Raw genomic sequence first — 60,621 nt, 5'->3', positions numbered from 1 at the left:
TTTTTTTGCACCATAAAAACACCTACTACATTATCAGACTTTCTCCATGCATTTTTTTGTGTGTGTGTCAGCAAAAAACTTTTTTTTTCTTCAGTTTTGCAAATTTTTGCTGAAGTGAACTAAGGAACTTTCATTTATCATTACTAGCAGAACAGTTTGTAGGTCTTTGAAGTGCCTTAAACTGAACCCTGGTCTTTCCTTAAGAAATTAGATATGTCGGCAGGGCTGCATTCATATATAGGCACCTAGAGCCTGTGCCCTGGGTGGCAGCTTTTGGGGTGCCTATATAATAGATTTTATTAAAAAAAAAGAAAAAAGAAATAATCCCTGTGGAAATGTGCAGCGACTGAGCTGGGGGGGTGAGGGTGTACGCAGCACATGACGTCACTAATGCCAACTGTGGGGCATATTCAGGTCTGCCGCCTAGAGTGGTACTGGACCTAAAACAGGCTCATTTGTGGGGTCAGACACAAAAGGACTAAGGTGGTTGCTTAAGGGAGAATGATGCAAGATTATTTTAAAGCTGGCCTGTCACTTCTTACAACTTTCACTTTATTATTAATGCCTTCAGGTTTACATACCAGAATAGCACCAAGTTGAATCAAAACAAGAAATTAATTCCTCCTGAATATAAATAGCTGGTGAAGGTCCATCCATGTATTAACTTCACCTGGTGCAGCACAACAGTTTGTCCACCAGGTGGCATTTGTGGTGTGTGTAGTTGGTAGTCATCACTGAGCAAAACATAGAAACATAGAATGCATAGAAACCCAGCAAAAGATTACCTTAGGTGAGAACAAACAGAAGTATAATAAATCTAGTGTTATGTTGGGCTTGTTGGTCTCAATGTCAATTACATTTTTTAAACCAATCACCTTCATGCTGATGGCTGATGGCTGAACTACCGGATGTACTGGGATCAACACGTTGAATTCTACAAGTTGAGATTTTGTAACACGGATAAATATATCCAACTGAAGTCTGCTGTGTAGACTTAAAACAAATATCTAATTTACCGTTCCAGACCCGTTAAGCCATAAAGACAAGTAACCTTTGGGTACTGGAGACCTATGTTTGGTTGCAGCCAGACACGGAGTTTGTAAGGTCCAAGGTGCAAGGAGTTTGTATGGTCCCCCCATAAGTAGGGTTCCTCCTGTTCCCTTCCACACTCCAAATACATACAGGCAGGTTGGTTGGTTTCTGATAAAATTGACCACAGTGAATGTGATAGGGACCTTAGCCTGTAAGCTCCATTGGTGCAGGGAAAGATGGTAATGATGTCTAAAGCACTGTAAAGCACTGCAGAATATGCCAGCACTATATAAATAAAGAACAATAATATATTTTATTAACTCACTTCATTTTGTGTTCTAATTACAAGCTGTCCTATTCCTTCTTTATCCCAAAATGCCACTAGAACTAGTCAGAAATTAACCACAAACCAAGGATGATTTTGAGATAAGAAACAAGAAACTCGCCAAGACAAAAAAGTCACCAAGAAAAATGTAGCGGAGACGAAATAGTCACCAAAAAAAGCTCCCAATGGCTTTAATGCATTTTGAGTAAGAAAAGTTGTGCATAAAAATGTCGAGTGCATAAAAATTTGTCTTGCATAACAATGCATGTAATGCATTTCACACTTTTTTCACAGTTTCGCCAATTTTTTTAGCAGTTTCACAAATTTTGGGGCAAAATGGAACAGATTGGCAACTCAGTAGTCGGATCAATAGCTGATAAGCAGTCCAGCTATGTTAAGCAGTAGCAAGGCAGAGGTTAAAGCATGCAGAGTGCTGGGCCATATGCAGGCCAAATCAGCAGCTTAAATCTGCTTGTGTATGGCCAGCTTTAGTTCAAGATCCTTTGGATGTGATGCAAACATTTCTGAGATTTATTATACACAATAGACAGTGGGTTGCAGATTTGGTTCCTTTGACTTTGAATCTGTGAACTTTATTCACTTGGGGGGTTTGGCTGAGGTGTAAAACTATGAATGAAAATGACCTGTGACAAATAAAACCACTGATCATTAAACGGCCAGCTGTGATCTGTCAATAATGGCCAATGATACTTATCACCACAATAATTGCTCCATAACAAGTCAGATTGGACCAATCAAATTTTAATGATTACAAACTGGTCTTCTTTTTGTGCGACAACTCAAAAAAGTATAGGTTTATTCGCAACAATTCAAAAAAGGTGCAGTTTTGCAACTAATCTGCCACTTTTTCCCACACTTAATTTTTGGGGCTTATTTATCAGTTTTCGAGTTTGTGAATTCGAGTTTGTTTTCTAAATCAAATAAACTTGCAAATTGAATGCTCGCTTATTTATTAATAATGAAAACTTGTTCAAATAATAAACTCCAATACCTCGTCGAATTTTTTGAGTTTACAAAAAATATAGTTTGAAAATATGGCTTGACTTTGCCTAGGAAAACTCCCATTGACTTCGACAGAAACTCACAAGTTTTTAGATGGTGAATTTTTACAGTCAAGTTTTCGAGTTTTTTGCACTTAATAAATATCAGACATTAGAGTTTTTGAAACATAATTCAAATTCACATTTTTTTTAGCACAAATTGTGAATCGTGAAAAATCTAATTTGAACGTTGATAAATCTCCCCCTACATATCTTGCATTTTGAATGGCTCTTTGGCTCCTTTTAGCCGTATTCTTTTTGTTTAAATCCAGCTATTCTCCAACCTGCCTTAGGTAGGTTGGAAAAATGACCAAACTATACATAAAATGTGGCACTTGTTCCTGTCTTGAGAGACTGTTCAGACTATATCTGGATTTCTTATCCCAGGGGCATCACTCTGGTCAGTAATGGAATTATCGTGGTGACTGTCAGACACTTGGAAAATAAATGATTCTGATGCAGCATTCTTATTGTCCCTTATGGGCATATTATCTGATATTATCTAATAAAAAGGAAGGGTATATTGAGAGCTGGCCATCCACTGAGAGCAGATAATTTGCCTGTATATCATCCATATTGTGTTCTACAGCACTGCTGTCCAAATTTGTACATATACGTGTGTCAGTAATCCAACATACAACATGTTCATGAACAGTGCCATATTGAAATGGTAATGTCATACAAATAACTATGTCAAGACCCAATGGTTTAGGCGCAGGGGCCATATAAATCTCTTGAAGGATCACATAAAAAATGTGGGTCTAAAGCTGGACATCAATGTTGTATAGGGATGCCCAAGGTTAATGATAACCATAGCATTCATGGAAAAAAAATTCTGGAAATATTATTGTTAATGCTATATATACAAAAGTCTGATGGTACGATGTATTGGGAAATGAGGCCTGTGAGTAGCCTCCATAAACAAAAGTATCATTCTCCTTTGTCTCCAGGGCTAAATTTACCAGAGTAACTTACCATTGCAGTGCCAGTTCATATCTAAATGTTTGTATTTGATGGGCTACCTGGTCTTCCAACAGCACAAAGGAATGGATCTCCTGTACCAGCAGGTAAACCCCAAGGACGTATGTAGGAAGGGGCTGTAAATGAGTGTGTCTGGAAGGCAATGTGCTTATACTTTCTCTGTTTCAAAGAATAGAATTTAAGAATAAAACATCTATTTTTATGGAAGAGCACTAGAGCCACCAAAAAAAATAAAATAAGGTGAATTATGACTTTGAATCTAATAATTATGGCTTTTTAAAGAGTCAGATTTTTTCTCTGTTTCTACAAAACCTGCTGTTAAAAATTTCAACTTTTTAAAGTCATAATTCACCAGAATTTTTTTTTTTTGGTGGCCCTAGTGCTCTTCCGTAGTTTTTAAATGTATAAATGATTCCTGTGCTCTTCAAGGTCTTAATGAGTTGCAGTGCTGAAAACAAGAATGTTTATTCCAAGGGGCTGTTTCCATAAAGCTACTAGTCCAATGGTAGTCCAATGGGAACATGGGAAGCAAAATGTGGCTATACGGTTTACATCTATTGAAGTTCATAAAGTAAATGTACAGGCTCATCTACAATTAGGGGGGATTCCTTTGAAGGTGGCCATAAAGCTGTGGAGATATAGCCAAGCAGGACAGTCTGACCAATAGGAAACCCAGAATCTTCTGCAAGGGTATGAATATTCACAGGTTCTACACCTTTACCCAGTGTCAGACTGGGCTGCCAGGACACTGGGAAAAAACTCTGTAGGCCCCAGCCCTAGTGGGCCCCGCCAGCCCAGACCTGACCCGTCGGCACTCCCCTGACGTGTTTCACTTACAAGGACATCGGGGCAGTGGCTGGGGCCCCTGTTGGTGGGGGGCTAGGGGGGCACAGGGGGGGACGCGGCCTGCGACTGCACCTTGGGCGGCAGCCCCAGTGGACCCTTCACCCCCCAGTCCGACCCTGCCTTTACCCATAGGGAAACAGCATCAGCTAACAGAGGTTCATGGTTTTATTAGTCATAAGAATTCCCATGGATTCCAGTCGTTGGAACCCAAAGGGAGACTTGAACTTGTCCGGAGCGGGATTCAGAATAGGCCCTGGCATTTCACGTACACAGAGGCCCAAACAGCCCCCCACCAGCTCAATAAATAGTTTCTTACACCACCCCCTCTCATTTGCCAGAATCTACACAGTCCAGGTCTGAACAAAAAAAATCTGAACACCACTGCAAATTTTTTTCTAGAAAACAGATTTTTTTTCATTTCAAAATACCTGTGGGGTTTTGCAGACATTTTTGGGGGCTCTATTAATAAATCGTTGCAACAGAACTGAATTCTGCTTCAGTGTCACTTCTTGTATTTCTATAAATCAACTCAATATACTGGCCAACTCGGAATTGTATAAACTAATAAGGCTGTTCAGGGTTCACCCTTGTGAAAAACTAAACAATATTTAAAAATGTTAGGCATCCCCCTGTGATTGTAATCACTTACCCGATACCCCCGGCCAGTGCCCTGTCAGCAGAAAACTGCACCAGGTCAGGGTACCTGCATGCAAGCAATCCTCGTCTTCTTTCTTTGCGTTCCTGGGGCCAACGCATGCGTACTACAGTGAAAAAGTCAGGTTTTTTGTTGGAGCGCGCAGACAGAAGAAGGAAGAGGATAACTCTCTTTCTGGTACCCCAGGCCGTTGCAGGTTTCTGCTAACAGGAGCTCAACCCAGGGTATCAGGTAAGTGATTACAATCACTGGGGGTGCTTAACATTTTCTGCAACCCTCCCACTGATTATACCTTTCCTTCTCCTTTAAAATACTCACTGTGATTGCTTTTCTATCACCATGGCTTAGTCATGTTCAAGTACAGTTAATTTCTTATTATTACAGAAAGAAAGAAAGAAAATCGGTCAAAAATGAAGAATTGTTTTTCTAAATTAGAATTGCTGAATTTCAGAGCATATTGGATAACTAGTTTCTGTATAGTAGATCCCATACCATAACTTAAAGGATTGGCCTTATTATCAGGCAGAATATGGCTAGAGATAGGTTTGCCACCTGCTGAGTTCTGAGCTGGATATTCCAATTTATCGAAGGGCTACCCAGTTCAAAACCTTCTCTCCACGTTAAAATACTGAGAAAACTGGACATAAAGCCAGCCAATCGTATCGGAGTGACGCAATTACCCCACCTGGCATTATCGTGCCTGCCCCTGATGTCATCATGCCAATCCCCAGTGTCATTAGCCTTATGCCATTAGCCACCCCTACCCTGACAAAAGTGGCAAACCTATAGCAGACCCTGTGATAGCCCCTGTTCATAAAAGAATAAAAAAGGTAATCTTGGATCAATAAAAAAAAAAAACAAGAACACACCCAAACTAATATTAGTTCCATTAAACTTGCTTTTAATTCTGGAAACAGTGGCATTCACTGCCAAACATCACATACTTTGTGTCATGGGAGAGGCAACACACAAAGACACATAAAGTCAACCACACGTGCACACACTCACTCATTCCATCTCACAAGGGAATCACAGGCTGCTCTTCACACCCGGTTGGGGGGGTACATGTGACACGAGGTCCATCAGGATGCATTATGATGTAAAAATAATTGATACATTAAAAAGAAGGGATGGGGTAACTGTCACCCAAGGAAGGGAGGGGCAGGTAGGTTGATTGGTCACCAGTTGTAGGAAGAGTCATCAAACCTAGAGGGCGACAGAGAGCAGATGAGTCAGAGAAAACTTCTATGTACAGATAATTATCCTCAGTGCTGGCTGCTCAGAAATTACTATCGCATAATATGATCGAAGATGGGCAACCCAAAGCAACCAATCAGCAGGTAGCACATACCTGTTTAAAAGTAAATATCTAACAACTATGGGTTATATGAGGAGGTGCAAATTTTAAAGTATTTGTTATCATTATAATTATTTATATATACAGTGGAACATGTTCAACAGTGCTATACAGAGATTATACATTATTCACATTAGTGGCCCAATCAAATTCACACACTGTATGATCAGTTATAACAGCAGCCAAATAATGTGTCTGTATGTTTTTGAAAGGGGTCTCTTTAATTTGCTTTAATGTGGCTGCAAAGGCTGGCACTTACAATCATCACAAAACTTGCATTCAAGATCATATAAATTCCATGGAACATGTATAATAAATGTTGCATAGCTTTTTCAAGGTCCAATAATCAATAGCAACCGATCAGTAAGTAACATGTATTTATCAGCTGCAGGGTTGGACTGGGAGGTGCAGGCCCACTGGCACACCCCCAAGGGACCCCCGCAGTGATGCCCACATATGCCCCTGGCTCCCACCCAACCCCCTCCCTCCTACTTAGGCTCGTCGGGAGAGGGGGACCTGCGGTCCCCAGAGTGCCCAGCAGGAATCGGTTCTTGGTTGGCAGGGCCCAGCGAGATTTTTCCCAGTGCCCCGCCGGCCCAGTCCAACCCTGATCAGATGTTACAAAACAAATGTCTGATCGCTTAGTGTGGAGACCAAGAGAACAATTTGCAGCTGGTACTATGTTGACCATTATATATCTCATACATGTAACTCATATACAGCATGACTGTTCCCATGTGCCCCCATCATGCACAAAGTGTCCATGTGTTAGTGCATGTCTTTCTCTCTCACACGCGTTCTCTCTCTCGCACTCTTTCTCTTGTTGTCAGTGTCGGACTGAGACTGCAGGGGCCCACCAGAAAACCCTGGACATTGGGCCCACTCTCACAGCTCCTCCTCTCCTCAGTCAAACTCTTTATTATCCTAGTCTCTACATACTATATTCCATTCTTCCATCTATCAAGCTTCCTTGTTCCCATAGGGAATGACCATGAAACAGGCTAAATAGATAGAAGCAAAAGGGCCCACTGAAACCTGGGCCCACCGGGAGTTTTCCTGGAATCCTGGTGGGCCAGTCCGACACTGCTTGTTGTATCTAGGCACAGTGTAGATCTTACCTTGATCTGCTGTTGTAGTTTTCAAAGTCCCCAGTAAGAAGGTCAGACAGCAGACTATCAGCTGGGCTGTCCCTTTTCCCATATCTACAGGGAACACACCAAAATAATTATAAAGCTTTGTCTTGCTGACTGAGTGGGGTAAAGAAAAGTCATGATGGAGCAATAGGAGGACTTGCATGAATAGGTTATGTAAAACAACAAGTGTACTTAGAGGGACGGTTATATGGAGCAATAGGAGGAGTTATAGGGAGGGTTATATAGAGCAATAGGAGGAGTTATAGGGAGGTTATATGGAGCAATAGAAGGTATAGGGAGGGTTACATAAAGCAATAGGAGGAGTTATAGGAAGGGTTTTATGAAGCAATAGGAGGAGTTATAGGAAGGGTTATATGGAGTAATAGGAGGAGTTATAGGGACAGTTACATAGAGCAATAGGAGGAGTTATAGGGAGGGGTATATGGAGCAATAGGAGGAGTTATAGTGTGGGTTATATGGAGCAATATGGGGAGTTCCAGGGAAGGTTTTATGGAGCAATTGGAGGAGTTATAGAAAGTCTTACATAAAGAAATAGAAGGCATTATAGGGAAGAGCTCTGTATGGGTTAAATGAAACAAAATAAATATTTTTAAGAGAATCATATGGTACAGTAGGAGAAGTTGTAAGAACTGTAGGAATATTGTATAGCCCTTATAAGGATAAACAGAATGCGTTATAAGGTGGGTGTGTGCAGAGCAGTAGTTAGAACTAAAGAAAGAGATTTTATAATGAAATAGGAAGAGTTCCAAGAAGGGGTTATATGAAACAATGCAAGGATATATCAGTAAGACCTTTATGGAGAAGTTTATTCTATATTATAGATGGATTGTATTGCCACTAAAATAATCTCAGTGTTAAGCCTAGACAGTCTTTGCCTCATAATGCTAATAATCTAGTTTTGAGAACCTACCAGAGACATAGATTAAGTGCCATTAGTTAGTTCAAAGAAACACGATATCATAGAGAACATATATATTGGGGCAAACGTGAATATTGCATATGACATGTAATAGAGGATGTTATGTGGGATCATTATTAGTTCTTAGCGGGTAATAGTAATCTCTTTAACATACCTTTGTCTTGTTACCAGGTTAATATAATGCCTCAGCGCAGTCAGATATTTTGCCATCTCTTCAGGTGATGCATCATTTCCAGGATTCTCTGGTTTTGTGGGATACCCTTGTACTACCATTCCCAAACATATCAATGCACACAGTGCCACAGCCGCCAGCATCGGGCAGAGCTTCACAGAGTTCACCATCTGGAGACAAGCAAGAAAGGAGACTGAGTACATGATCAAGAACTGGACAAACCAGCCATTTCCCATGTACTGCACAGAATAAGAGCTTACATGTCCTCCTTGTGACATCCCTTACTGCAAATTATTATACAATGTTTAGCTTTATTTTATAAGCAAGGAAACCACAAGTACTACCTTTGCCTAAGCACAAACCTCCCTTGTCCCATGGGGCTCCAAATTCCCTTAATCATTTCTGCTTTCTGTATTTACTCTCCTTCAATTTGCAGGCCATTAGTAATATCATTTAAGGTTGCCCTCCCAGCTTTCTATTTTGTTTTTATTTTAACATCCATTAGATCATTATGAAATTCAGTTGTAAAGAAACATGGTACAATAGATTTGTTTCATTTAATTCTTTGGATTTGTTGTTCTAACCTCTTTCCCTAGACCAGTGATCTCCAACTAGTGGCTCAAGAGCAAGATGTTGCTCCCTTACCCCTTGGACGTTGTTCCCAGTGGTCCCAAAGCAGATGCTTATTTTTGAATTCTTGGCTTGGAAGCAAGTTTTGGTTGCATAAAAAACAGGCATACTGCCAAATAGAGCCTTCTGTAGGCTGCCAGTCCACACAGAGGCTACCAAATAGCCAATCACAGTCCTTATTTTGCATCCCCAGGAACCTTTTCATGCATTGGTTGGGATCCCTGCTCTAGAACCTTTCTAAGCAATTAACAAATTGCTCTTGAAAACCCATGCCAGTACAGAGGCTGCTACTATGTATCATTTCTGCTCTATTGACTACATATTGTGATGCACTTCCAAAATGATGAAAGTGCTAAACTTCAGGTTAATTTTAGTACTACCATATAATACCTCCTCTTATTGTTCCATATAACCAGTCCCTGTCAATTCCATATTGCTCCAGATACCCCTCCTATAACACCTCATATTGCTCCATATAACACTCCCTATAACCCTCCCTATAAGTCCTCCTATTGCTCCATATAACCCTCCCTATAAATCCTCCTATTGCTCCATATAACCCCCCATAACTTTTCCCATTGCTACATATACCCCTCCCTATAACTCCTCCTATTGGTCTATATAACCCTTCCTATGACTGCTCCGGTTGCTCCATATACCTGTCCCTATAACTCCTCGCATTGCTCCATATACCCCTCCCTATAACTCCTCCGGTTGCTCCATATACCCGTCTCTATAACTCCTCCCATTGCTCCATATACCCCTCCCTATAACTCCTCCTATTGCTCCATATAACCTTCCCTATAACTCCTCCTATTGCTCCATATAACTCTGCCTATGACTTCTCCTATTGTTCCATATAACCCTCCCTATAACTCCTCCTATTGTTCCATATAAAGCTATCGATGATTCCTCCTATTGCTCCATATAAGCCTCCCTATAACTCCTCCTATTGCTCCATATAAACCTCCCTATAACGCATCCTATTGCTCCTTATAAGCCTCCCTTTAACTCCTCCTATTGCTCCATATAAGCCTTCCTATAACTCCTATTGTTCCATATACCCCTCCCTATAACTCCTTCTACTGCTCCTATAACTACTAAATCTCCCCTTGTTGCTCCTTATAACCCTTGCTTTTACCCATTTCTCCTATAACAGCTGTCTCTAATCCTACTATTTACTCTTTATAGCATATCACTATAACAACTATTTTCCATTTAATTGTCCCTACTTCTTTTGTTACTCCAAAAACCTTCTCTACTCTTTCTATACCTAATGTTTTTATAATCCCCCTATACAACTATGCCTAGTGCCCATATAATCCATATATTACTCTTACTGTTAACCCACCCACCAAAATGTTATATTAACCCTTTATACTGCCATGCAATGCAAACACCTTATCAGCACTGTCCTGTGAAGACATTAGTCCTCAGTGGTTAGGAATAATTAGAGAAACCCATTAAGAGAAATGTTATTATTGATGAAGCTCTGAAGAACAAAAGAAGGATTAACAGAAGGAGATTCTATTGACTAGAAAGTGTTGAAACCATATATGGATTTACATAAATATGTGGGGAGTTAACCCCCCCCCCAAACAAATGCCTATGAATTTTCTACAGCACCCAGATCAGATGGCACTTTTATATTATCCTTTTATATTATCATACATCAAATTGGAACTATATTTATCCCACCATGTCTTAATATACAAGAAATTGAGACCGCATTATTATACAGGTATAGGATCTGATATCCAGAATGCCTAGGACCTGGGGTTTTCCAGATAAGGGATCTTTCCATAATATGGATCTCCATAACTTATATCTGCTAAAAATCATTTAAACATTATATAAACCCAGAAGGATTGTTTTGCCATCAAGTGCAAGCTACCGTTTTATTTTTACAGAGAAAAAGGAAATCACTTTTCAAAATTAGAATTGTCAGCTTAAAATAGGCTCTGTGGGAGATGGCCTTCCTGTAATATAGAGCTTTCTGGATAATAGGTATCCGGACTAACTTTGCATCTGTAGAAGCAGTAGAAGTCTGTAATATTTGGTTGTGAACTCACCCCGGTTTATAAAGGAGCCTACAACCACTTAGAGTAAATACTAAGAGTCATATGAACATTTAAGTGCTTTGGCACCTTTACAAATTGGGTTGATAGTGAATCCAAGTAGCTGTCAAACAGCGGCTTCCATAAGAGAAAAGAAGAATTGCAGGGTCAGAAAAAAATGTATGTGTATGGGACCTGTTATCCAGAATACTCGGGACCTGGTGTTTTCTGGATAAGGGGTCTTTCCATAATTTAGATCTCCATACCTTAAGTCTACTAAAAAATCATTTAAAATTAATTAAATCCAATAAAATTGTTTTGCTTCCAATAAGAATTCATTCAGGAATTGTTTTATTTATGCAGAAAAAAAAGGAAATCATTTCTTGGAATTATTTGCTTATAATGGAGTCTATGGAAGATGGGATTTCTATCATTTGGGACTTTCTGGATAATGGGTTTCCGGATAACAGATCCCATACCTGTACCACATTAGGTACCAAATGTAGAGACACAGGGCAGTGCTGATAAAAAAAATTGGGGGGCAAAAAAGTCCCTAAGATTATGACGTTGCTTACTCCACCTCAATTAAACCTACCCAGTGTCTTAAGGAATATATATATATTGAGGGCACCAGGAGAGCTACGATGGGCACATCAAAGGAAATATATTTCTTGTAATAGGAAAATGAGAAATGTGCTTTATTTGTTTTTATATAATGCCACATACCAACACAGCTTGCAATCTAATAAGAACTCACCCATGTTCTATTCATTCCTATGGGGTTTTTAGAAGTGTATATAACAAACTGTCAGCTCTAACCTTCACCCATTGACAAATACGTATCTAAAAATTCCCATAGGCATTAATAGAATATGGGGGAGTTTTTATTTAATAATTTTTTTTTAATTTTATTCAATAAAGCTCTACATTTTGTAGTTTAGAGCTCACATTTTGATAAATCTGCCCCATACAGGGACTGATCTTAGCTTTACACCCAGGATTCCCTCTGCTACAGCCCTGCAGTCTCACCTTAGATATAAGTATATAATTTGGGCAAATATACAATAAACTAACAGATAAAGTTCAAACAAGTTATAGCATTCAAAAGTTTGTATTATTATGCCCTGACCCAAACCAAACCAATTCATCTATCCAATCCCTGTCCCATTGTTTAGGTTGTACACCATTACAACCATGATGTGATGGAATGCTGAGCCCGGGAAGGGGTTTAGTTCTTTCAAGTTACACCTGTAGCACTGGACTTTTGTGGAAAAGGGAAATCACATTTTAGAATGAATTAATGGCAATGTATGTCATTTATTTTGTAATGCCCTAGTGCTAATTCTAGAGCCGTGTTAAATAAACGCATTCTTTTAGGAAAGTCCTGACCTAAAGATGCATATCACTTGAGAGCAATTGAAAAGAATGAAGATGAAGAGGATGAGATTGGTTATAGCTAGAAATCATCCAGATACTCACTGTGTGATGGAAGGGAAGAGAGGTTGCAGTCAGGTAGGGCTGTGCAATTAGTCCCCAGTCCCTCTCTCTGTAGGCTGCTCAGGAGAATCTGTTGTGTGTTCCTCATCAATGGCTTTATATCTCTGGTGGATACTGGAGAAGTACGACAGCCCCTCCTACTCCCCAAACGTGCCTGTTCTGTCCCTTAATACCAGATACTCACTCATCCCTAAACTGATCAATGTTTTGCTTATTGTGAGGTTCCAATGGGGAAAGGTGTGCGTGGGAGTGGAGAAGATTGTCTATTAACCTTTAGGGACATGATATAATCATCTGCCTTTACAACACAATTGTTTTCATTTATTTTTGTAATATACACACTGACTAAGTGAATGTTGGTGATTTGTCATTTTTTAGGGAGGGGGGTGCACAAGAGAAATAATATTTGTATGGACAGTATCATTTTGGTAGGATGTACAACTGACAGGTGTTTATATTTTATAGGTGTGCATATTTGCTTCTTCTTCCACAAGATACGTAATCTTGAGGTTTTATGGCTAGACCCATTTTAGACATTATCTATATTGCCCTGTTCCAAGCGATAAAAGCACTCAGCGTTATATGTACTCCTCTCTTCAACTCATTGTGCTTTTTATAGTCAGTTTAATTATATATACTGGTCGCTTACGTTTACCAGTCATGCACTGACCTATTCCCACCAATATCCACATACTTCAACAGTACCACCTTCATTTATCCAGACTGTGGCCTAGTCATTATACACTGGGCAAAAAATATTTATGCAACCTCAGTGACCCTCACATTTCTAGACAGTGGGTCTCACGCATATACTGACCCCACCATGAACATCACAATCTAACTTATCCATGTACAGCAACTGTAGCACCATTAATTCTGTTCTGGCTGTCTGTTCCATACACTGAACCCCCCCCCATCCTTTACAGCTACTGAAACTCACAGCATGTACTTGTCAGGAACCTCCTGGTTTAGAACCAAGGACCAGGTGTATACTGGCCTTTGCTTCTCCAGGTTGAACAAGTGTGATTGGGCCCTGGCACATTATGTTGTTGTTTCTATAAAAATAAATTGCATTAACAAGCTCATATGTAAAACCCTGCTTCATCTAAATAAACAATTTTCATAAAAATATCCTTTTTTAGTAGTATGTGCTATTGGGTACTCCTAAATAAAAAACTGACATTTTAAGAATTAAGGGCCGTCTCCTGGGGTCATAGGATTCACAGTGCACACAAACAAGCCAAGACACACACACACATGCTAGCACATATCAGCCAATTAATGGACAGAATTCTGCCTTTTGCTTCCACACTTCTTCCTGTTACAGTTAGATCTGCATTATTTCTGGTCATGTGATCTCTGAGGGAGCACCCAGCCCATCACTAAATGATGGATCAGGGGAAAGGATGTAAACAGTTTGATTCTTAAATAGGTCACTTAATATAATATAAATCTGTATTCATTCTGTGGGTATAGTTTTCCTTTAATCCAGCTGCAGGCAACAGTCTAATTAAATATAGTTTATGTATGTGAGTGTATAGATTGGTAAGTATAGGTTGTGTGCTGGGTTTACTTGGAAGGGTTGAACTTGATGGACAATGATCTTTTTTCAACCCTATGTAACTATGTAACTATGTAAAGGGCTATTTAAGCCTGCCACCATTAACCTATGCTGGAAGTCATATTGCTCCAGCAGTAAAGGAACCAAACCACAATCTACTTACCTGTATTCTAATGGGATCATCCAAAAGTTAATCGAAAAATGCATCCAGATTGTGGGTAGGGATAAGCGAAATTATTCAGCAGGCATGAGTTTTCGGCGAATTTCCATGTTTTACCATTGGCAAATTTATTCACAAAATGGGACAGATTCGCTCATCACTAATTGGGGGTTTAGGTCTCACACACATACAGAATTAATAAATAACTTTTTGGCCATATTTCTGAGAAAATACCAAGACAAGACTTGATAATGCCCCTTAGAAGTGGCTGCTGTATAGGGGCTGAGAGTTCCCCGTGGTCAGTACAAGTTATATTGCAATGTGTGTTCAGCTTTATTCCTATAGCACGTAGCCCATTCACACATCTCTCCTTAGGGATCAATCTGTGATCTTGGCTTCAATGTTTCCCCATCAGGAAATATTTTATTATGGATAGTAGCGGAAGGATGGCGAGCGTGATTAAATAATGCTTGACTTGGAATATACACAAGCCATTCATCTGTCCGCTCAGCAGTTCATGCAATCCACCATTCCCGGGACATTCATCCGACTTAAGCAGCCATTGCGCGACATAAAGCCGTGTGCTAACCTTTCTAACTGTTTGTGATCTTATTACCAAACTTCTATTCTTTGTAATGTCTTTACAGAAAAAGTGTGCAATGGCAAGCTAAGTCTTCATCTGTAAGGCATAGCTGGAGACATCTCATTCATGTCCATAGATCATGGGTCTCCGGCTATGACATTTCCCACCGTGCTGCATGTCCACTTCCAAAACAGCATTGGATAATGCTTTCAGAAAGGACGTTGAAGTTCTGTGAAATACAAGTAGCTGAAAGCAAACGGCCTTCTTCCATAGATAAACCAAATCTAAAGTTTTGGAGGCATTTCTTATAGAGTTAAAGAGGCCATCAAGGTTTTATAAATTATATTTTTACTGTATTTTTTATTAGCTTTCAATATTTAATATTTCTTCACAAGCCACCAACAAATCAGCAGTTTTACAATGATATTTTCTCCCTATAATAATTGTAAATTTCAATACCACAATAGCCTTGGATATTATGCTTGTTCAAGATATCATCCAAGCGACTCTTAAAGGCATTAATAGAATCTGCCATCACAACATCACCTGGTAAAAGGGTTGTGAACTTTTTAGAAGAAAGTCACCAACCAGAAGTGGGGGCAGTGACAAAGGGGGTGGCTTTTGACATCAAAGAGGGTGGGTTGATGACAAAAGAGGCTAGAGCTATGATGTCTCAGGCGACTCCAGGAGGATTGGGGGAGAGAAAAGGGGTAGGTATCTGCTAGATTCTGGGCAGATCAGGGGCTGAACTTAAAGGAGAAGAAAGGTAAAAACTAAGTAAACTTTATCAGAAAGGCCTATGTAAATACAACCATACAACACTTACAGAACTGCTGCTCTATTGTGAAAGAAACACCTCATTTCTTTCCATCTATTCTGTACACATGCTCTTCTGTGTCAGACTTCCTACTCTAAGCAAAATCCTTTGGGGCATGAGCAGTTACCCATAGCAACCAAACTGATTTTTTTTCCCAGCTGCGGGTAGAACAATGAATGCAACAATTTGATTGGCTGCCATGGGGTTCTGCCAATGAGCAAACTTGCCCAGTGTTGATAAATGACCCCCAACTCTACCATCTTATGATGTGGGTCACTGTGCCAGTTTATACTAAACTCACTATGTCATTTAAGGCTTTGATTCACTAAACCATATAGTTCTGTGGGTCATTATACTGTTGGATGCTGGTGGCTACTATGCCCCTGAATGCTGGGAGTCACTGTGTCATTTAATGTTGCGGGTCACTGTGTTATTTTATGCTGGAAGTCACTGAAGATATTCACTTTGTCATTCTGAACTGCAAACCCCTGTTTTGGCAATCACTATGCCATTTAAGTTGGCAATCATAATACCATGTAATGCTGTGGGTCACTGTTGGATTTAATACTGGGGCTCAATACCATTTATTGCTGAGGTCTCTGTCCCATGTGGACCATTTTCTTTATTCTCTTTTCTTTTGTGTCTTCCACCCTAGGTTTGTGCTGGTTACCTTCTATATTGTAAAAATGTTCCCCCCTGTAATTGTTTGTAATGCACAAATGCAGATATATTACATTGCTTATACAATGAGGCCACTGATATACAGGGAATGAAAATGGCACCAATAGTTGGAAAACAACTTTATGACACTTAATCATTCTAAAGAAGGTCATAGTATTAAGGGCAGAGCAGGGACAAGGGATACCGGTGCCCAAGGCCAACTCAACCTCCCCATCTACCTGTCTGAAGCCAACCACTGCCAGACCAGACACTCCTTTCCCCAACAACCAGCCGCCAGACCTTATCCCCCTTTCCCCTCCTACCACCAGCTGCTAGACCTATCCCCGTTTCCCCCAACAACCAGCCACTAGAACTGATCCTACTTTTCCACTTGCAGGGGCACCACTCCCACCAGTCGCCCCCATCCCAAGGCCTCCACACAGAGAGGGCACAATCAGAGTTGGAAGAACTTTCCCATTTCACCACCCAAATTGTTCCCCCTTTAACTTGTACCCTAAGCACCTGCCTATCTTGCCTACTCCTAGTTCCAGTCCTCCATTTAGTGTCAAACAAAACCATCACGAGTTTAAAACAAATAATAATTTTGTTAATGTAAGCTTTAGTCAGAGACTGAGCAATATAAATAAAAACAGAACAAAAAAAGGTTAGAAAACTGTTTTGGATCAAACCTTTGCTTTTTATTTAAAAATAAAACATTACCCCCCCCCCCCCCTTTTTTTTGGCCTGGGCTCATTTAGTTGGGTTTATGTGAAAAGGTGCATAATATTACTTGGGTAATGAGAGGACAATAATGCCCATCAAACATTAAATACATGTGTCTAGAGACTGACTAGAACATCTCAGGGGCATCCAGGGAAATATGGCATTGTTCTTAGATTTCTTTTTTTCTTGTTAGGCAGATCAGTTTAATCCAGGGGTTTCCGAGTGTTAATAAAACCTGAAGATGATGGGAGTTGCAGTTTCAACAATCTGAAGGCTGTAATTTGAACACATTTGAGTTTAACCCAACTAACATTGGGTCATTAACCACTTGCAGGGGCTGTCTCTTTAAAAGCTGGCTGGGTTTCACCTAGCCTTTGTTTCCATTAGAGATAATAGGAAAACCAGGATATCTGGGCAAGAGATATGTCTTTATTTATTTGGTTTTAATGATGTATCGGCTCATGAACAGGCAGAGTAATTGACTTATTTGATGAGATTTGTCACTAACCCTGAGGGCTAAGAGGTTCCATGTCAAAAATGTTATTTATAAATGAGTCTTGGATACTTAACGTCTCCACTGCCAGCCATGAGATTTATACAGATGGCTGAAGAAATAAAATCACTGCCTTCTCCCAGCAAGGGGACAGTTTGTCAGGCAAAATAAATAAATATTCCTTCATCCTGCCCTCACACCTTTGGAACAAAAAAAGGTGTCTTTTCCCTTAGACAGTAAATTGTAAATACCTTATTTTAAAGCTGTGGATAAAAAACACATTTTCAGATTTAGGAAGAATTGGACTATCAATATTATTATTATTATTATTATATATGGATAAAACAAAGGATGGGTTTCTTTCTATGCACTGCCTTTTATGAAGAGGTAGAGGTAGAGCAAGAACCTGCACTCTGTGATGGCAGTGGATGAGATCTACTTCACGTTGACTTGTCTCAGTAGCACACAAAAGGTTACTGATTCAAGGAATATTTTTAATTGAATAGAGAATTGGCTGAATGATAGATTACACAGTATGGTGGTAAATGGAACATTTTTCATTTGCTCATAGGCGATTCCAGTCTAAAGGTGCACCAAGAGAAAGTAACAAATAACAGTAGTTGACTAGATTAGGCTGGGCAATGTAATGGTAGTGGGACTTCAATGAAAGGATGGTTTTCAAACATCATTTCAGTGCTAGAAAGCCAGGCAATTAGGATATATAGGTGGTTGTGCACTGCTAGACCTGCCAGGTGTACAACAAACATGATGTAGTAAATATAGACCAAAGATCCTCAACCTTTCTTGCTCAAGAACCACACTCAGGTGTAAAAGTGTTGGGGAGCAGCATAAGCATGAAAAAAGTTCTTTGGGGATGCCAAATAAGGACTGTGATTGGATATTTAGTAGCCCCGTGTGGGCTGCTGGCCTGCAGGAGGCTCTGTTTAGAGTTTAACTGTGTCTCTATGCTTCCAAAAGTTAATTTAAAAATAGTAACCTACTTTGAGGCAATATCAAAGGGAAGGTGAGCAACATGTTGCTCGCGAGCTACTGGTTGGGGATCACAGCCATAGACAGATTGGCATAGCTTCATTCCTTTAAGGATGGCCCGATAGAGCCACACAAGCATTGGATGGGTGAAGTTTGAACTTCCCCTCCAGCCCATCCAGTCCCTGTGAGGCTCTACCCCCCCCCCCCAACATCTAAAAAGAAACCAGGCCCTCCCCACAGTGGCCCTGGAAGCTGGACTGGGTCGGCAGGGGCACCACCAGGTTTTTTTCCAGTTGTCCTGCCAGCCCAGTCCAACACTGAATTGGGGTATGGTCATCCTATGGTATATACGTCTACAGCAATAAGAGGAACTATAGGAAGAAATGAACTGTGGAAATAAGAATAAGAGGCATATATACCTTCTTGGCCAGCATGTTCTGGTGCCCGTCTTCACAGTGCATGGACCTATGGTAACAAACCCTGCTTTACATATATACAAGCAAGAAACACACATTATTTATTAGCAGACTTCTCAGGCTCTAATGATAAGAGTTACATTTTTAAAGCAAAAGTTACAACTTATTAAATAGTATTATTTCAAGAGTTTGCCTAGGGCCAAGCACGTATGGCCTTTCCATAAATCCAATCCTGTATGTCCAGATAAGACACTTTTGCAAAGGTTTAATCAGGTATCCACTTACTTTATCTGTTTGTGTAGAGAAGGTGGAAAATCTTTCAGTCAGTTTGGAACCTTGGTTTCTTTCTACAAATAGCAACTGAAAAAGAGTACAAGTTTCATGCTTATGGTCTTTTCCACCTACTAATGACTGGTGCTATTGATTAGCTATGTTAGCATGGTGATATGTGATTAGAGGTTACAAGTAAGACAGGTTTTTAATATAGGATTCCCCTTGCCTTCACGCCACTGTGGTGTGGAACCCAAGAGTCTCTTCTGCCACCTGTCTCCTGACACCTGTTGCGGAGTGAAAACCCCCAAGCAAGCACCAGAATGACAAAGGCTCTTCCTGCCAATTGTTGAATCTGGTGATGACTAAAAAAAACTATCATGGACCAGTCATAAGAAAGAAACAGGAGTTACAGGAAATTATTTTGCGAATTAATATGGGAAGATAAAGGCAGCATAGTCTGCATGTGCACAAGGCAAATAGAAGGAGAATAAACATTCCAGGTCAAGGGCACATCCTCCACCCATTCTTTGTGGGAAGCTTGTGCTTAACTAATAGCCTGAAGTCCCAGACATATCGGAGCTTCCCCAAACACAAACAGCAAGGGACGGGATTCCTTGGTACTTCCTGTGTGATATTTATTCTTAACTGGTCATATGAATATATGGAAAGTACAGCAGATGGGAGGCCAAGCTGTAATTGGATCTTGACATGAATTGGAGCTGTCTCTCTAGGTTACACTCATATTCTGTTTATAGAGTTTCAACAATCAGATTCATGTCCATGACTGGATTGGAGTTGCACTATGGTCTAATAAATTATCTCCAAAGATATTGCGCCTCATTTACTAAAAGCAGGCAGAGTAGAAAAATCAGTGCAATTTGCCATTAATTTTTTCTCACTATGCATTGTGTTCAACCCAATATTCCAAAGTTATTGCACTGGCTGTATAAATTTGCCCCAACTAAATTTTCTGATGCAAAGTATGCTTATTTATGTGGGTAATGCCACTGCAAATAGTACAGCCATAAAGAAAAACTTTGCCCCCAGAATGAATACTTAACCAACAGACAGTCGATATCATTTTCAGTTGCCTATTAAAGAATCTCAGTAAATATTGCCCTTTTACGTCCTTTCCCTTTAGCCAATATTTTGTGATGGGCTGTGTGCTCCCTCAGAGATCACCTGACAGGAAATACCCTACAGCACATACTACTAAAAAGTATATTTTTATGAAAATGGTTCATCTATATGAGCAGTTTTAGGTAATATATTATAATTGCATATTATTGTATAGAGACCTACATTGTTTGAGGGTATAGTTTCCCTTTAATTGGTTATACTTACTAAGCATACCCTATGGTTTGGAATAACCTCAAGCAGCAAAAGAGCACCATAAGGTGCACATGGAGCAAAAGGAGGAGTTTTAGGGCTCTGGCACATGGGGAGATTAGTCGCCCGTGACAAATCTCCCTTGTCACGGGCAACTAATCTCCCCGAACTACCATCCCACCGGCGAACATGTAAGTCGCCGGTGGGATGGTACTCGCTGCGCAGGTGATTTCGGCAAATTGCGAAATCGCGCCGCCGCGTCTGCCATCCCACCGGCAACTTACATGTTCGCCGGTGGGATGGCAACTGATGGCAACTCGGGGAGATTAGTTGCCCGCGAACAGGGAGATTTGTCGTGGGCGACTAATCTCCCCATGTGCCAGAGCCCTTAGGGTGAAAACACATTGAGCTACTTGTAGCAGTTACTTGTCACAGCTACTAAAATAGAGAATGCTGATATTTTGCTGCATAAAACCATGCAGTTCACAATACTATAAGTTTGTGCCAGCATGGTTTTATGCGTAACAGATCTTGCCAGACTAATTTAGTCGCCTTTTATGAGGAGGTGTCATGTACTTAGACTTTACTAAAGCATTTGATACAGTACCTCACAGAAAGTTAAGGATACAATTGAGGAGTATCCGCCTAGAACATAATATTTGTACTTGGAGAACTGGCTGAAGGATAGATTACAAAGAGTGGTGGTAGATGAAACATTGGGCCAGTGTTTCTAATTGGGTCAGTGTGGTTAGAGGAGTACCGCAGGGGTCAGTCCTTGGTCCTTAGCTTTTTAACTTGTTTATTAATGACCTGGAGGTGGGCATAGAGAGTACTGTTTCTATTTATGCCGATAACACAAAATTGTGCAAAACTATAAGTTCCATGAAGGATGCTGCCACTTTGCAGAGCTATTTGACAAAATTGGAAAACTGGGCAGCAAAATGGAAAATGAGGTCCAATGTGGACAAGTGCAAAGAAATAGTATAAACATGAGTTATCTACTAAATAGTAGTGTGTTGGGGGTATCCTTAATAAAGAAGGATCTGGGGATTTTTGTTGATAAAGTTGTCTAATTCCAGGCAATATCATTCTGTGGCTGCTAAAGCATATTAAGTGCTGTCTTGGCATTGACTCAAGTGATGAAAATATAATTTTGCCTCTTTATAGGTCCCTGGTAAGGCCTCACCTTGAGTATGCAGTGCAGTTTTGGGCTCCAGTCCTTAATAAGGATATTAATGAGCTGGAGAGAGTGCAGAGACTGCAACTAAACTGGTAAAAGGGGATGGAAGATTTAAACTATGAGGTTACCAGTGATCCCCAACCAGTAGCTCGTGAGCAACATATTGCTCACCAGTCCCTTGGATGTTGCTCCCAGTGGCCTCAAAGCAGGTGCTTATTTTAGAATTCCTGGCTTTTAGACAAGTTTTGGTTGCATAAAAAACAAGTGTACTGCCAGACATAGCCTCATGTAGGCTGCCAGTTCGCATAGGGGCTGCCAAATCGCCAATCAGAGCCCATATTTGTAAGCCCAGGAACATTTTTCATGCTTGTGTTGCTCTCCAACTCTTTTTACATTTGAATGTGGCTCAAAAGGTTGAGGATCCCTCGTTAGACTGTCACGGTTGAGGTTGTTTTCTCTGGGAAAAAGGTGCTTGCGAGGGGACATGATTACTCTGTACAAGTACATTAGAGGGGATTATAGGCAGATGGGGGATGTTCTTTTTTCCCATAAAAATGATAAGCGTGCCAGAGGCCCCCCCTTTAGATTAGAGGAACGGAGCTTCCAGTTGAAGCAGCGTAGGTGGTTTTTCACAGTGAGGGCAGTGAGGTTGTGGAATGCCCTTCCTAGTGATGGGGTAATGGCAAATTCTGTTAATGCCTATAAGAGGGGCCTGGATGAGTTCTTGAACAAGCATAGTATCCAAGGCTATTGTGATACTAATATCTACAGTTAGTATTGATGTTGGTATATATACTGGTAGTTTATGTATGTGAGTGTATAGATAGGTCAGTATGGGTCTGTATGTGAGTGGATAGATAGGTCAGTATGGGTCTGTATGTGAGTGGATAGATAGGTCAGTGTGGGTCTGTATGTGAGTGGATAGATAGGTCAGTGTGGGTCTGTATGTGAGTGTATAGATAGGACAGTATGGGTCTGTATGTGAGTGGATAGATAGGTCAGTGTGGGTCTGTATGTGAGTGTATAGATAGGACAGTATGGGTCTGTATGTGAGTGGATAGATAGGTCAGTGTGGGTCTGTATGTGAGTGGATAGATAGGTCAGTATGGGTCTGTATGTGAGTGGATAGATAGGTCAGTGTGGGTCTGTATGTGAGTGGATAGATAGGTCAGTGTGGGTCTGTATGTGAGTGGATAGATAGGTCAGTATAGGTTTGTGTGTGCAGGGTTTACTTGGAAGGGTTGAATTTGATGGACCCTGGTCTTTTTTCAAAAGATTATATGTAAGGAGACAGGCTTCCTGCACTAATAGATTCCCTCTGTATACACTGAATTTAAGGCAGTGAGGTGGCCTCCAGAGTGCGATATATAGGAATGAGCTTGAATTCATTTTGCAGAGGAACGTTTTATTGAGCATGGAGGTACTCTCTTTGGGCTACTGATGCAGAATCTTGACTGAAAAAGAACATTTTTCTATTTTAAGCTTAAAAAACATTTTTATCAGCAATGATATCCCCAATAAAACAACATTCATTGTTTCTGGTGGGAGCTCAGCCTCCAGTCTGATCTTTCGGGTGATATGTTTAAAGACAAGATCAACTAAACATTTTGCAGATTCTCCCCCATTGTATCTGTGTAAAAACAGAGGACACTACAAAGCAGGTACCATTTTCATAAAAAGATTCTGTTTCTGAGGCTGGCAATAGGTTCATTCAGTAGGTAGAGTCTGTGTAGGTAGAGTCCTGTGACCCACTTTACGAACCCTCATTATTATAAACACAATTTGTGATAAAATGAGTAGAAAGCTGCTTCTGACTGTTGATCGAGAGGGCCAATCATATGCTCAGCTAAGCAGTCTTTGCTAGATTTTAAGCCCCATAATACTAACCCTTGCTATGGACTAGCTTTCAAGATGGAATGGAATGCTGGGCATTAGACAGACAAAAGAGAGAATGTGTGGGTGGGTGGGTAAGGCCCTGTGTATCTGTTGTTTATAATTCATTTACTGACTAAAAATGTAAGTTTTTCTATGCCCCAACTGCCTTTTATGAAAAGGGAAGCAAAAACCTGGACCTCTGGAATAGCAGTGGATATGATCTACTTAGATAAAGCATTTAATACAGTACCGCAGAAAAGTGTACCGACAGATAAAGTTAACATTTTCTAATTGGACCATTGTTGTGAGATGAGTACCGCAGAGGTCTGTCCTTGGTTCTTTGCTTTTTAATTGGAGGTGGGCATAGAAAGTACTGTTTCTATTTTTGCCGTGCAGGATGCTGCCACTTTTGCAGAGCAGTTTGACCAAATTGGGAAACTGGGCAGCAAACTGGCGAGTGAGGTTCAATTCGAATAAATAAAAGGTTATGCACTTTGGTAGAAATAATATAATAATATAAATATAAATGTGAGTTATACACTAAATGGTAGAAGGATCCAAGGACTTCAAGTTGTCTAATTCCAGGCAGTGTCATTCCATTGCTTCTAAAGCAAATAAAGTGCTGTCTTGTATAAAATATGGGATGGAAATATCATTTTGCCTCTTTATAGGTCCCTGGTAAGGCCTCACCTTGAGTATGTGGTGCAGTTTTGGGCTCCAGTACTTAAAATATTGATGAGCTGTAGGGAGTGCAGAGACGTGCAACTAAACTGCAGATGGAGGAATTAAGTTATCAGGATAGACTGCCAAGGTTGGGGTTGTTTTCTTTGGAGAAGAGGCATGTGCAAGGGAACATGATTACTCTGTACAAGTACACCCCTTTAGATTAGGGGAACAAAACTTTCATTTGAAGCAGCATAGGCGGTATCTATCCATGTAACCACTTACTTTCAGTGTGTAAGAAATAATACTTAGAAGTAGGCCCACCCAGGTCTGCCTGATATATAAGAACACATGACTATTTGTTATAGAGTAAAGGCTGCCCTTTGTCTTGGGACTTTAGATCTATATATCCGGTAACAAAAAGTTGTCATTCAATTATTGCCATGAAGCACAAACCTGTTTAAAGCATTCATTTATGTAGGCTATACTGGATAAAGTGGAAATAATGGGGTCTGGGGCCCCGTAGGGGCCAATTGCAACAGACCAGCTGGGAATGTATACTGACTGCTCCAAAGTATGTAAAATATGAAAAGTACTTAGTGTGAATGTTAAGTGAAATCCTACCCATTGGGTGCACACACTTCTGTTTTGTTTAGAGGAGAAACCACGCTCAATTATTTATCAGTTAATTACCCTTCCTTTGTTCCGCTAATTGTATAATGGTGATATGTGAAGTGTAATGGTTTAAAGATCACATTGCTAAGTAATGTGGCCATTCATCATTTCTTTCTCCAGCTGTCAGCCGTCCCTTCCAGCCAGAGCACCATCATCTGGAGTTTTTATTCTTTGCTAAACAGCAAGCAGGGGCTTCAGTCGACTGTTTGCCCACTAGGGAAATTAAAGGACCGGTATAGCATCACTTTGTTTGTTTCCTTTATCCAAATGAACTATTAGCAGGTGGATATATAAATAGTTTAGCTCTTACTTTATTTGCCTAATGTTCTATTAAGGGGTTTCTTACCAACCTTACAGAGTTTTCATTGTGCAAACCACTATCATTTTCTGCCTGTCCACAACTTTCCTTTCATCTCCCACAACCCTTCTGTATTATCGCAACAATAAAACAGGGGAACCCAGACTTTTTAACCTCATTAAAATGTAAAGAGTGTTGGTAAGCAACACAAGCTTTAAAAAAGTTCTTACGGTGCCAAATAAGGGCCGTGATTGGCTATTTGGTAGCCCCCTATGGACTGGCAGCCTATATGAGGTTCTGTTTGCCAGCACACCTGGTTTATATGCAACCAAAACTTGCCTCCAAGCCAAGAATTCAAAAATAAGCCCCCTGCTTTGTAGCTACTGGGAGCAACAACCAAGGGGTTGGTGAGCAACCTGTTGTTCCTGAGTCACTGGTTGTGGATCACTGGGGTATATGGAACAATACTTGGAGTTATAGGGAGGGTTATATGGAACAATACTTGGAGTTATAGGGAGGGTTATATGGAACAATACTTGGAGTTATAGGGAGGGTTATATGGAACAATACTTGGAGTTATAGGGAGGGTTATATGGAACAATAAGAGGAGTTATAGGGAGGGTTATATGGAACAATACTTGGAGTTATAGGGAGGGTTATATGGAACAATAAGAGGAGTTATAGGGAGGGTTATATGGAACAATAAGAGGAGTTATAGGGAGGGTTATATGGAGCAATAGAAGGAGATATAGGGAGGGTTATATGGAACAATAAGAAGTGTTTAACTTGTTCATAAATGATTTAGGGAAGGGTATTATAAGCCAGTCAATTCTATCCAGGAGGTGACATCCTTGCAGCAGGATCTTGACAAACTGGCAATCTGGGCGGCTAAGTGGCAGATGAGATTTAATGTGGATAAATGTAAGGTCATGCACCTGGGATGTAAAAATTTGCTAGCCACTTTTATACTTAATGGGACTGCACTAGGCAAATCCATAATGGAGAAGGACCTTGGAGTCCTTGTAGATAATAAACTTGGCTGTAGCAAGCAATGCCAGGCAGCAGCTGCAAGGGCAAACAAGGTTTTGAGCTGTATTAAAAGGGGTATAGATTCACGGGAGGAGGGGGTTATTCTTCCCCTTTACTGGGTAAGGCCCCATCTAGAATATGCTGTTCAGTTTTGGTCTCCAGTGCTCAAACGGGACATTATTGAGTTAGAGAGGGTCCAGAGAAGGGCAACTAAGCTGGTAAAGGGTATGGAAAGCCTCAGTTATGAAGAAAGACTGGCCAAGTTGGGTCTGTTTACACTAGAGAAGAGGCACTTAAGAGGTGATATGATAACTATGTATAAATATATAAGGGGATCATATAATAACCTTTCTAATGCTTTATTTACCAGTAGGTCCTTCCAACGGACACGAGGGCACCCACTTCGTTTAGAAGAAGGGAGATTCCGTTTAAATATTCGGAAAGGTTTTTTTTACTGTGAGAGCTGTGAAGTTGGGGAATTCTCTCACCGAATCAGTCGTGCTGGCTGATACATTATATAACTTTAAGAAGGGGCTGGATGGATTCTTAGCAAGTGAGGGAATACAGGGTTATGGGAGATAGCTCATAGTACAAGTGAGGGAATGCAGGGGTAGGGGAGATAGCTCTCAGTCAAAGTGAGGGAATACAGGGGTATGGGAGATAGCTCTTAGTACAAGTGTGGGAATACAGGGGTATGGGAGATAGCTCTTAGTACAAGTGTGGGAATACAGGGTTATGGGAGATAGCTCATAGTACAAGTGAGGGAATACAGGGGTAGGGGAGATAGCTCTCAGTCAAAGTGAGGGAATACAGGGGTATGGGAGATAGCTCTTAGTACAAGTGAGGGAATACAGGGGTAGGGGAGATAGCTCTCAGTACAAGTGAGGGAATACAGGGTTATGGGGGATAGCTCTCAGTACAAGTTAGGGAATACAGGGTTATGGGAGATAGCTCTCAGTACAAGTGAGGGAATACAGGGGTATGGGAGATAGCTCTCAGTACTAGTGAGGGAATACAGGGGTATGGGAGATAGCTCTCAGTACTAGTGAGGGAATACAGGGGTATGGGAGATAGCTCTCAGTACTAGTGAGGGAATACAGGGGTATGGGAGATAGCTCTCAGTACAAGTGAGGGAATACAGGGTTATGGGAGATAGCTCTCAGTACAAGTGAGGGAATACAGGGGTATGGGAGATAGCTCTCAGTACAAGAGAGGGAATACAGGGGTAGGGGAGATAGCTCTCAGTACAAGTGAGGGAATACAGGGGTATGGGAGATAGCTCTCAGTACAAGTGAGGGAATACAGGGGTATGGGAGATAGCTCTCAGTACAAGAGAGGGAATACAGGGGTATGGGAGATAGCTCTCAGCACAAGTGAGGGAATACAGGGGTAGGGGGGATAGCTCTCAGTACAAGAGAGGGAATACAGGGGTATGGGAGATAGCTCTCAGTACAAGTGAGGGAATACAGGGGTAGGGGAGATAGCTCTCAGTACAAGAGAGGGAATACAGGGGTATGGGAGATAGCTCTCAGTACAAGTGAGGGAATACAGGGGTATGGGAGATAGCTCTCAGTACAAGTGAGGGAATACAGGGGTAGGGGAGATAGCTCTCAGTACAAGTGAGGGAATACAGGGGTAGGGGAGATAGCTCTCAGTACAAGAGAGGGAATACAGGGGTATGGGAGATAGCTCTCAGTACAAGTGAGGGAATACAGGGGTAGGGGAGATAGCTCTCAGTACAAGTGAGGGAATACAGGGGTATGGGAGATAGCTCTCAGTACAAGAGAGGGAATACAGGGGTATGGGAGATAGCTCTCAGCACAAGTGAGGGAATACAGGGGTAGGGGGGATAGCTCTCAGTACAAGTGAGGGAATACAGGGGTATGGGAGATAGCTCTCAGTACAAGTGAGGGAATACAGGGGTAGGGGGGATAGCTCTCAGTACAAGTGAGGGAATACAGGGGTATGGGAGATAGCTCTCAGTACAAGTGAGGGAATACAGGGGTATGGGAGATAGCTCTCAGTACAAGTGAGGGAATACAGGGGTATGGGAGATAGCTCTCAGTACAAGTGAGGGAATACAGGGTTATGGGAGATAGCTCTCAGTACAAGTGAGGGAATACAGGGGTAGGGGAGATAGCTCTCAGTACAAGTGAGGGAATACAGGGGTATGGGAGATAGCTCTCAGTACAAGTGAGGGAATACAGGGGTATGGGAGATAGCTCTCAGTACAAGTGAGGGAATACAGGGTTATGGGAGATAGCTCTCAGTACAAGTGAGGGAATACAGGGGTAGGGGAGATAGCTCTCAGTACAAGTGAGGGAATACAGGGGTAGGGGAGATAGCTCTCAGTACAAGGGAGGGAATACAGGGGTAGGGGAGATAGCTCTCAGTACAAGTGAGGGAATACAGGGTTATGGAAGATAGCTCTCAGTACAAGTGAGGGAATACAGGGGTAGGGGGGATAGCTCTCAGTAAAAGTGAGGGAATACAGGGTTATGGGAGATAGCTCTCAGTACAAGTGAGGGAATACAGGGGTAGGGGGGATAGCTCTCAGTATAAGTGAGGGAATACAGGGTTATGGGAGATAGCTCTCAGTACAAGTGAGGGAATACAGGGGTATGGGAGATAGCTCTCAGTACAAGTGAGGGAATACAGGGGTAGGGGAGATAGCTCTCAGTACAAGTGAGGGAATACAGGGGTATGGGAGATAGCTCTCAGTACAAGTGAGGGAATACAGGGTTATGGGAGATAGCTCTCAGTACAAGTGAGGGAATACAGGGGTATGGGAGATAGCTCTCAGTACAAGTGAGGGAATACAGGGTTATGGGAGATAGCTCTCAGTACAAGTGAGAGAATACAGGGGTAGGGGGGATAGCTCTCAGTACAAGTGAGGGAATACAGGGGTAGGGGAGATAGCTCTCAGTACAAGTGAGGGAATACAGGGGTATGGGAGATAGCTCTCAGTACAAGTGAGGGAATACAGGGGTAGGGGAGATAGCTCTCAGTACAAGTGAGGGAATACAGGGGTAGGGGAGATAGCTCTTAGTACAAGTGAGGGAATACAGGGTTATGGGAGATAGCTCTCAGTACAAGTGAGGGAATACAGGGGTAGGGGAGATAGCTCTCAGTACAAGCGAGGGAATACAGGGGTAGGGGAGATAGCTCTCAGTACAAGAGAGGGAATACAGGGGTAGGGGGGATAGCTCTCAGTACAAGTGAGGGAATACAGGGTTATGGGGGATAGCTCTCAGTACAAGTGAGGGAATACAGGGTTATGGGAGATAGCTCTCAGTACAAGTGAGGGAATACAGGGGTATGGGAGATAGCTCTCAGTACAAGTGAGGGAATACAGGGGTAGGGGAGATAGCTCTCAGTACAAGAAAGGGAATACAGGGGTATGGGAGATAGCTCTCAGTACAAGAGAGGGAATACAGGGTTATGGGAGATAGCTCTCAGTACAAGTGAGGGAATACAGGGGTATGGGAGATAGCTCTCAGTACAAGTGAGGGAATACAGGGGTATGGGAGATAGCTCTCAGTACAAGAGAGGGAATACAGGGGTATGGGAGATAGCTCTCAGTACAAGAGAGGGAATACAGGGGTATGGGAGATAGCTCTAAGTACAAGTGAGGGAATACAGGGGTAGGGGGGATAGCTCTCAGTACAAGTGAGGGAATACAGGGGTAGGGGAGATAGCTCTCAGTACAAGTGAGGGAATACAGGGTTATGGGAGATAGCTCTCAGTACAAGTGAGGGAATACAGGGGTATGGGAGATAGCTCTCAGTACAAGTGAGGGAATACAGGGGTATGGGAGATAGCTCTCAGTACAAGTGAGGGAATACAGGGTTATGGGAGATAGCTCTCAGTACAAGTGAGGGAATACAGGGGTAGGGGAGATAGCTCTCAGTACAAGTGAGGGAATAAAGGGGTAGGGGAGATAGCTCTCAGTACAAGGGAGGGAATACAGGGGTAGGGGAGATAGCTCTCAGTACAAGTGAGGGAATACAGGGTTATGGGAGATAGCTCTCAGTACAAGTGAGGGAATACAGGGGTAGGGGGGATAGCTCTCAGTAAAAGTGAGGGAATACAGGGTTATGGGAGATAGCTCTCAGTACAAGTGAGGGAATACAGGGGTAGGGGGGATAGCTCTCAGTATAAGTGAGGGAATACAGGGTTATGGGAGATAGCTCTCAGTACAAGTGAGGGAATACAGGGGTATGGGAGATAGCTCTCAGTACAAGTGAGGGAATACAGGGGTAGGGGAGATAGCTCTCAGTACAAGTGAGGGAATACAGGGGTATGGGAGATAGCTCTCAGTACAAGTGAGGGAATACAGGGTTATGGGAGATAGCTCTCAGTACAAGTGAGGGAATACAGGGGTATGGGAGATAGCTCTCAGTACAAGTGAGGGAATACAGGGTTATGGGAGATAGCTCTCAGTACAAGTGAGGGAATACAGGGGTAGGGGGGATAGCTCTCAGTACAAGTGAGGGAATACAGGGGTATGGGAGATAGCTCTCAGTACAAGTGAGGGAATACAGGGTTATGGGAGATAGCTCTCAGTACAAGTGAGGGAATACAGGGGTAGGGGGGATAGCTCTCAGTACAAGTGAGGGAATACAGGGTTATGGGAGATAGCTCTCAGTACAAGTGAGGGAATACAGGGGTATGGGAGATAGCTCTCAGTACAAGAGAGGGAATACAGGGGTAGGGGGGATAGCTCTCAGTACAAGTGAGGGAATACAGGGGTATGGGAGATAGCTCTCAGTACAAGAGAGGGAATACAGGGGTACGGGGGATAGCTCTCAGTACAAGTGAGGGAATACAGAGGTATGGGAGATAGCTCTCAGTACAAGTGAGGGAATACAGGGGTATGGGAGATAGCTCTCAGTACAAGTGAAGGAATACAGGGGTATGGGAGATAGCTCTTAGTACAAGTGAGGGAATACAGGGGTAGGGGAGATAGCTCTCAGTACAAGTGAGGGAATACAGGGGTAGGGGGGATAGCTCTCAGTACAAGTGAGGGAATACAGGGGTAGGGGAGATAGCTCTCAGTACAAGTGAGGGAATACAGGGTTATGGGAGATAGCTCTCAGTACAAGTGAGGGAATACAGGGGTAGGGGAGATAGCTCTCAGTACAAGTGAGGGAATACAGGGGTAGGGGAGATAGCTCTCAGTACAAGTGAGGGAATACAGGGGTAGGGGGGATAGCTCTCAGTACAAGTGAGGGAATACAGGGGTATGGGAGATAGCTTTCAGTACAAGTGAGGGAATACAGGGGTAGGGGAGATAGCTCTCAGTACAAGTTAGGGAATACAGGGGTATGGGAGATAGCTCTCAGTACAAGTGAGGGAATACAGGGGTAGGGGAGATAGCTCTCAGTACAAGTGAGGGAATACAGGGGTAGGGGAGATAGCTCTCAGTACAAGGGAGGGAATACAGGGGTAGGGGAGATAGCTCTCAGTACAAGTGAGGGAATACAGGGTTATGGGAGATAGCTCTCAGTACAAGTGAGGGAATACAGGGGTAGGGGGGATAGCTCTCAGTAAAAGTGAGGGAATACAGGGTTATGGGAGATAGCTCTCAGTACAAGTGAGGGAATACAGGGGTAGGGGGGATAGCTCTCAGTATAAGTGAGGGAATACAGGGTTATGGGAGATAGCTCTCAGTACAAGTGAGGGAATACAGGGGTATGGGAGATAGCTCTCAGTACAAGTGAGGGAATACAGGGGTAGGGGAGATAGCTCTCAGTACAAGTGAGGGAATACAGGGGTATGGGAGATAGCTCTCAGTACAAGTGAGGGAATACAGGGTTATGGGAGATAGCTCTCAGTACAAGTGAGGGAATACAGGGGTATGGGAGATAGCTCTCAGTACAAGTGAGGGAATACAGGGTTATGGGAGATAGCTCTCAGTACAAGTGAGGGAATACAGGGGTAGGGGGGATAGCTCTCAGTACAAGTGAGGGAATACAGGGGTAGGGGAGATAGCTCTCAGTACAAGTGAGGGAATACAGGGTTATGGGAGATAGCTCTCAGTACAAGTGAGGGAATACAGGGGTAGGGGAGATAGCTCTCAGTACAAGTGAGGGAATACAGGGGTAGGGGAGATAGCTCTTAGTACAAGTGAGGGAATACAGGGTTATGGGAGATAGCTCTCAGTACAAGTGAGGGAATACAGGGGTAGGGGAGATAGCTCTCAGTACAAGTGAGGGAATACAGGGGTAGGGGAGATAGCTCTCAGTACAAGTGAGGGAATACAGGGGTATGGGAGATAGCTCTCAGTACAAGTGAGGGAATACAGGGGTATGGGAGATAGCTCTCAGTACAAGAGAGGGAATACAGGGGTAGGGGGGATAGCTCTCAGTACAAGTGAGGGAATACAGGGGTAGGGGAGATAGCTCTCAGTACAAGTGAGGGAATACAGGGGTATGGGAGATAGCTCTCAGTACAAGTGAGGGAATACAGGGGTAGGGGAGATAGCTCTCAGTACAAGTGAGGGAATACAGGGGTAGGGGAGATAGCTCTCAGTACAAGTGAGGGAATACAGGGGTAGGGGAGATAGCTCTCAGTACAAGGGAGGGAATACAGGGGTAGGGGAGATAGCTCTCAGTACAAGTGAGGGAATACAGGGTTATGGGAGATAGCTCTCAGTACAAGTGAGGGAATACAGGGGTAGGGGGGATAGCTCTCAGTAAAAGTGAGGGAATACAGGGTTATGGGAGATAGCTCTCAGTACAAGTGAGGGAATACAGGGGTAGGGGGGATAGCTCTCAGTATAAGTGAGGGAATACAGGGTTATGGGAGATAGCTCTCAGTACAAGTGAGGGAATACAGGGGTATGGGAGATAGCTCTCAGTACAAGTGAGGGAATACAGGGGTAGGGGAGATAGCTCTCAGTACAAGTGAGGGAATACAGGGGTATGGGAGATAGCTCTCAGTACAAGTGAGGGAATACAGGGTTATGGGAGATAGCTCTCAGTACAAGTGAGGGAATACAGGGGTATGGGAGATAGCTCTCAGTACAAGTGAGGGAATACAGGGTTATGGGAGATAGCTCTCAGTACAAGTGAGGGAATACAGGGGTAGGGGGGATAGCTCTCAGTACAAGTGAGGGAATACAGGGGTAGGGGAGATAGCTCTCAGTACAAGTGAGGGAATACAGGGTTATGGGAGATAGCTCTCAGTACAAGTGAGGGAATACAGGGGTAGGGGAGATAGCTCTCAGTACAAGTGAGGGAATACAGGGGTAGGGGAGATAGCTCTTAGTACAAGTGAGGGAATACAGGGTTATGGGAGATAGCTCTCAGTACAAGTGAGGGAATACAGGGGTAGGGGAGATAGCTCTCAGTACAAGTGAGGGAATACAGGGGTAGGGGAGATAGCTCTCAGTACAAGTGAGGGAATACAGGGGTATGGGAGATAGCTCTCAGTACAAGTGAGGGAATACAGGGGTATGGGAGATAGCTCTCAGTACAAGAGAGGGAATACAGGGGTAGGGGGGATAGCTCTCAGTACAAGTGAGGGAATACAGGGGTAGGGGAGATAGCTCTCAGTACAAGAGAGGGAATACAGGGGTAGGGGGGATAGCTCTCAGTACAAGTGAGGGAATACAGGGGTATGGGAGATAGCTCTCAGTACAAGAGAGGGAATACAGGGGTACGGGGGATAGCTCTCAGTACAAGTGAGGGAATACAGGGGTATGGGAGATAGCTCTCAGTACAAGTGAGGGAATACAGGGGTATGGGAGATAGCTCTCAGTACAAGTGAGGGAATACAGGGGTATGGGAGATAGCTCTCAGTACAAGTGAAGGAATACAGGGTTATGGGAGATAGCTCTCAGTACAAGTGAGGGAATACAGGGGTAGGGGAGATAGCTCTCAGTACAAGTGAGGGAATACAGGGGTAGGGGGGATAGCTCTCAGTACAAGTGAGGGAATACAGGGGTAGGGGAGATAGCTCTCAGTACAAGTGAGGGAATACAGGGTTATGGGAGATAGCTCTCAGTACAAGTGAGGGAATACAGGGGTAGGGGAGATAGCTCTCAGTACAAGTGAGGGAATACAGGGGTAGGGGAGATAGCTCTCAGTACAAGTGAGGGAATACAGGGGTAGGGGGGATAGCTCTCAGTACAAGTGAGGGAATACAGGGGTATGGGAGATAGCTTTCAGTACAAGTGAGGGAATACAGGGGTAGGGGAGATAGCTCTCAGTACAAGTGAGGGAATACAGGGGTAGGGGAGATAGCTCTCAGTACAAGTGAGGGAATACAGGGGTAGGGGAGATAGCTCTCAGTACAAGTGAGGGAATACAGGGGTATGGGAGATAGCTCTCAGTACAAGTGAGGGAATACAGGGGTAGGGGAGATAGCTCTCAGTACAATTGAGGGAATACAGGGGTAGGGGGGATAGCTCTCAGTACAAGTGAGGGAATACAGGGGTATGGGAGATAGCTCTCAGTACAAGAGAGGGAATACAGGGGTACGGGGGATAGCTCTCAGTACAAGTGAGGGAATACAGAGGTATGGGAGATAGCTCTCAGTACAAGTGAGGGAATACAGGGGTATGGGAGATAGCTCTCAGTACAAGTGAAGGAATACAGGGGTATGGGAGATAGCTCTTAGTACAAGTGAGGGAATACAGGGGTAGGGGAGATAGCTCTCAGTACAAGTGAGGGAATACAGGGGTAGGGGGATAGCTCTCAGTACAAGTGAGGGAATACAGGGGTAGGGGAGATAGCTCTCAGTACAAGTGAGGGAATACAGGGTTATGGGAGATAGCTCTCAGTACAAGTGAGGGAATACAGGGGTAGGGGAGATAGCTCTCAGTACAAGTGAGGGAATACAGGGGTAGGGGAGATAGCTCTCAGTACAAGTGAGGGAATACAGGGGTAGGGGGGATAGCTCTCAGTACAAGTGAGGGAATACAGGGGTATGGGAGATAGCTTTCAGTACAAGTGAGGGAATACAGGGGTAGGGGAGATAGCTCTCAGTACAAGTTAGGGAATACAGGGGTATGGGAGATAGCTCTCAGTACAAGTGAGGGAATACAGGGGTAGGGGAGATAGCTCTCAGTACAAGTGAGGGAATACAGGGGTAGGGGAGATAGCTCTCAGTACAAGGGAGGGAATACAGGGGTAGGGGAGATAGCTCTCAGTACAAGTGAGGGAATACAGGGTTATGGGAGATAGCTCTCAGTACAAGTGAGGGAATACAGGGGTAGGGGGGATAGCTCTCAGTAAAAGTGAGGGAATACAGGGTTATGGGAGATAGCTCTCAGTACAAGTGAGGGAATACAGGGGTAGGGGGGATAGCTCTCAGTATAAGTGAGGGAATACAGGGTTATGGGAGATAGCTCTCAGTACAAGTGAGGGAATACAGGGGTATGGGAGATAGCTCTCAGTACAAGTGAGGGAATACAGGGGTAGGGGAGATAGCTCTCAGTACAAGTGAGGGAATACAGGGGTATGGGAGATAGCTCTCAGTACAAGTGAGGGAATACAGGGTTATGGGAGATAGCTCTCAGTACAAGTGAGGGAATACAGGGGTATGGGAGATAGCTCTCAGTACAAGTGAGGGAATACAGGGTTATGGGAGATAGCTCTCAGTACAAGTGAGGGAATACAGGGGTAGGGGGGATAGCTCTCAGTACAAGTGAGGGAATACAGGGGTAGGGGAGATAGCTCTCAGTACAAGTGAGGGAATACAGGGTTATGGGAGATAGCTCTCAGTACAAGTGAGGGAATACAGGGGTAGGGGAGATAGCTCTCAGTACAAGTGAGGGAATACAGGGGTAGGGGAGATAGCTCTTAGTACAAGTGAGGGAATACAGGGTTATGGGAGATAGCTCTCAGTACAAGTGAGGGAATACAGGGGTAGGGGAGATAGCTCTCAGTACAAGTGAGGGAATACAGGGGTAGGGGAGATAGCTCTCAGTACAAGTGAGGGAATACAGGGGTATGGGAGATAGCTCTCAGTACAAGTGAGGGAATACAGGGGTATGGGAGATAGCTCTCAGTACAAGAGAGGGAATACAGGGGTAGGGGGGATAGCTCTCAGTACAAGTGAGGGAATACAGGGGTAGGGGAGATAGCTCTCAGTACAAGTGAGGGAATACAGGGGTATGGGAGATAGCTCTCAGTACAAGTGAGGGAATACAGGGGTAGGGGAGATAGCTCTCAGTACAAGTGAGGGAATACAGGGGTAGGGGAGATAGCTCTCAGTACAAGGGAGGGAATACAGGGGTAGGGGAGATAGCTCTCAGTACAAGTGAGGGAATACAGGGTTATGGGAGATAGCTCTCAGTACAAGTGAGGGAATACAGGGGTAGGGGGGATAGCTCTCAGTAAAAGTGAGGGAATACAGGGTTATGGGAGATAGCTCTCAGTACAAGTGAGGGAATACAGGGGTAGGGGGGATAGCTCTCAGTATAAGTGAGGGAATACAGGGTTATGGGAGATAGCTCTCAGTACAAGTGAGGGAATACAGGGGTATGGGAGATAGCTCTCAGTACAAGTGAGGGAATACAGGGGTAGGGGAGATAGCTCTCAGTACAAGTGAGGGAATACAGGGGTATGGGAGATAGCTCTCAGTACAAGTGAGGGAATACAGGGTTATGGGAGATAGCTCTCAGTACAAGTGAGGGAATACAGGGGTATGGGAGATAGCTCTCAGTACAAGTGAGGGAATACAGGGTTATGGGAGATAGCTCTCAGTACAAGTGAGGGAATACAGGGGTAGGGGGGATAGCTCTCAGTACAAGTGAGGGAATACAGGGGTAGGGGAGATAGCTCTCAGTACAAGTGAGGGAATACAGGGTTATGGGAGATAGCTCTCAGTACAAGTGAGGGAATACAGGGGTAGGGGAGATAGCTCTCAGTACAAGTGAGGGAATACAGGGGTAGGGGAGATAGCTCTTAGTACAAGTGAGGGAATACAGGGTTATGGGAGATAGCTCTCAGTACAAGTGAGGGAATACAGGGGTAGGGGAGATAGCTCTCAGTACAAGTGAGGGAATACAGGGGTAGGGGAGATAGCTCTCAGTACAAGTGAGGGAATACAGGGGTATGGGAGATAGCTCTCAGTACAAGTGAGGGAATACAGGGGTATGGGAGATAGCTCTCAGTACAAGAGAGGGAATACAGGGGTAGGGGGATAGCTCTCAGTACAAGTGAGGGAATACAGGGGTAGGGGAGATAGCTCTCAGTACAAGAGAGGGAATACAGGGGTAGGGGGGATAGCTCTCAGTACAAGTGAGGGAATACAGGGGTATGGGAGATAGCTCTCAGTACAAGAGAGGGAATACAGGGGTACGGGGGATAGCTCTCAGTACAAGTGAGGGAATACAGGGGTATGGGAGATAGCTCTCAGTACAAGTGAGGGAATACAGGGGTATGGGAGATAGCTCTCAGTACAAGTGAGGGAATACAGGGGTATGGGAGATAGCTCTCAGTACAAGTGAAGGAATACAGGGTTATGGGAGATAGCTCTCAGTACAAGTGAGGGAATACAGGGGTAGGGGAGATAGCTCTCAGTACAAGTGAGGGAATACAGGGGTAGGGGGGATAGCTCTCAGTACAAGTGAGGGAATACAGGGGTAGGGGAGATAGCTCTCAGTACAAGTGAGGGAATACAGGGTTATGGGAGATAGCTCTCAGTACAAGTGAGGGAATACAGGGGTAGGGGAGATAGCTCTCAGTACAAGTGAGGGAATACAGGGGTAGGGGAGATAGCTCTCAGTACAAGTGAGGGAATACAGGGGTAGGGGGGATAGCTCTCAGTACAAGTGAGGGAATACAGGGGTATGGGAGATAGCTTTCAGTACAAGTGAGGGAATACAGGGGTAGGGGAGATAGCTCTCAGTACAAGTGAGGGAATACAGGGGTATGGGAGATAGCTCTCAGTACAAGTGAGGGAATACAGGGGTAGGGGAGATAGCTCTCAGTACAAGTGAGGGAATACAGGGGTATGGGAGATAGCTCTCAGTACAAGTGAGGGAATACAGGGGTAGGGGAGATAGCTCTCAGTACAAGTGAGGGAATACAGGGGTAGGGGGGATAGCTCTCAGTACAAGTGAGGGAATACAGGGGTAGGGGAGATAGCTCTCAGTACAAGTGAGGGAATACAGGGGTATGGGAGATAGCTCTCAGTACAAGTGAGGGAATACAGGGGTAGGGGGGATAGCTCTCAGTACAAGTGAGGGAATACAGGGGTAGGGGAGATAGCTCTCAGTACAATTGAGGGAATACAGGGGTAGGGGGGATAGCTCTCAGTACAAGTGAGGGAATAGCCCCCAGTGATTTAACCTTTCCTTCTACTTTAGGCCACTTGGGTGATGTACTCTCCCTGAATTGTTATTCAATAGCCAGAAGTGAGTCAGCATTCTATTCAGCTGGATAGAGAGTGAAGCACTTTAAACAAAAAATAAATGAATAAATAAAAATATGCCTGAAGAAATTTCAGTTTAAGATCAATCTTTCCTTCCCCTGTTTACCATTTGGTTACTGTTTGAAGGCTGTGGGTGTTGGGTGCCCTCTGCTGTGTGAATGCTTAGTCAGGTGTTTGTCTCAAGTAGCTCAGGCACAGATAAATAGCTTGATAACCTTATGTGTGCGCTATAACTCATATGATACACACATAAATGTATAAATGACACAATAGAAAGATAGATAGATAGATAGATAGATAGATAGATAGATAGATAGATGATAGATAGATGATAGATAGATAGATACTGAAGATAATAGATTGATAAATAAACATATAGATAGATACTGAAGATGATAGTTAGATAGATAGTTAGTTAGATAGATGATAGATAAATCGATAAATAGATAGATAGATAGATAGATAATAGATAGATAGATAGATAGATATTACAGATAACAATTATTGAAACAAATCAATGATGATATTAATGATGATTAAAAATAAGATTGCTTTTATATAGTGGTAAGGAGTGCTGTACTGAGCTGGGGTGCCTACTTGCTCATCAGCCCCTGCAGGGCGGCCACATTATGTATATACTGTATCTGCCATTCAGTGCTCTTTGATCTGGAGGAGGGGGGGAATGAATAATGAATTGTTAGTGACTCCAAAGGATCGAACCCACAACATGATGTATTGATAGGAGATGTGGTTGATGCTGTCTTGAAGTTTTGCAGCATGGTAAATAGTGGTACTTAACCAGTCATCATGAATTATGTAAACAGGTTGTGGTTAACATAAAAAAGGATGGCGTCACCACCGACCAATGTGCATGGCATTAGGGTGGGATTCATTTGTCTCATTTGCCTCAAGTCCTTAGTGGCCGTTACCGCTCCTCACTAGTTGGAACTACTGACCATGCCCAGGCTGGCGGAAACTCTTGGACTCCCTAGCGTCAGTGAGTGCACTAGCACACCATTACTTACACATGCATATATGGGTGCAAGTAGCTTCTGTGAATGTTGCCAGTATGTGCTCAGTTGCATTCCTTAATGAGCAATGATGGCTTTTATTAAATAGACTATTTATATGGGGTGTTTTGACAATGTTGATCAATATACTGGGAACTGTTGCAGGTCCTCTCGCTCTGACTGCAAAGCAACTGTAACCAGTTGGCCTCTTAACAAATATTAAGCACCAGTATAACTGCAACCAGCAAATGCCCTTACACCATGGCCTGAAACAGGGATCCCCAGCAGGCAGTGGTATATATGTGTATGTATGTATATATATATATATACATATATATAAATTTACAAGATGATGGCACTCACAGTACTTACACAATTGAAGAGCAAAAGATCAGCAGCGACACATGTATACAAAAACTTCTTTCAAGGTTTTTTATTTAATCCAACGTTTCATTTCCTTACTGGAACTTTCATCAGGGAGACCAACACAGTGTGAGTGCAAGCGAGGAGTATTGCGGCATATGCAGACCGCCATGGCACTAGCTTGGACCAGGTACTAGGATATACACACCGCTGCTAAGTCTCTCCTACCCCACTCCGTAGTTTGGTAAGCGTTGGGCGTTGTGGGCGGATAATGGTTTGCGGGCGCCGGGAAGTCTTGGGCTCCAGATGTGTCTTTATTAAGCGAAATGTGCTATATGTCATTCCGATTTTACTTTTATTTTCCTCCTTATGTTTCCTCTTTATGTTTCATTCTTTTAATAGTTACCGTATATACTCGAGTATAAGCCGATCCGACTATAAGCCGAGGTACCTAATTTTACCTAAGAAAACTGGAAAAACTTAGTGACTCGAGTATAAGCCTATAGGGTGGGAAATGCAGCAGCTACTGCTAAGTTTCAATAATCAAAATAAATACCAATACAATTACATTAAATGAGGCATCAGTGGGGTATATGTTTTTAAATATTTATAACAAAGAAAACCAGTAAATTAGCTCTGTAAGTGGAGAAGAGGGTCAACAAAAACAATATGGTATCAATAATGATACCTTAAGAGTACTATCCCCTTAGCTCAATCAGCAACCCAGCTAAAACACAAAGTTAAAATCATTCAAAACTATATATAGTTTATATAGAATATAAAGTGCAATGTCTAGTGCAGAATGGGACAGGTGAGAACGGTAGATGAAGATAATTATATGGGAGTGGGCCAGGGCACTGGAGGGTCTGGTTGCAGGTGGCCTAATTTGCACACAAAGGACACAGGGTCCTAGTCTGGAGGGACCCATGGCACCCGACTCGAGTATAAGCCGAGGGTGACTTTTTCAGCACATTTTGGGTGCTGAAAACTAGGCTTATACTCGAGTATATACAGTATTTTGGTTTGCTATATATACTGTGTATATAATTTTGGTTGCCTATCAATGGTTGTTTGGCGCCAATATGCACATTTAAGCGTGTTGCACTCACACTGTGTTGGTCTCCCTGATTTAAGTTCCAGTAAGGAACTGAAACGTTGGATAAAATACAAAACCTTGAAAGATGTTTTTGTTCACATGTGTCGCTTCTGAAGCTTTGCTCTTTAATCGTGTAAGTCCTGAGAGTGCCGTCATCTTGTTCATTTGTAAATTTCTATATTGCACTGGCACCCAGGGGTCCACCATGGTGTGCTACCTTTGCTTGGACTATATATATATATATATATATATATGGGTCTGAGGGTTGCAAGGTCAACCACATCACTACTTCCCTGGGGCTTTGCAACCTGGCCAGTAAAAATGATGCTTGAACCCTGTACAGGTATGGGACCTGTAATCAAGAATGTCGGGAACTGGGGTTTTCCGGGGATCTTTCTGTAATTTGGATCCTCATACCTTAGGTCTGCTAAAAATCATTTAAATATTGAATAAACCCAATAGGATTGTTTTGCCTCCAATAAGGGGATCAAGTACAGGTACTGTTTTATTATTACAGAGAAAAAGGAAATCATTTTTCAAACTTGGAATTATTTTCTTATAATGGAGTCTATGGGAGATGGCCTTTCCGTAATTCATAACTTCCTGGATGACTGGTTTCCGGATAAGTGATCTCACACCTGTACATAGGGATGCCACCTTTTCTGGAAAAAAATACTGGGTTTCCTATATTTTTGCCTTTTTTCCCTATTAATAACATTGGCATCAAACATCATTTTTACCAGCCAGCCATTATACTACCAGCCAGGTGGCAACCATACCTGTACATCACATGATGCCCTGAATGCATCTGACATTCAGGCCCGGATTTGTGGAAAGGCCACAAAGGCCCGGGCCTAGGGTGGCAGAAATGTCGCCCCGCCGCAACAGAATTTTTAAAGTTTTTTCCAAACGGGGTAGTGGTAACTTCTCCCCACTGCTCTGTATGGGACTTTAAATGTATGCGCATGCGCGCTCGCAGGCGCGGGGGGGGTGGTGAGGGGCGAGCAGTTGTTCGCGCATGCGCGTTGGGTGGGGGGATGGTCAACGGTGGCGGCCTAGGGGTGCCCAGAAGACAAATCCGGCCCTGCTGACATTTGCAGAAGGACTTCCCATTCTGCTGATACAATAGCTGCAATTCTGATCTAAATACAAAAGAAACACCCTTATCCAATGGAACACTTTAAAAAAATGAAAGCAAAAAATATTACAGTTAAAAAATATGAATACTTATTTGCATTTCATTTCTTTTAAAGGATTCTTTTTCAAAATCTTTAATTAAAAATAAAAACCGACATCTTTTCATGGCTGAAAAATGGCTGAGTGGCCCAAGCAAGAGATATTTAATGCATTAAGTGGCGTATGCGTGATGGGAATGCTCTCCCTATGTACACAGGGTTCATCAGCAAATTCACTAAGTCACTTGGTCCCTCCCAGCCTTATCTTGTGTCAACAAGCTCTGGAGCCCTGATCGATGCCTCAGAAAGTTCCGGAACAAGCCTTGCACAGATTAGATTGATTCCCTCGGATGTTCCCTCGCATTAACATCTTGCGTGGAGATTTCTTATCTTATCAGAATCACAGAAAAATGTATGTTAAGTGGTAATTCACGAGGCAACGGTGGGGGCGCACGTAAAGGTTAATTCTCCATCACAGTACAAGCTAAAGTGATGCTTTAAATTAGGGAGCCTGGGATGTGAATATGTTACTCAGTGTTTACCACTAAAGCTCAGCATCTGGAAGGAGACATGTGATGGCTTCCCTAGTCGTGATTGGCCAAGGCTGAGTATTTCTAAACAGATTTAATAAGCCCCTGTGCTTCTTATCTAAAGCAGGTAACAGTTGGATTAATCCAGGGTGCGCTTACCTTAGAGACTCCAAGCTGGGCTATCAGTGCATCAGCAGACTCGAATAGAGTGACTAACCCTTAGCTACAGACTGCTGATCTGAATTATATACATCAGTGAACCCCAAGCAGCAGCTCACAAGCAACATGTTGCTCACCACCCCCTCTGATGTTGCTCCCAGTGGCCTCACAGTAGGTGCCCATTTTTTAAATGTCTGGCTTGGAGGCAAGTTTTGGAGCATAGAGACTCAGTTTTACTCCTGCAGGCCAGCAGTCCACATGGGGCTACCCAATAGCCAATCACAGCCCTTATTTGGCTTCCCCAAAGAACCTTTTTTCATGCTTGTGTGGCTCACCAACACTTTTTACATCTGAGTGTGGCTCATGAGTAACAAAGGTTGGGGACCCCTGATATAAACAGGTTGGGCAGTGAAAAGGACAAGTCCAATACTGAAAACACCAATTCAGCCACAGAATCCAATTCAATCTCTCTGCTTATAAATAAACAGGCCCAAGTAAGTCACCCAACCCAATTTTTGAAGCCACCAAACAACTCAAAACTACCACTCTTTGCCCAGGATAGAAAAAATATAAATATGGTCCTTACAATAACAACCTTGCTATGCTATTGACAAAATCTCCTCTCACTGTAGATGTGCTAAATGATGTTCTTAGATAAAGCTGAGATATAAAGAACATAATACATTTGCATGTTGTTCACATCCCAACCAACACATATTTCTGTATCTGCATGGAATTCTGACCTACATTGATGGTCCCTTTCCTACAGTCTTGGTGGACACCAAGTGGACATCTTGTCATCAGCATTGCCCTGTGAAAGAAGAGAGACCCAAGTCTCTTGAAGGTCCCATAGTAAGGTATCCAGTAAAAATATCGGTCATTCTACCTAGTTTTCCTTTTATTTCATATAGGTCACTTAGACAATAACCATATGTGCAAAGTCAATGACTGGTGGTGACAAATCCTTGACAATAAATATGCAAACACCCGCTCAGCCGAAAGAAAATTCTAATTAACAGTAATAATATAAATCTCCCTTAGTACATACCCACACAATCTTCTTTTGTAATAGAACAATGCATGTTTTTGCATATACATAGCAACGGTAATTTTCTATGGAGACTGAAGAGCTCCTAACAAAGACGGTCATTCTGTGTCACAATGTGCCCACCAGTCAGATCAGAAGCCTCAATAGGTGTTTGTTAGGTGTATGTGGATTTAATTAGAAGACCTCTGGCAGCCTACGGAATGATTAACACAGTTTGCAGAGAAAGCAAATATAGCAAAATATTACAAATCTGCTAAATAAAATGATCTTGTAAAGGGTTTCTATTAATGATTAAATAACAAAAAAGAAGCGGTTAAATCATCAGTGCAAAGTGAAAGGGTCCAAAGCGAAGGAAATTACAGAATGCAAGGCACAATAGGCCCTGCAATTCTTAACAAAAACCTATAATGTGTGCGTCATAAAACTGGTTTTGTTGGTAGGGTCCCCCTTTAAAAACCACATGTAGCACCAATGGCAAAACAACACAATTTATCATAAGCAGAGGCACCCTATACAGTTTAACAGCCCCGGGAGTAGAAAAAGAAAAAAAAAATAGTGATGCCACAATAAAAAGGCAGGGATATTAAAAGGTCTATACTGTAGAGCTCTTCTAGGTGATAGGATGGGTCTGCCAACTCTACAGGATGCTTCTGCCAAAAGTTATGCTAGAAGAAATGCCCCTACCTTGAAGGGAAAAATGCTCCTTTTGCCCATTTTTTAAAACTGCCCTGCTTATAGCCCATACCAAACCACTCAAATGAGAACCAAAATTGTGATTCCAAAAGGAAGGGAGCTGCAGTGGATAGGGTGACACCAGTGATTAAGTTACATTTTCCCCATAGCTCCACAGATTGTATACAGCCAGCTAATCTGGTTAGGATTTGAACTAAAATATACTATTCTGTTAATGTTATTCTACACCAACGCTGCTGGCTTCCCCATATGTACAGGGTACTGCAGACTGTAGGAAGAGCATTAGAAGATAAGCAAAAGGTCCAGAGCTGTTGTGAGCCACACCTCCCAGCATTCACAGTTATTCTGTATTATATTTTTTATATATTTATCCACCAGTCTGATGCTTCAGACCTGGATTACACAATAACCTTGATAGCCTTTATTAAAGAACACAGGTACACTAAAAGTTGCTGCCACATCTGTGTTAGTACAGAAACCTTTTAGCTGGGTAAAACCAGATTGCTTAATAGAGTACATTGCAGGCAGGACAGCAGAGAGGGGAGGGGGACACTTTAGGACAGTGGATGGAGCAAGCTGACCCAATGGCAGATGGTGTTGACTGGTTCACTCCGGAAGCTCACAACTCTGCCTCCCTTGGCACAACGAGAGTTTCTGCCCCATTTAGCAGACAGGAGATAGATCCACCACACACAAAGCTCTAATAAACCCTTAATGTGCCCACTGGGGTTGTCAGAGAAAGAAGTCATCTGATATCCATGTAGAAACCCTTTCACTGCCGAGGCAGATGGCGTGTGATTGGAAGAGAAGGAAAGTAAACAGCAAAGTAGAGAGCAGATCTATACAATCGCAGATAAGGTAATGGCTGTAAAGACAAGTGGAGACCAGAGGCTCATTCACAGTTTTCTTCAACCAGCTTTTCATGGCTGCGTAGAAAACATCTTATCTTAATCCTCTTCACTTGCCAGAAGGTAACAGAGCGCCTGGCTCCACTCTGGGGTTCAGAATGGGTTAAAATCTAAAGTACAGGAGGGAGTCAATGTGTCCATAGTTTTTATGGCACTGCCCTCCTTGCACAGATGCTCTAAATGCCATTTAACACCCTACAGCAAGCTCATTTCCACTGTAGGAGGAACTGAAAGGAATACTGTCATGGGAAAACATGTTTTTTTCAAAACCCAATAGTTATTAGAGCTTCTCCTGCAGAATCCTGCATTGAAATCCATTTTTCAAAAACACGAAGAGATATTTTTATATTTCATTTTAAAATTTTACATGGGGCTAGCCATTTTCTTTATTTCCCAGGGTGCCACAGCCATGTGACAGCAGTTCTAATGTGTAGCGCTGGCTCCTTCTGAAAGCTCAGACTCAGGCACAATGCACTAAAATGGCGCCTACACACCAATATTACAACTAAATAATACATGTGTGAGTGAATTATTTGCCATGTAAACAGTATAATTTAGAAATATAAAGTAAACCATAAAAATCATGACAGTATCCCTTGAAGGACTAAATGGATATGTCACATCAAGGCTGATTGGTCATTGCCAGAAACCCCCTCCAGACCCTCATTTTTAAAATCCAGTCTGTCCCATTACAGAGCTTCTGAATTGAACATGTAACCCATCTAATAGGAAGCCATTATAGATATGAATGAACTCTATGCCGACATGTTGAAGCAGTTATAAGTTTCCAACTTGTTGCTGATTGTGCCAAAAATAGCTGCTGAGTTCCATGCTTTTATCCTCTTGATTTCCCTCATCAGTGCCTGGAACAGACACTATTCCCACAAGTTGAAAAAAAGGGGAAAGTATGACTAAAATATCTCATATGTCTCACTGATGACCTTTAAACAATGTTTAATAGTGCTCATCTGTCATAATGTCACACTGTGTGTCACACCATCCCTTGGGTATACACCCACTACCCTACAGTCATTAAGCAAGGCTGCAGAAGGTAATGGCAACGTTATCAGATTTCCACAAATGGAGAAAATTACTACAGTATCTACAGCCATTAGAACTTAGTACTGTGTTTCATCGTTTACTGTAGACTAGCCCCACCATCCTAAGGCCCAACTGGGACTGTACTGGTACTGGATTGTATGCTTTTCCTCACAGACTCCCTCTTTGGTGTACCTCTGCCAAAGATTTGTTAAAGGGGGTGTATATAGACCTGAGCCCCAAAAAGAGGCCTAATGGATCCATAAAGAGCAACAATATTAGGTATGTGTGGCATAGCAATAGGATAAAGCAAAATGGTCAAAAGTAACACATTATTCAGAGTTGCCCATCCTGCAGCCCCATCACTCCCAGAACCATAAAAACCCTCAGCTGATTGGTTTGTTCATAATCTGTTTTGCCAGGGACCTCACCACAACAAGATAGGTGTTGGTATTCGCCTGTACTGCGTCCAGTTCCGCAGGGGCAGCCCAATAAATCTACCCAATGTCTGTACAGAGAGATACCATGGAATAATGTCAGCATAGGTATTGCCCTGTACTAAGAGAAAGACAGAATGTTTTGGAGATGAGGTGTCACGATCTCCCTGAGGAGATGCCGTGGAGTACCAGGAAGGTGGGAGCCATAAGACTGGGTAACCCGGAGTGTAACCATAGATCACAGGACTGGTGTCACAGGCCATGATGATTAGTGAAGAACTTTAATAAACTTAGTAAAGTAACAGTGCACACAATGGATATACACACTTGAATATAAGAATCGGCAGGCAGAGACGTAATCCAATCCAGGCCAAAGGTCAGGGCTAGCAGCAACCAAGAGAAGTCGAGGACAGGCCAAGGTCAGAACCGGGAAATCAAAGCAGAACAAGGAAGGGCACCAGAGAACAGGGCAAGGGCAGGAACAAGACTCGGAATCTGGAGCTTGGAACCAGAAGAATAACAAGAATAGACACAGGAACAAGGAACACAGCGGCAGGGCCACAGGAAACACTTAATGACCAAGCAAGGGGCAATGGTCAGGGACAGGCCTATAAAGGGTCAAGATTAGGAGATGGGAAACACATGAGGATAATGAGGTGGGTGAAGGAAAGGGAGCAGACAGAAAGTAGAAGACAGACAAGAGAAGAATCAAACAGAGTCAGCCCAAAATGCCTCCTGTGGCTCAGGAGGCAAATGCATGTTGCCAGGATCACATCAAGCCGAGTTCAAATCCTGACTGACTCTGACATGAGGTTCTCCTAAAAACAGGTCCTTTATATGTGCTGCACAAAAAGCCTGCTAATGGTTCAGATTTAGGTAGGACATTTTCCAAATTGTGGATTGCAAAAGAGACAGACCTTAGAGAGAGGGTGGATTTCTGGGTTGACTGAGTGTGTTTCTGGGTTAACTAGGCATGACTGGGGTGCATTTTCTATTGTTTCTAGACTATGAATGATGGTGAAAGCACAAATGCATTTGTGCAACTTATTTAGGAAATACAGAGGGCTGTAAATAAGGCTGATCTAAAAAATATGGCTATGTATGACCTGGAACCTTTATACACTTCAGAGGAAAAGAGGCAAAGCAACATAAGATGGTGGAAAGTCTTCAAGGTTATACACTCAACTTTCTTTCTCCATAAACCAAGAACCATAACTGATACAGTGCAGATTAACCAGTAGATAACAGACTTGATGCCTTTCATATACAAAAATATAGCACCTCTCTCTCCCAAGTCTTAGTCAAGTCTTCCTTTTGTTACAATATTTACAAATATATATCTCAAAATGGGCAAAATGTTTTTTCCTTACCTGTGCTGTTTTGCTCAAGCTGTGATCTTTGTGGTAGGAAGCAAGACCAATGCCCCATTGTAGAGATGAGTAAACTTTGCCTCTAATTTGTTACACAACAAGCACCCCCCAGACTTCTTTCTTTTGCTGGGGTTCTGTGATTTCAACAAAGGCTGAAGGCAAAGAGTAAAGAAAATATAACAAACATTACTTAAAATCAAGCTAGCCATAGCTTTTTAGCAAGGTCACCAATAGAGGGGGTCTTTACGCAGTTTGGCCAACAACACACTGGGCCATAATGAGGGCCAATGAGACCTGGTAGAAGATGACCAAATCTTGCCGATTACCTGCTTGATAAATATTTGGTCGATTTTTCCCACAATCTGACAACTATGCTGCCAACTTGGTCTGTTCTTTTATCAGCCTGTAAAGGGCCACCTTAAGGCTTCTGGCACACAGCCAAAGAAAACCCCATTTAAGTCCATTGACTTAAAAGGGGAATACTTGACAGTGCCAGTATTGCTGCCTTTCAGCCCAAACATTGATTGAGCATTTTTAGGCTACAAAGTGACAGTAATGGAGCTATTTCCCCTCAAGTCAATGGGATACAATAATTTCAGGCACTTTTCAGACAGCCTGAAAATACAGCTAGTAATATACAACTCTTACCTTGACCAAAGGCATTTTATAGCCAAAGGGCCCCCCTCGGGTTTGGGGTCTAGAGCAAATTTCACCTTAGACAGGTCCTGTTTTTGTTACATCAATAATGTACTTGTAAGATTAAGTGCAGATTTGAATTGGTCGTACTGAGATACACAATATTGAAAAGAACTGCCTGATTAAGTATGTATATAATTCAGTATACTGTTATGTGCCTGTATATCTATAAGCAATTTGAAGAAGAAAGACATGGGCTTTGGCATTTGGAACCATCTTCTCCGATCAGGCAAACAAAGGGATTACAGTCTCGAGCAATTGAATTGTTTATCTTAGAACACGCTGATAACTCATTGCCATTAAATCGCCAGATAAGAGCCTCTTATTGCAACGGTGTAGTAAGTGAAAGGCAATAAAACCTTGGGCTTGTTATTTTCTATTTACATTGCTCGGTCAATCCATGGGTAGAAGATGGTACACGATGTATTGGGACAACTAGAGCAGAGGCTGGTTATGGCCAAGGACATGCTGTATGCAATGAATATGAGTATTCCAGGATGCTACCTGCTTCCAGCACTGTATGAATGATACAACCTGGGGAGGAACCTAGTAGTCAACTGTCTATAAACCTAGCCACATTGTTTTAGGTAATAGCCCCTGGAAATGCACTTGTAATGTGTGCGTGGCTCCAACATTTGTAGGAAAAGTACTACAAAAGTTTGGGGACCCCTAAAGTAGGGGGGTACAGTAAAACCTTGGATAAAGCAAACATTGCTAAAGAGATCTACCATACCAATGTAGCTTTGAAGACATGCCCATCCTATGTTTCCATACATCATGTACATGTTTAGGTTTTAGGTGCTCAATGGATAGGAAAGAATACTGTATAGGGTTTCTGTTTCCTTCCCAAAACACAGATTGTTTCATGTTCTATTGATTTGCCTTAATAGAGTATACGTCAATGCAGCATGATATACACCCAGCCGACATAGACAGATAGACAGATATAAGGTATATAATTCTTGCTGTAGTACTGTACACTGAACTGGGTTATATATTACATAGATGATAGATAGATAGATGATGATAGATAGATGATAGATAGATAGATAGATAGATAGATAGATAGAATTTTCTATTATTAGGTTAATTTTCATCTGGCCTGTAATTGCCCTGTAAATACCACACTGAACCACTCTGGCAATATGCTACAGAGCAGGCTGGGAAATCTCTTCATCCCAAAGCCAATGGATGTGGGTATTCATTGAAGAAACTACCTGATCTTGTTCTTTGCTAGCCAGTCAATATCCAAGACTGGTGCACTGAAAGCCTATTTTAACCCCTTCCCATGCATGGACAAAGTTATTGAAACTCGGTGGGTTTTATGGACCATTGAAATGATTTATTGGAACACTCAACATTACAGGTCTTTGATGGAATCAAATCCTACATTTCATCAGTGGACAATACCTCAAAATAGGGGAACAATTTCTGTAATGATGAGCACTCTGCTGTGGTCCCCAACCAGTGGCTCATGAGAAATCTGTTGCTCCCAGTGGCCTCAAAGTAGGTGCCCATTTTTTTAAATCTTTTGCTTGGGGACAAGTTTTGGAAGTACAGAGACACAGTTTTACTCCAAGCAGAGCCTCCTGCAGGCCAGCAGTACACATGGGGCTACCTAATAACCAATCACAGGCCTTATACTGCACCCTCGAGGAACTGTTTTCAAGGATGTGTGGCTCACAAACACTTTTTACATCTGAGTGTGGCTCACAATTAAAAAGGTTGAGGATCCCGGATTTAGACAGACGAGACCTCACTGAGGTTAAAACAACCTTCAGTAGGCCTAGCAGATAGCAGGTCAGAGAAGGCCTCCATAGCAATCAACACATTTTAACAAACTGCATCTTAATTACTTATTGACAAGGCGCTGGTCTTTCCAAACGTTTCTCCGATCGATAGCCTTCTGTTTGCCACTCAGTTAATTAACCTTCATTGAAACACACAATTGATGAGTGTGAAGTCAGTAACAACATTTTATTGTCCTAGAAGTGGCCTGATGACACGGATGATAAAATAAGGGAAGCAAATTAAGAATTAATGTGACTTAATCCCCACAAGGGAATAGAGCTGCCTGAAGTAAATGTATTATCTAGGGCCCTGTGTCTTTAGAAAAACAAATTATAATTAAGCTCTTTAGTTGTCTAGCAGGTGTCCCATTTCAACCATGACAGAAGAGCAGTATAGAGAGATGTCATAACCCTATGGCAGTATAGGTATGTCCCTGGATTAAGCAGTGTTCTGCAAGGGAGCAACATATCTGTATATTTCTTATGTAGCATGTTTATGGGCCAAATTAAAATGGTAATGTCATACAGTATGGCCTTTCGAAGGCCATAATATGGGTTGGTCAAAGAGCTAACACACCAGCCAAGTTACAAGTATTGTTCAATACAAGAGATTAAATGTCACGCAACAATCAGAGGTATCACCCGTAGGGGCTCCTCAAGCAATTTTGCTGCAGCAGAGCCACTGGATTTATATATACACACTGGGGTCTCATTTCTTTGTACCAGTTTTGGCGAGTTACTTTCCATACTTGTATCTCTTCTATTATTTCTATCAGCAGTACTAGTGTACTAGTACTAGAGTATTCCAGCTAAAAAACAATTAGGTTTTTTAGGCTTCCATTTTAATATTTCACCCCCCCATTCAACCCCGGCCATAATAATTAGCACAATAACTCTGCATTCACTCTATGTCACCTTCAGTTTGGGTCCCCCATTCCCAGGTTGGAAACCAGTAGGACAAGACTGGAGGTGCATTGTACAGTATGAATTGGGTCTGGTTCTGTAGCATGGTTAGAGCAGTGATGGAAAGCCACAAACTGCTTTATTAGTTTTTGGGGACTACACTTAACTTGATACCTAAACCCCCAGAGAGGCTGCCTGGGAGCCTTAATGACAAAGACCTATCACAGTACCTATACAGTACAAGCTGGTTCGTCCATCTCCTAATCACATTTTGAAATAAGAGCTAAAAGACAAGCGTTGAATAGTGAGTTCTGTTAATAACTTGCATTGTTCTCTTCTTTTCATGTAGAAAATCAGAAGGTGATGGACATATAAAGGCACAGGCGGTGAAGGACATGGGCAAGAGAAAGGAGCGGTTAAAAACATCACTTAATAAGATGAGTCTCGGGGAGAGAATGTGCAGTTGGGTATTGTACATGCTGAGAGTCAGGAGAAGAGAGCGGCGCGTGTCTGGCAGCAGAGGGAAGATTGGAATGTGGAGTGGCTTTTAATAACTAAGGCTCTTGGCTCTTGCAAAGCCAGTGGAGAGGAGCAACTGCAGCTCCATCTGCGCCCTGGATATTAAGAGACAATAAGAAAGAAAGGAACCAATCGGTCAGGCTGGAAAGAAAAAACTAAAGTCCATCTCAGAATAACAAGACAGAAGGAATGTAGGGTAAAAGTTCACCTTTACTTTAACTTTAAGTAAAAGGGAAGTTCACCCTTTATTTTAACTTTGAGTTGTAGTGGTACCTTGCAATTCGTCTTAGTTTTTTATGGTTTTTGAGCTTTTTGTTCAGCAGCCCCTTCTGTTTAGAGTCTCAGCAGCTATCTGGTTGCTAGGGTCCAATTTACACTAGCCACCAGCCAGCAGTTTGAACACGAGACAGGAAGATAAATAGGAGAGGGACTGGATAGAAAGATTAGGAACTACGGGTAACAATAACTTTGAGGAACCGTGCTTTCCAGTGAAATAAAAGATCTTACATTCAAGCGCTCCTTCTGCTAAGTCAGTTTATTGCTGAGCGGGTACGCTACCAGCGCTGACCCCCCCTTCTTTACTATCCATCACCGTTAATGTACCTTACACTGATTTATTGTAACGTGAATGGAGGAACCATCTCCATCCCACGTGTATGTTCCCAGCTCTGGCCAGTGTATCATCCTTACGTCAAGAACAACCCAAATATCCAGGTTCCTACGTCAGGCCCAAGAAATGACTCCGGCACCACGTAGATGGAGCGAAATTCATCACAAAGACTAACAATGTACCCAAAATCTATTTCTGTAGTTATCAATGACTCTGATACTGCCATCTGCTGGCACATAGGACACAACAGATCTCAGTACATTTTGGATCTGGGGTCTGTGCACAGCTGCGTAGATACAATATCACAATAGCCAGGTGTCCCTGATTTCTCAAATAATCTGGTAACTTTAAATTAAAAGGGTGCTGCTAACACACAAGGATGTTTTTGAAAGAGCCAGGTTTAACAAGGTGTACGATATGTTATCTGGAAACCCATCCAGAAAGCTCTTCTATAGAGTTAATTCATTTTCCCCTATAATAATAAAACAGTAACTTGTACTTGATATCAGCAAAGACTTAATTCGTTTTTATTGGAGGCAAAACAATCCTATTGGGTTTATTTACTGTTTAAATAACACTCACCCTTCATTCGTATGTGAAAGTATTATATTATGTCATATTAAAACATACCCTTAAATCCATATGCCTCCTCCTCCACTTCTGTGGATAGCACAGCGACACCCAGCATATAATTACACATATAATTACACACCTTAGGGACCATATAATGACTATTTCCAAATGCTTACAAACTCCCAGTACAAACCCCTGCCAGTTTCACCTCCCACAGGCAGCATAGGACAGGCAGAATATGGCACACACAGGCAGCATAGGGCAGGCAGAGTATGGCACACACAGGCAGCATAGGGCAGGCAGAGTATGGCACACACCGGCAGCATAGGGCAGGCGAAGTATGGCACACACAGGCAGGGTAGTGCAGGCAAAGTATGGCACACACCAGCAGCATAGGGCAGGCAAAGTATTGCACACACAGGCAGCATACAGCAGGCAGAGTATGGCACACACTGGCAGCATAGGGCAGGCAGAGTATGGCACACACTGGCAGCATAGGGCAGGCAGAGTATGGCACAAATGGGAAGGGTAGGGCAGGCAGAGTATGCCACACACTGGCAGCATAGGGCAGGCAGAGTATGGCACATGCCTGCCCTATGCTGCCTGTGTTTGTCATACTCTGCCTGCCCTATGCTGCCAGTGTTTGTCATACTCTGCTTGCCCTATGCTGCCTGTGTTTGTCATACTCTGCCTGCCCTATGCTGCCAGTGTTTGTCATACTCTGCCTGCCCTATGCTGCCTGTGTTTGTCATACTCTGCCTGCCCTATGCTGCCTGTGTTTGTCATACTCTGCCTGCCCTATGCTGCCAGTGTTTGTCATACTCTGCCTGCCCTATGCTGCCTGTGTTTGTCATACTCTGCCTGCCCTATGCTGCCTGTGTTTGTCATACTCTGCCTGCCCTATGCTGCCAGTGTTTGTCATACTCTGCCTGCCCTATGCTGCCTGTGTTTGTCATACTCTGCCTACCCTATGCTGTCTGTGTTTGTCATACTCTGCCTGCCCTATGCTGGCTGTGTGTGCCATACTCTGCATAGGACAGTACATACAGTGACACAATGCTGGCACTGCTCCTACAGTCTGAGGTGTGAACAGGAGAACAATGTGGGTGCTTACAGTCTGAAGTGTGAACAATGCAGGGGATGAACAATTTAGGGATTAAAAGGTATGAACAGTAAAGGGGATTACATGTTCAAACAATACAGGGGGTTAACAGCCTGAATTTGAGGTGTGAACAATGCAGGGGGGCAGTTAATCTGAGTATTGATAACATTTAAATCTTACACAAAGGTAAGCAGTCACAGCAGCCAGACAGGTGGGGGGCCACACAGAAGGGTGTCAGGGGCCGCCAGTTGGACAGCCCTGACGTAAGGTATGGGGATCCAAATTACAGAATGATCCTGAGCATTCTGGTTAAAGTCCCGTACCTGTACAAGTAGGGGGTATTTCTCGTGTCAAATGTCCCAGTAAACACCCTGGGTCTCATAGTAGGAACCCCTAGTCTCCACCTTGAAAACTGTAAAAGGGATATATTATTTTCAAATTAATTCTAATGAAAAACAAATCTCCATTTATGTGCTGTATGTATTTATTCTATTAGATATTTATTAGATATGGATGCCTCCATGCCACATGGAGGTAGCAGGACAGCTCCCAGTGTATATGAGACCCCTCTGGCTAATAGTAGTCAGCATACAACAGACTTAGACCAGTGATCCCCAACCAGTGGCTCGTGAGTAACATGTTGCTCACCAACCCCTTGGATGTTGCTCTCAGTGCCCCCAAATCAGGTAGTTATTTTTGAATTCCTGACTTGGGGGCAAGTTTTGGTTGAATAAAAGCAAGATTTACTACCAAATAAAGCCTCCTGTAAGCTGTGTGCATAGAGGCTACCTAATAGCCAATCTTAGCCCTTATTTGGCTCCTCCATGAACATTTATGGTGCTTGTGTTGCTCTCCAAGTCTTTTTACATTTGACAGTGCCTCACGAGTAAGAAACTTTGGGGACCCCTGACTTAGATACTAGGGTGGTGCAGGCCAAATTTCAATTCCTGTGCCCAAGGTTAAATGGGCCACCATTAAGGCACCCATATATGTAATAGCCATTGCTTTACATAAATACATACAGCCAGTAAAAATAAAGAAAGGGAAAGTACGCTTCTTCTCTGCTCCTGAGAATAAAGACCTGATGGTCTTCTGGAATCAGAGATGTGCTCTGAAGCAGCAGCAGCAGAAGTGGGAAGATGTGGGCATGTGTTGGGTGGGGGTACTACAATGGTAACATTCTGTGGGATAGAGTCAGGCACAGGTTAAGGTTCTGCAGGTTAAGATCAGGCGTGGGTTGAGTTTTTCCTGTCCCGCACATCACTAATGGCCACCTCCATTGCACAGACCTCTGCTACAAAAATGCCCTCGAAAATTGGCCCCAGCTATACTTATGTTAGAACAACTATTGCTCTGGTTGGGCAGTCTTTATCTTTGCATTGCCTCTAAGTTAACCAGCAAGTACAAACCAGAAGCAGGGATCCCATTATCACCATCTCTCAGTGTAACTTTACCAAAATAAACCTGAGCTTTTTAAAGGAACAGTATATATCTATTAGTAGAAGAACCTCACACTACAGCGATTTATATTATTACAGGGTGCGCAAAGTGTAATGTATTGAATATAAGTCAAAGAGTGAAAGGAACACAATTTTTATTGGCACACCTGTAAATCTTAAAATATAACCTTTATTTTTATTAACAAAATAAAATATATCGTAAAATTGGTAAAGCGAAAAGAAAAAGGGAAGAAAAATTAAAATATAAAATAACACACCCTAGATCTATCTATTGTACTAGGCTTTAATGCCTGTCAAAAAATTGGCAACTATTTTGCCACTTTATTCATGTTGCTGTCAAATGTTTCGATAATGATTACAAGCAACTCATGTAGCGATTGTTAGAAGTCTTTTACTGTTTCCAGAGATCACCATTCATGTCTTAGGGGATATTTCTTTGCATTAAGGACAGTGGTTTTAAGGTAAGTATCGTTAACGGCCAACAATACTAAAACTAAACCTTAAGTGGATATATGAATCGAAAAGTGTGTCATTCTCAGCTGTTTCGACTTTACTTATGGTTGTTGCTATTTAGTCGATTTCCTTATTAACACTTAGTATAGTTCCACCCCTTGATCAATCCAGTTATTGGTATAAGTTACACTTCAATTTCCCACCCTTACAAATAGGTAAGTTTGCATCTAACAATACCTTGACGGTGTAACCCGTCTTGGTGGTTGATTATAGTTATTATCGCGTGTCAGTATGAACTTATATGTTTTCTAGGATGCTCTCTAGTGGCGACTTAAGGTAAGTATTTAGCATCACATCCGTACATCAATGCAACTCTTAATATGTCACTTGCAGAGTTAACTACTACAAAGATTTCTAGATTTTCAACTAGATGGAAAAATACACTTCACGAGATATATTTCCTTTCTAGGATTAATTATAGGTTCCCCCGCGCTTCAATTAGCTTTATTGCTCGCACCAATTATTATACTGACCCGATTATCCGGTGGGTCTCAATTAGAGCCCTCAAACAAATTGCCTTTGGGTCGTTAATGGTCCGAACCGACTATATCTAGAACTTGTAGCATTATATAGACGTTTCCTTAGTACGCGGTATCCTCCCTCCATTTAATAGATACAACAACAATACTGCGCTAAACATTATTCGGGTAAGTCTCCCGTTACGGTTCCAGGGTATTACCCTGTCAGACAAGATTCAACAGGAACATACGATACCCATATCGCTGTGCTTACAACCGCAATATTACCTCAGCACAGGGAGAATTAATCTACCTCGTTAACCAACCTTAGCCGTCCTTGATAAATACCCCGGCTACATGTGGAAATGAGAAAGCGCCTATGCCTATTTAATCCCTCGGCGACAAGTTTAGCACAAATTCGAATTGTCCATTACGGATAACAACACGCGGGGAGAAAGCCGGTGCCTACCACCTCAAGGTTTTTACCTCAGCAGCCGGCTTTCATAAACAACAATTATTCGTTGCGATCACCTCTTTCATGTGTAAGTAAAGGAGCGCCTCTGCCTCCTACCTCAATCCCTTGGCAACACGTTTGCATCAATACACAATGTCCACTACAGGTATCAATTGGCGGAAAGAAAGCCGGTGCCTACCACCTCAGAGTTTTTACCTCGGCAACCGGCTTCTATAAACAACAATTATTCGTTGCGATTGCCTCTTTCGTGTGTATATAAGGAAGCGCCTATGCCTACTACCTCAACCCCTCGGCCACACGTTTGCACAGAATCACATTGTCCACTGTGGATATCAAAAGGCGAAAACGGAGAGAGAGCCGGTGCCTACCACCTCAGAGTTTTTACCTCAGCAACCGGCTTTCATACCCAGCGATTATTCGTTGCGATCGCCACTAAAAATTATCTAGAGATGTTAGTGCTGATCGCCTTAGCCACGGCTTCAATTACAAAGGGGAACCTGTGCCTACTCAAACAAATTCTATACCTCGGCAACCAGGTTACCTTAGGTCACACATTGACCGATCACAAAAGTCGCCTATACCACCTAACCCAATTACGCTAATCCCCAATTGGAACATTAAATCTAAGCTTAGAATATCATATTTCCGCTACACGATCCACTGTGCCTACTACCAAAAAGGTTATTACCTCGGCACAGAGATCTAGGGTGTGAGACGCCGACGCGCGTTTCGCTATTGCTTTTTCAAGGCGAAAAAGGAACAGTAACACCAAAAATTAAATAAGCTGCTGTGTAGCCATGAGGACAGCCATCCAAGGTTAAAAAAGCAAAAAAGGCACAGGCTACACAGCAAATAACAGATAAATTCTAGTAGTGTTCTAGTAGTGTTCCTGATGCAAACACACAACTGTTACCAGTGCAGGGCAGCAGTACATAATCTATTAATTACTTTGATAAACTTTCATTTTTTTTGGTGTTACTGTTCCTTTAATCCAAGATGTGTCGCATGTAAGGGAAGAGATCTGGTGACATCTAGTGGTAACTTAACATATGAACATCCTCTTGTAGAATTGCCATTTTCACATTATTATTATTATGCACAAAAAGCTAAAGAGACATAAAAATGAAAAAGGGTCCCTGCAATGTGTCCTTGCACCCTGGCTCTGCTGTAATTAATATTAGCCCAGATTAATAACTTAACATAGAAAAATGAAAGCAATGCTGATCAGCTGTTGTTTTTATCAAAGAAAAGTTGTTGGCAGAGGCTGTGCCCAGTTATTTTCCTCTGGACAAGAGGTGACCTAGGACATGATCAAATCAGGGTAAAGCAAACAGATAAATAACAGTTGGTTTGTTCCTGAAATTAAGTAATGGCTCTGGGCCGTCGGCTTCCAGTCCCCACAACTAATCATTATCGGTCCCCTCTGTAGCCCCAAACCCCAACAGTGGGGTGCTGGCGACCGAACTTAACATTTTAGTTTGTGTCTGAAAGAATTGGTAATGCTCAGTAGAGTAGGAGACCATTAAAGGGAGTGTTCACCTTTAAATTAACTTTTAGTTATGTCCTATTCTTAATAGCTGGTCTTCATTTCTTTACAGTTTGTAAACTATTAAGGTGGCCACACACGTGGCGATCTGCGTCATATCTGCCACTAACCTTCAGGGCTGAAACAGGCAGATAAGGAGGTAGAAACAATAGGATTTCTACCTCCTTCTGCGGATTCAGCCCCGACGGCAGATTTTGCTCAGGCGTCTTCTGTGGGGCCCAATCAAAATCTTTTAACCAGCCCGATCGGCGAGTCGACCGATATCAGCAGCTTCCTGCGATACCGGTTGACTCGCCGACTTGCCTTACACGCACCAAATATCGAGGTTTCATACGATATTATCGGTGCGTGTATGGCCAGCTTTAGTCTTTTTCTTCTGCAGCCCTAAACTATTGTTCTGTGAGGTTACAATTTAACTGTTATTGTTACTTTTTCTAACTTATCTTTCTATTAACTTATCTTTCTATTCCAGCCCTTCACTATCCATTCTACAGTCTTTCATTCAAACCATTGCCTGGTTGCTAGGGTAAACTTAACCCTAGTGACTAGATAGCTGCTAAATTCCACAATAGCTGCTGAACAAAAGGCTAAATAATAGGAAATGCAAACATAAACACATAAACTCTAACAACAATATAAGATTATAAGTCATACAAGTATAAATAAGTGAGGTTTACTTTAGCTGAGGGCCCTAGAGAGCCAGGTTTCTGATGGCTGGAGTTACCAATCTGGGCGCACCCACCCCAGTCATTTTTGGCTTTATTCACCTTTCTTCTATAAATAATTTGTCCTGTTCCCACTTTCCCTTATTTGCTTAGAAAACAAATGTCGATAAGGAAGTCACATGGACCTGCTTTGTACACAGGGATACTGGCTGATAAGCAGATAAGCAGACATGAAAGAGGTTACATATGGACATAGTGCAGCATATTTATAAAGCATTCATTGCCACAAAATGCCATAGGAACAATGGCGTAATGGCCCAATTGTATCAGACTTACAGAGCTGGTGTAAAAAGTGTTGTTTTCAGGGAAAAAAATGTCTCTTTTTATACACTTTTTACACCAGACCAGGAGATTTAAGCTTTGTGAATATTTGTGAATATGTGTGACTTTAGAAGATAGCTGGGCCCAGTCTTATCAACTACGGGGCCCAATAGGGACCATTTTGGTGGGGCTCTCTAGGCAGAGTGTTGCTGCCTGGCACAGGGTCCCAGGGCTGGGTGGGCAAATAATGTCTGCCTCTTCCTCTCTCAATGTGACTTCTGCTAACGCTACCTGTTCACCTCTCTTTCTTGTTCTATTGGCCCCCAACATTTCATGGCACAATATGGCTCCCAGGATCTGGGCAC

At 42.7% G+C, this 60,621-nt stretch overlaps 1 protein-coding gene across 2 annotated transcripts; it reads right to left on the bottom strand.

Moving 5' to 3' along the window:
* Positions 1 to 5,775: 5,775 nt before the first annotated feature.
* On the bottom strand, positions 5,776 to 48,778 carry pyy (peptide YY). Of its 2 annotated transcripts, XM_018097778.2 has the most exons (6): positions 48,626 to 48,778; positions 19,375 to 19,449; positions 19,093 to 19,138; positions 8,485 to 8,672; positions 7,376 to 7,459; positions 5,776 to 6,106 (listed from the first exon to the last, which is right to left on the bottom strand). In XM_018097778.2, the coding sequence occupies exons 3-6, from the start codon at positions 19,132 to 19,134 to the stop codon at positions 6,079 to 6,081; spliced, it is 342 nt and encodes a 113-aa protein (XP_017953267.1). In that variant the 5' UTR covers positions 19,135 to 19,138; positions 19,375 to 19,449; positions 48,626 to 48,778; the 3' UTR covers positions 5,776 to 6,078.
* Between the last annotated feature and the right edge of the window lie 11,843 nt (positions 48,779 to 60,621).

Source organism: Xenopus tropicalis, chromosome 10 (assembly GCF_000004195.4).
Source record: "Xenopus tropicalis strain Nigerian chromosome 10, UCB_Xtro_10.0, whole genome shotgun sequence".
Taxonomy (NCBI): domain Eukaryota; kingdom Metazoa; phylum Chordata; class Amphibia; order Anura; family Pipidae; genus Xenopus; species Xenopus tropicalis.
Note: the sequence above shows the minus strand (reverse complement) of the source record. Positions and strands in the feature narration are given on the sequence as shown.

Bases quoted from the DNA above. Each gene is read 5' to 3' on its own strand.
- pyy (XM_018097778.2), bottom strand. From the start codon at position 19,134: ATGCACTGTGAAGACGGGCACCAGAACATGCTGGCCAAGAAG. The intron at 8,673-19,092 runs GTATATATGCCT...GCTTGTCTCCAG, and splicing joins AGAACATGCTGGCCAAGAAG to ATGGTGAACTCTGTGAAGCT. The intron at 7,460-8,484 runs GTATGTTAAAGA...TGTTCCCTGTAG, and splicing joins AACCTGGTAACAAGACAAAG to ATATGGGAAAAGGGACAGCC.